The sequence below is a fragment of the Asterias amurensis genome, chromosome 10 (assembly GCF_032118995.1).
Source record: "Asterias amurensis chromosome 10, ASM3211899v1".
Taxonomy (NCBI): Eukaryota; Metazoa; Echinodermata; class Asteroidea; order Forcipulatida; family Asteriidae; genus Asterias; species Asterias amurensis.
Window position 1 is genome coordinate 10,775,569 of NC_092657.1, and position 72,089 is coordinate 10,847,657.

At 39.0% G+C, this 72,089-nt stretch overlaps 1 pseudogene; it reads left to right on the top strand.

Annotated features, from left to right (window-relative positions):
• The first annotated feature begins 44,724 nt into the window (after positions 1-44,724).
• Positions 44,725-45,656, top strand: LOC139942661 (uncharacterized; annotated as a pseudogene).
• Positions 45,657-72,089: the final 26,433 nt, after the last annotated feature.

A 72,089-nucleotide genomic window follows, 5' to 3' on the forward strand; every position in this document is an offset into this window, starting at 1 on the left:
CCCCAAGCTGTCACACATGCAGCTTCAAGAGCTCAAGCAAGCTAGTTTCCATAATCAGCTTTTACTTTTGTAAATTAACCTGTATTTTAATGGATGTTCACTGCTATCAGTATGCACAAACCTAACTGGTTGTTCCACACAAGCAAGTGAACAATCAAAGTTAACAAACCTACTCTTTGTTTTGACAATTCATGCCGGGTTTCCTGAGTATGTTCTCTTATAGGAACAAGTTGCCTTTGATCGGACGAGTTTCTATAAAAAAGGGTTTGAAACCGTTGTTTATAAAATGCATATGGTTGGAATAACATTTAAAAAGTAGAATGCAATGATCCAAACATAATTTGCCTCTAAAGTGCGTGACTTTCCTTTTAATGTAACAAACTCACACGGTCGGCCATTTATGGGAGTCAATGTAAAAGGACACCGTTCAATTTAAAGGCAAGTTTGTGTGGATCATTGTGTTCTACTTTAACAAGATCTTTCTACCCATCAGATTTTGCCTGATTTTGTTAATTCCATTTTTCTTAATTCTGTAAAAACTTTGTAAATTTGAATGCTGACAACCTTTTGGTTGTTTTTTATGCAGTTTAAATAAACCATTAATAATATGCATTTTATAACAAACGGGTACAAATACTTTTGAAAGACCAACTCGACCGATCGCAGGCAACGTGTTCCTTTAGGGACACACCGGTTCACCGCGTACGCAGTTTAGGGCTGTAGAATCATAAATAATGTTTTTAAAAAAAAAATCATCAAAATGTCATGTACTTAGCGAAAAATGATTTAATAAACCCAAACGCGGTAAAAGGCCAGCGTAAACGTGTTTCCAGCCGTTACAACTGTCAAGTCTTCGCTTTGTTTATAGCAACGTTTTACTATGATGCAGCATAAGGATCCAGTCTATCCATAAAGTATAAACAACCAGCATATATGGATCAGCAAATCCTTCGACGATGGAGGTAGTCGTGCTTCGACGTACATCCAAAGATCGTCAGGAAGAACACAAAAAACTAACCCAGAATATGATGGGACAGTGACAAGTAAATAAAGCATTCCTGGCACAAACTTCCTGGTGAACTTGTGGCCGACTAAATTTTTGAATAGTAAAGACATTTTGTGAGCAGTATTTTCTGCTAAACAGATGAAACTGAGTGGCCCTGTTCTTCACAGTGAAACATTGTATAATCTCAGGGGGTGGGGGTGGGGGTGGGGGTGGGGTAATCGTGAGGGATTCAAAAGCGTCCTTGTGAGAATCTATTTTGAAATGTAGGCATAGCTGCAAATCTTTAATCGCAAGCCCAGCTTGACTTGTGATTTGAAGCGTAATTTTTGATTTTAGCGTAACAAACCTAAATGATGTAGATGGATTGTATGGATATGGAGTAGCTGTGTAGCTTGGAACGTAACAATATCTTTTGGAACGTGAGCATGTATCTTAGAACGTAAACGTAGCTGCGTATAGATTGTAAGCATAGTTGAGAAGCTGTGTAGCTTAGAACGTAATCTTATCTTTTGGAACGTAAGCATATCTTGGAACGTAGGCATAGCTGGGTATCTTGGAACGTAAACGTAGCTGTGTATGGAACGTAAGTGTAACTTGACTCAGAATTGAAAGCGTACCTTTTGTATATATAGCGTATCTTGAGAAGGAACGTAAGCAAAACTTGGAATGTAAGTGTAGCTTGGAATGTCATATTTTGGAAGGTATAAGCGTAGCTGGATATCTTGGAACTGTAACGTAGCTGCATATAGAACGTAAACGTAGCTCGACTCGGGCTTGAAAAACGTACCGACTGACAAACCCACGATGACAAACATGGTCTCTGATGTCTGGCTCCTAACCCCTCCTAATTTACGGCGAGACCCGCAAGCTGGGAGTTCATAGCGCCCGAGATTACACCTCCAGCCCCCCATGAGACAAGGCATATGCGGTACGTGATATGCCCCGAGGCTTACGTTCCGATCGCTCCACGCTGTGGGGCCATATAACAAGCTTTGAATGCAAACCTTGCGTTAGATTTTCACCATTATTTACATTTTGTATTGATAATTTGAATACATGATCTTTTTCGTCAATTACTCGTTAATAATTTTGTACAAAAAAGATTTAAATTTGGTTTCTGTTTTAAAATGCTCAGAAACGGCAAATTTTTTTTAAGGACTGTTCTTCTTCATTCCTGGAAACCCGCTGAATACATTTCTTAGTCTATTTTGTAGCCCAAATAGCCCAATTCGGCCGGTGTGTCTCTTTAATGATGAGGCGACAAACAGTATCTGTTGGGAAGGAGGGACACACATATTCTGACATAAGTAGTTTGACAAGTCAAACTTCCTTTTTTATTATGAATTTTCTTTAATAATAAGCATATTAAACAAACAAGTTCTTTGGCAGCATTATTATGTCTTGTGTTGAGAACTGCACCATAAAATGACAGACCCTCCTTTGAAAGTTTATGTTAAAGTAAATTTTCAATATTTTGACAATCTATACATCATACTAAAAGGCTTTACATACTTTACAAAAATGGAAACATGAACGTTGGCGACCTTTTCTTGGCTTTTTGACCTGTCTAAACTGGAAGTATCTGTAAAATACTTTGAAAAGGCGTGATCTAATGGCTATTAGGTTGAATTTTGGAATTTTGATTATTTTTAAAACAATTTGAGAACAAAGCCAAGGTGCAATATTTGTTTTTTACACTAGGCTTTTTACTCCCGGAAACCAACAAAAATATCTACATTTCTAGCTACGATTGTTATTAATATTGTTATCATTTTGTTTAAACAGGATATTCCAGGACCTAACAGTTCTCAAGAAGACATAACTTTGAGTGAACACATTCATCACTTAAATCGTCTGCACTAAGTAAACTTTATCAATCTTTAAGGGGAATGTGTGTGATACATTGTGTAATTGCTGGGATGTGTTAATATGTAATATAAGAAAAACTAGACATGATTGCATTTGTGCACAAATGCAGAGCCGTTTCGTTAATAACAATTTAAATTTTGTCAACTGAATTTGAAATTTATTCTTTTTTTAAAGCAGTTATGACTAAAACAGGCTATTAAAAAAAAAAAATTGGATTATACCATGTTCTGATAGCAATTTATTCGTTAAAGGTGCAAAAATTGAAAAAATCATAAAATATCATGTGATGACGTCACTATGACGTCATTTCACAATTCACGAGAGCTTGCCAATATCTAACAACCTACCAAGTTTCAACATAATCGCATAATTACTTAGAGAGTTATATTAGTTCAAAAAGTGCACCTTTAAGGCCGCGTCACGTGACCCCCAATGACGTCATTGATCTGAAACTTCACACATATGATGGCTGCTTGACAGTTAACGTGTGTGTAAAATTTGAAGTGATTACAAAAAACTTCACCACACACATCTTCAAAAAGTCCATTTTGATGAGTTTTCAACCTGCCGCTAGAGGGCGCCGTTGCATTTTGTGACGTCATTGGTATTTTTTTTGAACTGCCCACCCTTGCCACGCACTAACATCGTTAAAAGCAACTTCATATCTTTTTCCAAATTTGAATTAGAGGGCCACTTCCGGTTTCGACCGGAAGTAGAGGTCATGTGAGGTCACGCACACGAAACAAAATGAAGACCTTATTTATCCCTCCCCAATCCCGCAAACAGAAACCTACGGTCTCTTGTGGCTGATTTGTTATAAATTTTCAAACACTTAAAATACAACACCTTTAAGATGACGTCACGTGACTTCTGATTATGTCATAATGACATCCTTGTTTCGCAATGATCATTGCACCAATACCTTTCATCCCTGAAAATTTCATTGCAATTGCTCTTCGGGAACATTGCAAATCAGCACTTATATGAAATTTTTCTGAAGATGACAAATAAAAACTAGACATGATTGCATTTGTGCACAAATGCAGAGCTGTTTCGTTAATAACAATTTAAATTTTGTCAACTGAATTTGAAATTTATTCTTTTTTTAAAGCAGTTATGACTAATCCAGGCTATTAAAAAAAAAATTGGATTAGACCATGTTCGGATAGCAATTTATTCGTTAAAGGTGCAAAAATTGAAAAAATCATAAAATATCGTGTGATGACGTCACTATGACGTCATTTCACAATTCACGAGAGCTTGCCAATATCTAACAACCTACCAAGTTTCAACATAATCGCATAATTACTTAGAGAGTTATATGAGTTCAAAAAGTGCACCTTTAAGGCCGCGTCACGTGACCCCCAATGACGTCATTGATCTGAAACTTCACACATATGATGGCTGCCTGACAGTTAACGTGTGTGTAAAAAGTGATTACAAAAAACTTCACCACACACATCTTCAAAAAGTCCATTTTGACGAGTTTTCAACCTGCCGCTAGAGGGCGCCGTTGCATTATGTGACGTCATTGGTATTTTTTTTTAACTGCCCACCCTTGCCACGCACTAACATCGTTAAAAGCAACTTCATATCTTTTTCCAATTTTGAATTAGAGGGCCACTTCCGGTTTCGACCGGATGTAGAGGTCATGTGAGGTCACGCACACGAAACAAAATGAAGACCTTATTTATTCCTCCCCAATCCCGCAAACAGAAACCTACGGTCTCTTGTGGCTGATTTGTTTTAAATTTTCAAACATTTAAAATACAACACCTTTAAGATGACGTCACATGACTTCTGATTATGTCATAATGACATCCTTGTTTTGCAATGATCATTGCACCAATACCTTTCATCCCTGAAAATTTCATTGCAATTGCTCTTTGGGAACATTGCAAATCAGCACTTATATGAAATTTTTCTGAAGATGACAAATAAAAAAAAAAATAATAATAATAATAATAAAAAAAACTTTAACAAAAACAAGAGCTGTTTCGCTGCGCTTCGCTACGAAACAGCTAATTATGACTTGTCATTATGGTTCATAAGGAATAATAATAATAATAACAACAATAAGACTTGTAATGCGTACGTATCCACCCTGCTGGGTGTTCAAGGCGCATAAAAACCAACAACAAACAAAAACAAAACAAAGAAAAACAGAAAAACAAAATATAATCCTTGAAAAACTGTGACATAAGATAAGTTTTGAAAAGAGATTTGAATGTTGTGGTACAAAGACAAGATCTATAATTAAGTGGTAGAGAACTCCAGATGCGTGGTGCAGCTGAAGAAAAAGACCTGTCTCCCGACGAGTGCTGAGACTTGGGTTTGATGAGAAGAAGCATGGTACTTGATCGAAGATTTCTTGATGAAGTGTAAACTTGAAGAATTTCAGAAATATAGAGGGGAGCCTTGCCATTAAGGAAGCGGCAGCATTAACCAGCTTTCTGTGGAATACAACATTCTGTGAACATAGGAAAGTAAGTAAGCCTTATAACCATTATTTACATTTAGATTTTTTATTTTAAGATGGAAACCTTGAAAAACTTAACACTATACATCACCACGTCTACCACATTTGAGTAGCTGAAAGTTTTGAGACTTTTAAAACATGGGTTCAGTTTTCAGCCAACAATTAAGTGTAGATAGTGTTATTGGTTTAATTATACATTATTTGATATGCTTGTGTGCTAATAAAACTATAGTAAAACATGAGGGGGGCTACCAAAATTTGTAGTTTGTTGTTTGCACGAATGATCTACATTGTTCTGTTGGCCACCTTAATTGTACAACTTTGTTTCTAGCTCTCTTCTCCCTTAGATTTCAATTCCAAACATTAACTTGTATGAAAAGTGTTGACTCAACCTACATAAATAGTTTGCGATAATTCACTGACACTGATACTCGTGCCTTGAACAGAAAATCATGAATATTACTTATTCCCTTTAGTCCTAGAACTTCACAAGCTCACTGAGGGAGCGCGTACACTCCCCAAATCAAAGTGGTGCACCTCAGTGGCCCAGATCAGTGGGACGTCAAGACTTGGTTGGCCCCTCACATCAAAGCCATTGGGAACCACTCGAAGCCCCATCACTTCCTATTTCAGAAGGTTGACCGTAAAACAGTAATGTTTTACTGTATGTGGGTCAGTGACCCATGGCGCCCAAATGAAACAGAGGGTCCCGACTCTGACCTTGAAATACCAGCGGCCGAACAATTGCATGTTTGACTTAACATGTTCAAGGTAGACATTTTGTCAGTTTAAGTTTGGGGCTCACAAAATGTCACCGTTAGTTGTATTCATCTCTGACACAACATTGTGCCCATTTTTGTTTTATTTGCAGTTTTCCAAATGTACAAGTTTCTCCAAAACCTGTTGTACCAAGTTTGGAAAAGCTTGATCCCATGTCGCACCAAGACATAAAACGGATAAGGTAATGACTCTGACTGTGGTGGTCCCAATTCTTTGTGCAACTGGACAAATACTCAAAGTTAAAACAGTATGTTTCCCTTCAATTAAACTCTTTAGTCTGGCATGTCATTTTCACAAATACGATTTCAGATTTTTAGGACATTTAATAAGTTGTGGGGACAGGACAGAGGGATGATTTTTTTAATTTATTTATTAGTATTGTTCAAAGGCCCACACTTCGTGTATCACAACTAATATACAAAATAACAAACCTGTGAATATATATTACGTTTGTGTGCTCGGGCGTGAGCGAGTGGGGACGACGAAGTGATGTCTGTGCAGTCTGATACATTACAGACATATTCCATCACATGATGTATCAATTGCTTGTAGACAACATAACGAAGAACAAGATGACGAGTTTGAGGATGTAGAGCTCCTACAAGACATTGATTATAGTATTGTGGTGTCAATGCTGAAGAAGCAACTACCGAGTTTTTCTTGTATGGCTTCTTCTGCACACAAATCTGCACACAAATAACGAACAGACCTGTCAAGACTCCCTGCCAACACAGCTTTTATTTACAGTATGTACAAACCATCAGTGCATGCTGCATCAACGTTTCCTATTCAGTTTACTCATATCCACCAACTTATACATCTGGGCGCACACCATATTACGTTTGTGTGCCCGGGGATGAGCGAGTGGGGACGAGGAAGTGATGTCTGTACAGTCTGATACCTTACAAACATTATGTGTTGAATTTGTTATAATGACGTATGGATTCAACACCACACATCCCTGTGTTACAATGATTTAAAGTAAGATCTTGTTTCCAAACGTCTCGCTCAGTAAGTTGGCCAGGGATGAGCTTCTGACTACTATTTTTATGGTGCGACGGACATGTTAAATTTTTAACAATGTATTTTTGTCAGTTGCTGTGTTTTGTGGGAATTCGAACTCTCACGTTTGGAAAAACAAATTTGTGGCCGATAAAACGTCGTTACATGCGAGTAGTCAAGTGGAAACTTCTAGATGGGGTGTCTCAGCCGAAAGTGCCTCCAGAGCGAAATGAAAGGTAAAAACTTGCACAGGCACAAAGGTATGAGAAAAAGAGCAGAAAGTGAAGTTTCCAAGAGAGTTGGGAACAACTTATGGCCCTGGGTTTATGCCTCGGAAAATGTCCATGGCGTCAGTATCATGCTTTGCCGGGGGTGTGTTAAAAAACCCAAGTGTAGCGATCCAGGAAGTGGCTTTGTTTTAGGATACTCACATTTCAAAAGTAACACAATCACATGCCACGAAAAGACAGAGAGCAGCACAAGCCGATGAAGCCAAGCACGCAATAGTTGAAAATTTCTGAGAATTCATATTGATGAAATATTGACATAGAAGAAGCTTATTGGCAATATAACAGTTAAAATATCTAGAAAAGTAGGTGTAATGAGTCGGCTAAAAATTGTCCTTCCCTGTAGCATATTACCGACCTTGTACAACTCTTGTTTTACCTTATCTTAATTACGCAATTTTGACATGGGGAAGTCCAACTCCTAAATGTAACAAACTTCTCACTCTCCAGAAACGTGCAGTTCGGGTCATTTCCATAGCTGACGATTGTGAGCACTCTGGGCCTCTCTTTGATAATTTAAAACAGTGAAAATCCGTTGACCTTTATCATATTAACTTACGAAAATGTAGGTTTAAATATATGAATAATCTTTTACCTGCTTGTTTCAACTCTAGTTTTACAATAACCTCAACAAACATCCATTCCAGTTATACCCGCAGCACTGCTAGGAAAAATCTGTATGCTAACTTTCGTAGATTCTCGTTGTTTAAAATTGGTGTTGTCAAAGCTAGGCACTTATTTTGAAATAGTCTGGATGACTCTTAAATCATTGCGTACTCTTTCAACTTTTACCAAAAAACGTAGAGACCGATGTAAAATTTGTATGTAGAAATAGTAACGGCTTTATTTTTTTCCTTACACCTATTAGTGTTGTTCCTGTGTCCTGATTTTTATATATTTTATTTAATTTTATTTTTTATATGTTTTTTTTTTATATACATATATTTTTTGTTTTATTTTTATTCATTTTTATTTTATTTTATCAGGGGGGGGGGGGGTTCTGTTTGTTCAAAAGCTGTGCTTATGACCTAGATGTTGGCCTTTTTTTTTACAGTTTCACCTTTAAATACTTTTGACCATACTACTCTGTATACTATTTTCAACATTGAATAAACGTATTTATCTACCTATGCACCGGCAGATCTTATGTTGCGAAAAATGAATAAAGCGCTCTGACGAAATGAAGAAACTCTTCCTGACAACTCATGCTTCCGGGAGAAAGCGGAAGGCCCTTCACAGACTAATGTTTGATGTGTAAATTAGACAAAGAACCGAAATCATCATGTGCTGGGTCCAAGTGGTCTCCAAGTGAACTGACTGAATCGAGTAGATCTTTAATTGTCTAACCCAGAAGACTATTTGCCTTACCAACACCGTTATTGGTCTTATTCCAAGTCGGTCAAAACCAAACTGAACACATAATATTTGCCTTATCAACACTGTTATTGGTCTTATTCCAAGTCAGTTTTGGAAACACAAATGTAGTCAAAAACAAACTGAAGACAAGTGATATGAACCAAAACTTAAAAGGCACACAGTTTCAAGCATGACAATTGCCTAAATAAGGACGGATTAGTGTGCTATGTCAAAAGAGTTCACGTGAGTGGTGCGGATTTGTAAGTCAATCAAGTGTTATTTTAAGTTGCTGAAGCCCCACGTTGTCCAGAACTGGGCCGGTGGCAATTATGACTTTGTGAAGGACATTAATGATGCGTCTGATTCTGACGAAAGGGAACCATTGGATTATTTTGTGTTGATCAGGAAACTTAACACACTAAATTCACTCATTGCGCGGCATCAATTGCTGAAGTGTGAGTAATTTTGCAGAAATGGACGATTCAATTTTCCAAGCTCGCACGACAAACCAAATTCTCTGGATGATTGGGAAATATGTGCGCATATGGGTGAAAATTCACTAAACTGCACTAATTAGCTAGAATGCCCTTTTAGCATTGTAGCACATAAACTAAACATCATGTCAAGATAACTAAAGCATCCATTTGAAGTACCCACCTAGAGATACCTACAGTAGCAACAACTTTGTCATAGTTGCTTTGCAAGATTTTCAGAATGTTGGTAAAAGGCCGATTTGTGGACGGAAACTCGTTCAATAAAAAAACTATACTTTGGTTTCAGTTGCCAATTAAAGACATTCGTTAGCAAAGCCATCACTGCATGTTACATGATGGTAGAATGGAGAAATGCCTTGCTAGTAACAACAATAGCTTCAATGATTTACCACCTGATAAATATACACAGACACAAGGATTTGTTGTTGTAGTGAACTCTGCCAAGAGTTAATTTATTCCGTACTCTGAATTCGGTGGTAAAACGCCAATTCATAATAATATAAGGGATTTCCCTTTATTTAATTCCATCCAGTGATATCCACACTCATAAAGAAGTATACCAGTTCCCATTATAATACACTTTGCGACCAATTCGCAAAGGGTCCCAATTCCTCACTTTGCGAACGGTAAATTTCCAATCCGCAAAGGTTTCCACTTCTCGGCGATTTGCCAAAGAAGGTACCAGACTAATTACAATTATTATAATTATAAATACACTCATTGACTGGAGAAAACTCCGGGTCAATGAGGTTCCCACTTCCAGCGAGTTGCCAAGAAGGTACCAAATTAATCTACTTCTTTATATACAATCACATCATTTTATTACCACCATATTTATCCATATCAATTCACATAAATTAATTTACAACTTCCTCACAGGCTACAATGCCTATTAGCTTCTTGTTTATAGGAACAACCTAAACTTACCGCCAAAGCAAATTTTGATATAAATTTGTTTTTTTTTTAACAAAACTTTCTCCGAGTGTGAAGTGGAGAACCTCAACCCGTCTGATAAATTTTGATGGAACCAAATGAATCATGTCTTGCCAGTACGCACCTTCCGGGAAGGGTTAATGAGATGGGGGTGTTTTATAACAGGTGCGTTTTGCATCTCCCGAAGTATCTTCTTTGCATACATATTTAAATCCCAAGTGCAGCGTTTTTCTGCCCTCCTTTAACTTTACCTTGATACTTCACCCTTAACAAAATGTCCGACAAAATTAACCGTGTGTTGGGTAGGATGTTCCTAATTACCTTTAGGCTCTCTTTACCCTATGTCTACTCTGTCCCGAATTTTCCTTCAAGATATCTTTGGTCCCTAGATGTAACACTATTGTCGTCGGGACCTCGCCTTTTGCCAGGTATCTCCTGAGCCTAGTACTAGCCGTCCAGGCGTGCCCCAGACACGCCTTTTCATGTCACTGTACCACCACTGTGCCGCTGCTGTGGCGAATGATACTGTCCCGGTACCCACGTTCTTGCTTCGGATTGATGAACATCTTTAGGCTCCCTGTTACCCTATGTCTTATCTGTCCCGAATTTTCCTTCACGATATCTTTGGTCCTTATATGTAACACTATTGTCGTCGGGACCTCGCCTATTGCCAGGAATGAATCTCTTGAGCCTAGTCCCAGCCGTCCAGGCGTGCCCCAGACACGCCTTTCCATGTCACTGTACCTCCACCGTGCCGCTGCTGTGGCGAATGATACTGTCCCCGATAAACATCTATATAAAACAAATTCAAAGAAAAACGGCCTGGGTAATCTGTTCTGACCAATATTTTATCTTGTCAAAGTCTTGTATGTAGTTGAAAATGTTGTACACAATTTGTTAACAACCAACTCAACATTCACCAATCTTGTAAATGATTATTTTTCTTAAACAGCAATATGCTAATTAAAGAAGCGGTTGTCTACACTGCTTATTTATGACCTTGCTACAAGCTACCCCCTTTTAGACAATTGAAAACATTCAAGTCTGGCCTAATGTAGGATTCAAGTGCTCCAGACTTCCATCTCCCCATTTTTTTGATTTGTTCCTCCCGAACCCCAAACATATCCTGCAACTATGATCTGAAAAGGGTGTGGGGTTTACCTGATGGCCTTAATCCCTACTTTAAGATGTGATTAACTTGTCTGGCTGACATGGGGTCCCCCCTCAATGTACAAACAGTGAAGTATTGGCATTCCTGTCAATAGAAATGATTGAACTTTACCCACTTGATCCGTTTTTGAATATCTTAGAACTACTTGCAAATTCCCTTCCTGATTAAAGGAAATATCACCAATACGCAACGCCCGGGAATTTGCCATCGTGAGTTGTAAACTCACTCACCCTCAGAATAACCGAAAAGGGCAACCAAGAATGCTGCTTTTAACAGCAGAGCTTCATATGCTGATTATACTTTAAACATTAACTATGCTATTTTAATAAAGGTCATATAAGTCAAATATGGTATGTCTGCAAGCTATGCTGCAACCGGATGAAGATGTCTGCATGCTATGCTGCAACCGGAGCAACTGATTCCTTTTTAATCATTCATCTTCTCTTTTTATCTTCACACTCTTCTACGTTTGCATCGAACATTTTTGTCTTCACTGTAAAAATTACACCCTGTAATTGAACCTATTTTTAATCATGTATCTTGTCATTTCATGTGTATGCTCTGTTACATTTTAATCCAACATTATAATGTTTGTTACTTTTGTAACCACTTTACGAATTGTTATCTTCACTGCCAATAATTACACCCTGTAACTTGAATAACCGGATCACTCGATCATTTTTAATCATGCGTCTTCTCATCTTATGTACATACTCTGTAGTCCCACATTATAATGTTTGTTACTTTTTGTAACGACCGAATTTTCGTCTTCACTGACAATAATTACACCCTGTAACTTGAATAACCGGATCAACTGATAATTTTTAATCATGCGCCTTTGTTGTTCATATACGTAAGCTTTACGGTTTAGCCCGCCTCCATTGTTCGTTACATTTTGTACCGACATTTTTACGACACAACGTGTCATTGCCATGGAACATCAGTGCTGTGTTGACCGCCAGATACGAAAAACCAACCGATATTGGAAACGTACACCTGATCTATGCAAATCAACGCTTTCAGGTTCAAGCTAGTACTGACCTCCCTGCTAAGCTATGGTAGCTGCTACTGTTACCGATGATACTTAAACTATATAACGACTAAGAAGACTAAATTAACAAAGCTTTAATGTGTATATTGATAGCATAGCCAGATAAGCCTTACCCTGGGTACCGCACCCAGTCCTATTCAATGTTACCGCCAAACCATTGAACCGTGTAACTCTTTATACATAACAAGTATAAAGCAGATTTATTCTAATTCGCCCCAGGACCCAACTGAATAGATCAATAGTTTGCAGACTGGCGGTAAAATACTAACCAGACTGCTCAGCACTGGAAATGTAATGGAACATCTTGAATCTTGCCGAGGGTCCAAGCGTCTACAATCCTCTTTCATCTTAGAAACAATGAAACTACCCGTGGGATCCTCCCATTTGTGCAATTTATGAACATATGAAATATAACTGCAAGCATAGAGAATCACACTGGATTCACCAACTCAAGACAGTCAAGCCCTTTGGACTAAACATAAACACTGGTGTTAAATAACTTCCCGTTACCCCCACTTCACTTCTGCTTGAGAACTATAATGTCGTTTATATTCTGTAACTAAGTATAAATTAATTTTTAAAGTTGTCCTATATATTTGTTACTATAACTATCTCATGTAAGTAACCCCCCTTCTTTTTTCCACAGGTCCCTCATACCTATTTTTAATACCATCGTACCTTTGATCTTGCTTTTCTCTATTAATTGACCATTGTTAATTGCATCATGATGCAACTTGTTCTCTAATTCTACCCTTTCATGTTTTCCTGCATTGTTAACGAACAATGCATTTACCACTTTTATAGTCCAGTAATCCATCCTTTCATATGAAACCTCCTTTGTCCTCGCCACTCTACTCGTATTGGTTCATAGCCACCAATTGTTTCTGAAATAGAAACTTTGATTGGCTGTTATTTTCCCGCTTCTTTCTTTCCCGATTCTTTCTTCATTTAATCCATTTCCCCTCTCTTTTTCTATGAATGGATATGTATTTGTTTGTGCTTGTTTTATGCCTCTGAACTAGGTCCGGTTTGGATCGAAAGGTCGAATCAGGTTACATTATTTTGGATCGAAAGATCGAATCAGGTTACATTATATATCGCCATGAATGTGTGACGTGTGGAACTTCACTCTCCCTCAAAATTCGTCAAAATTCATCCAAATACCGTAAAAATCTCATCATTTCACTAGTAAACTGCAATATCAACTGCTCCTGACCATGTCTGACAACCAACGAACCAAGAAAACAGTCGCAACTCGCAGCAAACAGAACACAAGAAAGGACTTACCATCACCACCGTCACCTGGCCCGAGTGACACTGATCAAGATGGCGGCGGTACCGGTCCCTGCAGTGGTGAGCTGTTAACAATCAACGGCAAGCTAGATAAGATCCTGGAGTCGATTCGTGATGTAAATTCGAGGCTCACTTCCCTTGAATTGAAGTTCGAGGACGTTAAACAGCAAGTTACCTCGAATACCACTGACATCATTGATCTGACAAAATCAGTGACATTCGTTCAGGACAGCTTCGAAAGTACCAAGACACTCATCAAACAAAAGACCGAATATAATCTCCACATAATTCGAAGCATGGAAGATAAGATTGACGACCTACAAAACCGAAGTCGACGCAATAACATTGTTATTCAGGGGGTCCCTGAGGGTGCAGAGGCTAACCACCGGACCTGTGAGGAGTTTGTCTCCGGCTTTCTGATTAACCACATGCAACTCGATGGTGCTGATGACATCGAAATTGACCGTGCACATCGCACCGGTCAACCACCAGTCACCGGCTCGGGATCGACCGCTGCCGACCCCCGGCGCCCACGGCCTATTCACTGTAGAATCCTACGCTCCACCGATCAATCACATATTCTCAAGAATGCAGCTAAACTCCTCAAAAAGAATCAATATCAGAACCGGAACATCTTCATCACTGACGATGTTACTCCCAAAGTGAGAGGGCAGAGGAAGGAATTGAGAGAAACACATCTGCGGCGCATTCAGCAGGATGAGCGGGTGGATTTCGCGTACATCCCGTATTCTGTTCCAGCACTTATACGGTACAAACTACGCGACGGCCCGTTCAAATCATTTCGTCTTGGGGGTGAGGCATGAAGTAGACCTACCTTCACACTATAAATTCACACTTCATAGTCGATTACATTGAATGTAATGTCATACAATTGTGTTCATTGTTCCATGTTGTGTTTGTGTATGTTTATGTGTTCGGGTAAAAGACAATGTATTATAATTACGTCTCCTTCATTTATTCAATGGTTTCCAATTATATTCAAATATTGCATTAAATTGTAAATGTTATGCTGCTTCAAATGTTAAATGAACCAAACAAATACTAGCATAGATCCAGATCTAAATTTTAAAGCCCCTGATATTGGCTGTGATTATGACCAAGATCAATTCCTTGATAACTTCAAGAGTAACACTGATAGTAAATTATTACATATTAACGCTCGGAGTTTACCCAAAAATATTTCAAATATTGTTAGTTATGTAAACCTATTGGAAAACCGTTTCTCAGTTATAGGTATATCTGAAACGTGGCTAAAAGATATTCATGATCCACTGATTCAAATTCAAAACTACATAGTTGAAGGTTTTTGTAGACAGAATAAAAGAGGTGGTGGAGTGGCACTTTATATAAAACAAGATCTTGCATATAGTATTCGTAACGATTTATCTGTCAATGATTCTGAAATTGAATCTTGTTTTATTGAGCTTGTTAATTTACACAAAGCAAATGTTATCATTGGGATTGTATACAAACCACCATGTGCTTCATGTGATAATTTCACTGATCACTTCAATGAAATCTTAGGTCATATTAATGCTGAGAATAAAAAGTGTTATATTATGGGTGATTTCAATATCAATCTACTTCAGTATGATACTGATAATACTGTACAAAACTATATTAATGTTCTTTCTTCTCAATCGTTTTATCCCACCATAAGCAAACCAACTAGAATCACAGGTTATAGTGCAACCTTAATTGATAATATACTAACAAATGATTTTCTAAAACCATTCTGCTGGTATTTTAGTTACTGACATAAGTGACCACTTACCTGTATTTCTTATTATTGATCAATTTAAAGAAAAAAATCAGGTTGAACGTAAATATGTCAGTCGTGATTTTAACACGAATAACGTAAACAGTTTTAATGATGATCTAAATGAGACTGGTTGGAGTTTTTTAAAGTCTCCAAATGATATTCATGAAATATACAATATTTTCCTGAAGCATGTACAAAAATTGTTTAACAAACATTTCCCCGTGCAAGAAATCAAATGCCGTTATGATAAATATGAGTCTCCGTGGCTATCAGATGGTATTTATAAATCCATAAGAAGGAAAAATTACTTGTATAAAAAATTTCTTAAAAACCCTACATTAGAAAATAAATCTTGTTATACTGTATACAAAAACAAGTTACATTCTTTAATCAGAATATCAAAGAAAACTTACTTAAATACAAAATTTAATAAAGAAAAAGGCAATGTGAAAGGTACATGGAAGCTAATTAATTCATTATTAAATAAGAATAAGCAAAAACCAAACCCCTCGTATTTTATTCAGGATGACATGAGAATAGATGATAACAAAGACATTGCTGATACATTTAATGATTACTTTGTTAATATTGGCACCAGGCTTGCTAGTAACCTCCCATTGTGTAATACAGCGTTTGAATCCTTTCTGAATGACAGATGTTCACATTCTCTTTTCTTAACGCCTATTACGCAAGAGGAAGTAGTGGATATTCTTAACAAAATTCCTCGTGGTAAGGCGTCGGGCTGTGACGGTTTAAGTTCTTTTGTTATTAAACAGGCTAGGTATTCATTAGCGAGGCCATTAGCCGAGCTGTTCAATATGTCTTTTGCGTTAGGAATTTTTCCTGACGGGTTAAAAATAGGCAAAGTTACTCCAATACATAAAAAGGGCAAGAAGCATGATATTGAAAACTATAGACCCATCACAGTAGTATCTATATTCTCGAAAACTTTTGAAAAGTTAATTTATTCTAGATTAAACTCTTTTATATACAAAAACAATATTTTGTCTGAATCCCAATTTGGATTTAGAGAAAATCGCTCAACTGACCTAGCAATTTCTTATGTAGTTAATAAATTATCACAAGCTATTGATGACAAGAACATATCTATTGGTATATTTTTGGATTTGTCCAAGGCTTTCGACACAGTTAATCATGAAATTTTGCTTCGTAAATTAGAACATTACGGTATCCGTGGAATAGCCTTGGACTTGTTCAAGAGTTACTTATCAAATAGAAAACAATTTGTTTCATATAATGCCGTCAATTCTATTGATCAACCTATTTTTTGTGGTGTTCCACAAGGTTCCGTGTTAGGTCCCTTGCTTTTTATTATTTACATCAATGACATTTGTAACTCCTCTGATATTATTTCATTTTGCTTATTTGCAGATGACACAAGTTTATTGTACAGTCATAATAATGTAGATGCCGCAATTCAGAACCTTAACTTGGAACTTTATAAAATAAGTACTTGGCTTTTAGCAAATAAGTTATGTATTAATGTACTAAAATCTAACTATGTTATATTTTGTGCAAATCAATATAAATACACTCAATCTATTCCCTTAGTTCTAAATGGTATCAACTTGAATCAACTGAAAGTCACGAAATTCTTAGGTATATATATTGATGAACATTTAACTTGGAAAAATCATATCAAAGATGTATCAATTAAAATATCTAAACATATAGGTATAATGAATCGCTTAAAGTTTTTCCTACCTAGTAATATCTTATTGACCATCTATAATTCTTTTGTTCTGCCGTATTCTCATTTGGGGGTGTTCTTCAACTCAGTGTAACAAACTATTTACTTTACAAAAGCGGGCTGTTCGAATCATTTCTAATGCTGGTTATCGTGATCATTCAGCTCCACTTTTTGAACAATTTAAACTTCTAAAATTAAATGATCTTTATCGCCTTAACTTAGGTAAGTTTATGTATAAATACAACCATAATGCATTACCTTCTTGTTTTAACTCTTTCTTTACCTTAACTTCAAATATTCATTCGTATGATACTCGAAGTACTCGTAAGAAAAATCTTTATGTCCATTTCAACAGAACATCTTTATTTAGAAATAGTCTTGTCCAACGTGGTACTACATATTGGAATAGTCTCAGTGATTCACTTAAATCTGCACTAACTTTGTCAAAATTTGCAAAAAAATTAAAAGCAGTCCTTAATTCTTAGTTAAAGTTATGATATATTTTTCGGATGATGTTTGTCTTTGTACCCATACATGTACATGTTTTGTATGTAAGTCAGTGTTGTGGTAGTCTGTTGGTGTATTTGTTTGTTTTGTTCGTCTTTTGTCTGTCCGTAGGTACGGGAACAAAAGCTTTGCTTCACCCTATGCCTAGATGTTGTCCTGTTTGTCATTATCTACTCAACTTCGGTGTAAATTGTTATTGTCTTTACTTCATCTGTGGTTTGCCATTATTTATTCATTACCATGTATATTAACTTTAATGATGTACACAAATGTAACTTTATGGCAACATTGAAATAAATGTATTGAAATGAAATGAAATTAAAAAAAGCTAAGGCCATTTATACCCTATTCATTAAACATATGAAATACCAGATACGTATGTACAAATGGAAGAAGATGCAAAGGTCTTTAATTTTAATATTATGCAATAGGCTACCCCTTGATTTATGGAAGCTGGCCATTTAGTGCCTAATAATGATCAATCATTCCGAAAGGTCATAATGAAACTTGGTATTGCCCTTCTATTCTTTATGTACACTTTGTTCTAGAGCTTGATTAACACATGGTGCTGTGACGTGCAATGCCCATAATTCATCGTCAATTATGCCCATGATCTATCTAACTGGTGTTAATTGCTGCCTCATTCTAAAAGTGCGCCATCCCCCCTTATTGGACGAGCTGCTGCTCTCTGTGCGTACGATCTGACACTATTTCAATAATTTTATGTGTTCTATGGAGATGAGCTCGCAAATACACTAAGTCAAAAAAAGCAGAGGTCCATGTAATGTATAGAAGTAATTGGACGCCTGTGTTTATTATCTTTCCATATTATAAAACCCCCCTCGTTTTTACAGCCAGCAAGAATTATTGTGTCTTGACCGCTATTTGTACTAATATAGGGTCACTCTGCTTTATAAGATCACAGCGAAATCCACAAACTCGCTATGAATAATCTTAAAAATTTAAAGGTTAGCGGTAGGCTATTTGTACTACTATAGGGTCACTCTTCTTTATAAGATCACAGCAAAATCCACAAACTCGCTATGAATAATCTTAAAAATTTTAAGGTTAGCGGTAGGCCCTCGCCCAATTCGCTACAAACCGATATCAATGGATTAAAGGGAGTTGATTGTTATCCGCCATCGGTATGCTTCAAGAGCCCGCTGTGCAATCAATGGACCCCCACATGCAACTGCTCCCTACTGTACTTATTTTGCACCCTGCATTTGAAAGTTGGGCACCACCCAGTTCTATTGAAGATGATGTCCCTCCTAACCTACTACATGCCACATCCCTGTTATGTATGGAATACCCTGAATATTGACTAGAGTTTGCCAAGTTGTACACTAAACTACTAGGCTTACTTATTCCTGATTGGCCTGACTGACACAAGCTCTGACTAACTTTTATATTAAACGGCAAGCTGCCAGAAAAATTATGATTGTCCGCACTTTCTTGTCCTTGTGTACCTGTACTCATGGTTTGAGAATGTTGGCCCGTTATACCCCGAGTTACGTGTAAAGGCCATGAAATATCCTGACTATTAATCTGTGGGATGTTCGCAATTATTGGCCCTTTATACATACTAGATGTTTGAAACCTTTCCGTATTCACGGTACTCGTGTTACCTACTAGTGTTACTGTTGGGGCTGTACTTGCCCCAGCATTAGGTCTGAAAATGTAGCGACTCACCCGATTGGCCCGGCTAGTAAGCCATCGGCTTCACCACTCTCTGTAGCCGCCCATCTTTGCCCTCCTCATCAGGTATCACTTGGATTTCTTCAATGCGGTTCCCACTTCCAGCGAGTTGCCAAGAAGGTACCGAATTTTGCGAAACTATACAATCTATCTTAACTCCTCGGTGGCAGAATATTCAATGGCGGTTCCAAGAAAGACAAGCACCCTTTCCCCAAAAGCATCGCTTTGGTTGGTTGAAAAGAACAATGGAACCACGTCTGAATGCGCCCTGACAATCCCAATCGCTTATAGCCCCTACTGTGCAACCTGACTATAATTATGCATATTTCCTGGTGTTAAATCGGTTTACTGCGTTACGCATTAAACCCTATTATGTCTGGTAAAAGCACACCAGGGTCATTAGTGAGCCATTTCGGACATAACTATTTTCCGTCCAATTTTAAGGTATTTTCTTGATACTTGTTTCTATCAACTAGTAAAATAGGAAACCAGAAAGTTTAACATTTTTCCCAAGGTTGTTTAGCCCAGCACTAAGTGCAATTGTTTTCATAATCTCAGATGCGCCGGTTTAAGTGTGACAATGTGCTAAAAACAGTGATGCATATTTCCGTCCACAACTTTGTTATGTCCGAAATAATACATTTCTCTTTATAACATGTACCCCTAGTAAAGAAATCATTCAAGTTAATAGATGTAACAAGTGGTATTGACTTGTCAATTAATAAAAATCTTCACCTGAAACAGTTACCCCTAAACTCAACGAGGGAGGTGGATTAAGAACTTTCCGTCCACATGAGTTATGTCCGAAATAGAAGTTATGTCCGAAACAGGTTCAATGGAAGAATAAACATTTTGGGGCAAGTTATAACATTGAAACTATGACACTTCTTATTTTGTGTATTGAAGAATGATAATAAAAAACATATACCATTAGTAAGTTTATAAACGTTTTACTCCAAAATATACTGAAAAACCCATTTCGGACATAACTGTTATGTCCAGAATTCACTTAATGTTTTTTTTCTTATGACTTAAACTTATTTTGTATGTGGGTGGGGCGAATATTTAATGTACTTCATCAATTCAACTAACTAAAAACATAAATTGGCATTTGTGAAATAAATAATACTTCAATTGAGCAAAAACTACAAAATGATCATCACATTAGAAGTCTCTCTCCCAAAAGGCCCAAGCTTTTATTGTGGGAAGTTAAGAATGATGTAAAGAATCTTTATTTTTGAGTCTCAAATAATGTGTAGCTAATTTATTTGCACCAATTATCCCAAAGTAATGCTGAAATTTGAAGTGTTTTGTTAAAAATTAACTTTTCCTTGTGTGGACATATTGCTGTTTCGGACATAACTAAAGACAGTGGACATACAAATGGTGGGCCATGGCTCTAGTCTACATGTAGGTAATGAAAAAGATAAATTGTTTATCGGTCTGGATGGGTTTGACTTACATTTCCGTAAGAGTACGTATAAAACCTGTATTTGATGGATGTACACAGTATACATAGACTACATGACAGTATACTACAACAAGCACTACTTCTGCACGCACATAGCACACGGTATACCACACTTCTGCTGCAGTGAATAGGTAAGTGATAATTGTGTTGTCTTAAAACAATCATAAAACCTGAATTTAAACTATTTTTCAGAGATTCCTTGCATGTTTTTGTAGGCTTAGGAAACAATGAGCAGATGTAAATTTTGTTGAAAAAGGAACCAGGTAAGATCTGTATAGACTGTTTCTGAGAGTGTGACTTAAATTGCTTATTAATTGTGATTAAAATTAAGGTAATATTGTTATTGTTTTCCTTTTAAACCAAAGTTTCTTTCATTTTTTCAAACTCAGGTTGTCAAAAAAGGGTTACTTTGTTTGGCCAACTGGAGAGAACAAGGAGTGGAAGTCATGGGCATCCCTAAACATGGTGATCTCAATTCCAAACCCTATAATGACTCAAAGGGGCGCACGCAAGTGGAGTGATGATGATGTGTCACAAAGTTAACAAAAGCTTGCGTTATTGTAAAGCATGGGTATTTACCTGTGTGTTTTGTTTGCGCATGTGCTAATGTAGGTGTAAGATGTGCCGATTGTAATTATGATGCTGATGACATGCAACAAATCAGAAAGTGGATCGCTCACACATTTTTACGGGAAGGAAAGAAGCGAAGACAGATTCAACTTTTCGTTAACTCCGAAAACAATATCAGATCATGAATAAATACTCAGGGGTAGTTTCAACCCTATAGCCCCAGTGTACAATTTAAGTATGGCCAATGCGTTAGGGGATTCAAAGTCAAAACATGGCGCCGCCCATTAATTTAACGAACTCTGCTACGGATTAAAGTCACGTAATTGTTAACTTCACCAGCTTTGTGTGTACTGTTTAATATTGAAATTATTCAACAAAAAATTAACTTGAAGAAATTTTTAACTAATACATGTTTCTGTCATGGTACTTTCGTAGTTTTTGTGCGACTTTTTTCTCCACATGGAGTGGTACTACAACCCAAGGGGCACCTTTTTTTTTCGAGATCATGGGTTTGTGAATTTAGATCACGAAATAAGTATTCTTGGCCAATGGTAAATTTAATGCCTGCTTTTGTCTAATGTTAATGGCGGCATTTCTTGTTCCAGCGAAGCTCACAAACTGAACCGCCAGACTTCAGTGTTTGTAATACAATTAAACGAGAACAGGCGTTCCCTTTAGTTTGAAATACAATTACACGAGAACAGGCGTTCACTTTATTTTACTCGTTTATAGTGTAAAATGAGCTTCCATTTTCACTTAGTCACTAAGTTTGTCCTGGATAAAAAACTTCAACGAGAATTCCGGTATACTGCAATTCAATAAGGAAGTAGATATTGAACGCTTTTGCTTGATACAACAGAACGTTGATTATTATAGAGACACAATTGTGGCAGCAGTTAAGCTACAGCTATCTTTGGTATATAACGAAGACGTCGGAATTGTGAGTGCATAAAACAGTGTTGGTTTTTGATTATGCTACATCAAAAGGCGAGCTGCCGAGGGTAAATTATATTAAACTATTTTGTCATACTACGGCGAAAAGCGGAAATTAATAAAATATAGCTGTCCTAACAGAATAGTTTGCTTTATTAATTGTGAAAACATTGCAGGGTGATAGTGTGGCACACACTGAATGTGTTGTGGGATATGGTTTAAACAAACGTATCATGCCGCATTGTAATCAAGATTAAGAACATTGGCTGTCGGCATGGCCTAGTTGCCTCTACTGTATTGTTCTTTGGTTGTGATGTTTAAACACAATTGATATTCGCAAGACCTCATCCAAAATCAGACCAAAACTGAAGTGTGCCAGTGGAATCACTTAGGCCAAGTACTTTGAAATAAAATGGCGCTCATCGGAAAGAAACAGGGTTTGAGGGAGAGAGCGTAACTGGCTCAAACCAGGTATTATGAGCTGACGGCACAGGTTCTTGAAAAGCAACTGCCATAATACCTAACTTAATCCTGAGGCCTATTTAGCTATGTGAATAGTTAAACTGCAAGTTGACAAACTAGTTCCCTTAGCAAACTTTCTTTTGTGTATACAGAACTAAGGGGGTTTAAAGCCAGTAATGGTCTTATAAACAAAGAACCCAATTATACTGGATGCAGGTGGTGTCCGATTTTTGTGTTCATTGCAAAAAAACACTCGTGGTTGAACCCACAAATTTACTATACATGTTTCTATAGTTACTCTCAAACAGTAGTTTGGTTTTAAACCTTAATTTGCCCTTCTGTTATAAAATAGCACAACACAAACAAATCTGATGTTCGAGTCCAAATGTAATCGCATCTGGATTTACCTGTCTTTCCAGCTGTTATGTAACTGTCACAAAGAAATCATTATCAGCAAAAGGTTTTGGTTGTGAACTAATTCTATTTGGACCAAAATTATTGTTTAAATTAAATCAAATGACAATAATAAATGGATGTAAATTTGAAAACGTTAAAAAAGATCATGCATTCACATAACCAATCGTATGATTACTATTTCCAAAGAGGGCCACACTTCCCGGCTCGGTGGACAAAAGACCCTTAATAATTTTCATATCGGTGATCTGCAACTGTCACGAATATGGCCAAAATTCATGCAAACTTGCAATGCAATTGACAAGAAGTATGTATGCCAAGCCGTGGAGGAGGAGACAGGCAAGAGATAAACAGAAAAAGACCACTGGCAATCCTTATTATAAGCCTGTTCTACAGTATCAGTAGGTATTTTCAGTAGGTGATATTAATATTAAATGTTAATCAAATTTCTGTTTACATTACGGAACCCTTCGTTTCATATGAGCAGAGTTTTACAAAAACGTTCTTTACTGCTAAAAGAAAAACCCAAAACATGAAAGATTCTGAAAGTGTGCTAGTTGTTTCATACAAGGTATTGCTGGTGCCAAATGCCCTATACAATGTCAGACATTTCACCAAAATGCGCGATTTGCAATAAATTGATATATTGTGTTCATTAACAATTGCACGTTGTGATTTCCATGGAAAAATCACTTGCTTTAGAGGCCCTGAGGAGGTTTTTCCCTCAAAGAGTAAGTGAGAGAAAGGGGATTGATACTTCTGTACTTCTTTTTGTTTTACACAGGCATGAAACTGCCCGACGAGGGCACAATACAAGCGTGGAGCAAGGCAGCCAAAACCCCAAGGGACATGACACCTCAACGGTACACTAGAAAATATTGTACGCAACTGCCCGATTGAACAACTATTACCGTCAATTAAAAAAGCCATTTTCAGATTGAAAAAAATGAGGTCACCACATTCCCCATTGATATTGAAGACGTGATGAGAGTGAAGAAACGAAACGTCCATGCAGTGTCAGCTTTTGCGCCGGCTGTGGTAGGTGCCATCGACTGCACACATGTAAAATTGTATGGAGCCCCCCCCCCCCCCCCGGAGAGGATGATTACCTTTATGTTAACCGTAAAGGTTAACACAGCATCAACGCGCAGATTGTTTGTGATGCTGGGTTTAGAATAATAAACGTGGTAGCAAGATGGCCCAAAAGCTCTCGTGACAGTGCGGTTCTGCATGTAAGTCTGCTTGGACAGATAATTACTGATTGAAGTTTGGAATAAAGTAAAAATATATTACTACTTTTTGAGTATTCCACGATCATACCTGTTCTTCATGTGCAATTACTTTGTCCAAGTGTGTACAACAAAAACATTAGAACGGACAAATTAAAAATACAATGTTAATTCAGAGGGAGTCGTTGTCCACGATATTTTATACTATCAGCAGCTCTCTTATAGTCGTTACCACTTCTTAAAAGCTAATATTTGCTTCGAGTAATCACCAACCGTGTACCTTCTCTTTAATAAAATTGTCCATGTCAACATCGTTCATTCATTCATTCAACCTCTGTTTTATGTTCTACATAATTATGTACTTCCTCTGTTCTTAATACTCAGTGCGTATTGTTTAATGTCTTTTTGTCACACTCTGGCGCAGTGCACAAATTACATTATAAACTTTGTGCGCGTGAAATAAAGGCTCTGAAATTTTAAATTTCGCGTGCTGCAAGTGAGGCTGGAAGATAAATTCGTAATCACACAAAATACGGGACGAAGAAACGGTACATTTTTTCGTATTCCACTCGCGCGTGTGATAACTTATTTTATCTTCAAGTACGCGCTAATCCTCCAATCAGATTGGCAGAATGGAGTGGTGATAAAAACCTATATTGCACGGCTAATATCACTACCATGCGTCTTGTGTGTTTATGTCACGCGCCTAGTTTGCTTGAAGATAAACACGTTATCACACGCGCGCTCGTGGAAATACGGAAAAATATAGCGCGTCTGCGTTCCATATCCAACTCGGCCTTCGGCCTCGTTGGATATGGGACGCAGAAGCGCTATATTTTTCCGTATTCCACTCGCGCTTGTGTGATAACTTATAATATTGCACGGCTAATATCACTACCTGCGTCTTGTGTGTTAAATGACCACGCGCCAAGCTTGCTTGAACTGATAAATACCTTATCAAACTTACGCTTTTGGAAATGGGACGCAGAAGCACTATTTTTTCTGTATTCCCCTCGCGCTTGTGTGATAACTTATAATATTGCACCATGCAGATTAATGAAAAACAAATCAATAACAATTGTTACTTGACTAATTTCAAAAGGGATAATTTCAATCATGAAATTTCTAAGCCAAGTTACATGTTGTTGTGATAATCTGTGAATATTTATGCTTTGATTTTACCGAAGTCTTAAATGGCTCAAAGTAACACGTTGCCTTGAATCAGTTGGCCTTCGAAAAGCGTTTGTAACCGGTTGTTATAAAATGCATCCTTAGAAAGATAAGATGTTGTAAATGGAATACAATGATCCACACAAATTGCACGGTTTTCCTTTCACTAACACGGTCGGCCATTTATGGAAGTCAAAGTTTTGACTCCCAAGTTGTGCTGCTGTAAAGGTTACACAAAAGAGGTTTTTAACAATTGTCTTTAAGTTTTGGCAATTACGAGTTAAAAACAAAAAAATGTTTGCTTATGAGATTCATGGCAAAGTAAAACCATTTATTTTTTCAACAATTCTTGGCGCATTCTATTTTCATGATGCTTCAGAATGTTTCAGTATCTTTTGGAACTGATAATGAAAAATTTACCGTACACCGATGTCTAATGCCATGGGCACGGTGTACTCTGTACTTCTGGTGTGGAAACAAAATTACAGGCAAATCTCTCCAGGGAGTGTATTTGCGCCCAAGACCTTTGCATTGCTAGATCAGATGTATTGTACCACTCGACTTCAATTCGTTGCAGTAACCCCCGAATGATTAAATGCCCCTTGCCGACGCACTAGCTCAGTGGTACTTTCTTATGAACTTTAAAGGGAAGGTATACTACTGGTAATTGTCAAATACCATCTCTCTCACTTGGTGTATCTCAACATATGCATAAAATAACAAACCGTGAAAATTTCAGCTCAATTGGTCGTCGGAGTTGGGAGAAAATGTTTATACTATCAACAGCTTTCCAATGCTATTTACCAAGTAAGTTTTTAAGTTAATATTTCTTTTGAATTATTACCAAACGTGTACCTTTCCTTTAAATTCTTTAAACCCGATGCAAAAATTAAGATCTATTAAATAACTTATTTTTTCTACCCCCCCCCCCCCCAGGCACAAGAAATTTACAGGAGACGTGCAACTCTTAGCATTTTCACCGTAAGACAAGTGTATGTCCATATAGGCCATCTCTTGAGACAGGACTGTGACGAGTAAAATGACCTATTAATTAAAGGCAATGGACACTATTGCAATTGCTAAAAATAATTGTTAACTTGAAAACATATGGGTGAGCGAGCAATGGTCCTGGAGAGCTGTTGGTAAAACAAGGCAAACACTATAAAAACAATTAGATGTTCCAAACAGAAAGAGCCTGTGGTATAATTTTTAAAAGGGCTAAATGACACAAAATAAATGTAACAAGAACAGTCAAGTGAAGATAGCCAGAAAGCATTCTGAAAAATCAGGGTATAAACGGGGATTATGAAGACAAAGTTAGGGGTGGGGGTGGAGGTAATGGAAATGGCTTAACACAAGATGTGGGAAACACAAAGGATAGAACAGAAAGTTGAAAGAGTAAATACTAATAAAAGTAGGGCAGCTCAAAAAATCAGTTCTGTTAGGGAAACGGGGAAGTCACAGGTCTGTGACTGTTACATACTGTCATTCGACCTCAGTGAGCTTGCTTTCTAATGCAAAAAGGATGATTGTTTCTAGTTCTACAATGGATTGAATGATTGGGGTCGCACTAAATACCGAAAACTCACACGACAAAATCTTTTCAATGCACTTTAACAGAACATTAAATATATGCACAAGAGTGATAGGCACCTAAATCACTTTTAAACTGTTGAAAAAAATTGTATTTTTAAATGTAAATAAAAGGTGTTTTTTCCCCCAAATGTATGTCACAAACGGAAATATCCGCCGTGTTGTTTTTCGACGTACATGGAAGATTCCATTACACCGCAGGGGTGATACAATATGCACGAAGATTATTTATTGTTTTATGTACGTCTCTACTGAGGTGGATGGAGGCAATATCACACGACCCAGATTGGAACATTCAATGCATTTATGGCTACTGAGCCAACATTTAAGGTACAAATTGTATTATTCAGAAATGACTGTTTGGACCGATAACCGATATAAGGGTGGAGAAGTTTGAGACAAAGCTGCAACACTAAAACTAATTGATATTGTTGGCATAGACAAGTACAATTGTTTGTTTCGAGACAACAGAACTCGCAAATCAACAATTCACTTCAAGTTCCGAAGAAATGAAAAGTGCAGGAATTAATTTTGAGCTTGATAACAAAAAAGCTGCACATACGTGTTACCAAAAATATCGCAATTTAGAACGGACATACCAGGATTTATTCCAACATTTTCACACCACATAGGTGAAAAAGAAGAAAAACCTGAATATTATAAGGAAATGAGTTTCCTGTGGTGCGACAAGCACTGGCTGTCGGGCCGGTTGGCAAGGTAGATACTACTCAAAGGGTACAAGTTGAACAAGTTGAAGATACCATGAAGGTAAGAAAAGAAACCTGCCCAAAATTGTTCCACTGAAGGCAAAAACCACCGTTAAAATAAGTCAACTGAAACTCTATAAATTAGGTAAAACATCGAAAGAGATGAAAATTCAGAGGAAACCTTTTTGCAGCACGTAATAACAATTAAGTCAGAGTAAGAATATTGCTGGCTCAAGTAAACTTGATAATTACAGATTACATCTAATTTATTTTAATTTTGCTCGTTTAAGAACAACGAAACCCGTTACACATCAGAAATCCAAGACATTAACACCTACAAACATCGCAACCGTAAGACACTTCTCACTCTCTCCATCCACTTCTACATCGCTAACAGTCTCATTAACAAACGTCAACAAATCCACAACATTATCATTAAAAAACTGTCACACTTCTGTTTTTTCAGAAACCAACCAACAAACAGAACACCTTTTCTACAACGTGCTATCAGACAAATCACACAACCTTAACTTTACATCCATGAACATTCCTAAACGCATCCAGAACATATTCAATAAAACAAATCGCAGCCAAAGACATAAACCCACTCCTTCATAAAAAAAACATGCCTCCAACTTCCCTAATTTCAAACTTAAAAAGAAGTCTCTTCACAAACACTCGCCCCCAACTCTGCAAAAACACACTTTACTATCCATAACACCCTCGAAGAACTCAACAATTCTTCTGACAATAATTTTCACAACTTCGAACAACTACACTCTGTAACCCTACAAATTAGCACAAAAGAACTCGCCAACGACAAAAACATCATCATCAGATTTGCAGACAAAATTATTGGACGATGCATAAATAACACATCTTGGTATATCAATGAATACAACAGACAAACTAACAGTTACACCTACCACCATTTTAAGGCAAATCTAACACATACTATCGCACATTTAATTGAAGCAGCTAAACAAGATTGGCATATCTGTAATATTAAACTGTTTTTATTAAGTTCATTTTACTGTAATTTTCATTTTTATATATATTATACATAGTTGCTAATAACACCTGTTAGTTGCGGCTATCCGCTGTTGGATATCCATTATAAATATTAACAACATTTATACACTCTTTAGCAACATTCCACCTATCGCAAAATCTTATTACAAAGAGATTAACACATTCATACAAACACACAAAGTCCACATTCCATCCACGGACACACTGCCCAAATCACAAATGATCAAATCTTGCCAACACAAACAATGAATCACAATTCAATGGCCGCCCTGTAACCACCGTACAGAGTGGATCACCTCTCCCGTCTCCAGCAAGAACTCATCAACAAAACCAATACTCTCAACATCAGTTACTCGGACGACGTCGCCCTCATTTCTTTCTATTTTGATAGTCTTTAAACCAACATCTTACCATAGTCTTTCCAACATCTTACAAGCCGACATTTACGACACCCTATACAAAGGCACTACCATCTTTAAGTTTGTGCTGTCGCTCTTTAATTTTACAAACACACTATAGGTCAATATCTTTAAACAAACTATTGGGGTATAATTGGGCACAAATTGCTCATCTCATCCCTCGCACATCAATGACACGAGCCTTACAAGATGTACCAGTATCTTTAACCCTATGGTAAAAAGAGAAGGTGCCTAATATTGGTATAATTTCAATGACTTTGACTGCTCATGTTATGTAAGTATGCAATTGAAGTGGTTGTATATACAGTTCAAGGAATTAATTTTAGTGAAGGAGCGAATAATGTTTATATCCAGCTCCCAAGTTGAATTACCATACTTTACATTTAACGAATGACAGCAACTGATTGGAACGCTGGGTGCGGAGTGTGTATAGAGTGCATCAGGATTATATTCGTGAAGTTGATCAGGAATTACTGACGATAAGTCATCTACGATAACTTTCTTCTGTGGGATGCGTTTCGTTGTCACTTGGCCGATCAGACCAGTGCGTGTCTAAAAGTGTTGGAAAGGGATGTTTTTGGCGAAGTTAAGGTGGGAAGAGCGAGTTTGACTGGACCAATCAGTCATCGATGTTGCGAGAAGATGATGAAAGAAAAAAACACCTCTGTTGGACGAATTTGTGTGCTTTCAGATAGGAATAAAGAGACTCCTAGCTAGAACTTTTTTTTATTATTTTAGAGAGAAAATACTTCTCTCTCAAAAAAGACGTTACTGCAGATGGAGTCGTTTCCCACAATGTTTTATACTATCAACAGCTCTCCATAGCTCGTTACCACGTTATCTTTTAAGTTAATATTTGTTTTAAGTAACTAACAAACGTGTACCTTCTCAAAGAATCAATGACATCCTTGGAATGACCGCGTAAGGATGTTTTACGCATTTAATGAAAAGCAGAGTTTCAACCCTCGGCATTCTTCAGTTCAGAACAATGGTTGACAAAAGAGAAGCCCCTAGGCACATCAGACCAGTGCAATCATAATCCCAAGATATTATATGACTTAACTCGAAGATCATAAACATACACAAACAACCCCTCTCATACGGAAATTAAGTGCATACAATTAAACTCACGACATGTGCCATCATTTTCTAAAAGGAAACAAATTGTAACACATTTCACGCGCCCAACCTAAATAAAAATTAAAATAATCTGCAAGGTGTTACAGTGTAATACATTGATTGAACATGAAGGTAAAATGTAATACTTTGCATCAATTTGTTTCCAACTGTGCGCATGCGCGATTCTTGTACAGCCGGCGTTTTGTTTTTCTCCTATAGACTATAGCTAGCTAGATAAGACGAACCTTTATCATAAAATTTGGGGTGGGGGCGGAAGTGGTTTTGCCCAGTCATTTGCTAGCGCGGTTTGGGTACAGTTCAGCTTAAAACTAGGTGATGACGATCAAAAAAGAAAACATGAATACCGCTGAAATGCTCTCTTTAACAGCACTGAAAATATGTTATAGTAAGAGTATTTTCAATTGTTACGCTGGTTAGTTTTACAAAAAATGCTTAACAATTTAACGAAATGTTCGTGTAAGCATGGGTCCAGGTGTAAGTTTCATTACACAACGTCGCCCCTGAACTTGCTACAAACATCGACATACTGTGAAAAAAACTATCGTCCTCCTCTGATTTTTTTTTACTGAATGTTATGATAAGGAATCGGATCTTTCATTCCTGAAAGATTAAGCCATTATACACTTTCAGAAAGGAAAAAAAAAGTTCACAGGTTTTAAAATAAACTTACTGGATTTACAGAAGGTGAAAGACTTCTCTTGAAACATTATTCCATGAAATGCTTTACCTTTTTGAGAAAACATTAAAACAATTGTCAGTTCTCAACATCGAGAATTACGGATTTATAGTAAACACATGTCATGACGCAGCGAAACGTGCGGAAGCAAGGGTGGGTTTTCCCATTACTTTCTCCCGACTCCGATGACCGATTGAGCCTAAACTTTCACAGGTTTGTTATTTTGTATAGAAGTTGTGATACACGAAGTGTTGGCCTTGGACCATGCTGTTTATCGAAAGTGTCCACTGGTTTTGAAGGGACACACCGGCTGAATTGGGCTAGTTGGGCTACAAAATAGACTAAGATATGACTCCAGTGGTCTTCCAGGAATAAAGAACAGTCATTATAAAAAAGTCATCAAATTTAGCCGGTTTTGAGCATTTTAAGCACAAAACGAAGGTGATTATTCTCACCAAAAAGTGGTACAAACAATCACGTGAACTTCCATCCAGGCTTGTTTTACCTCCAGCCGTCTAAAAGTAATTTACAAACCAAGTTTAAATCTTTTTTATATACAAAATTATTAACAAGTAATTGACGAAAAAGATCTTGTGTTGAAAGTGTCGCTACAAAAACTAAATGTAAACAATGGTGAAAAATCTAACGTAAGATTTGCATTCAAAGAGTCTGTGTAACGGAAGCTTGTTATAATTATGGACTCACGGCGTTGAGCAATCGGATCGTAAGCCTTGGGGCATATCACGTACCGCACATGCCGTGTCTCGTGGGGGCTTGATTGGGAGCCAGACATCAAAGTACATGTTTGTAATCGTGGGTTTGTCAGTTGGTACACCTCGTGTCGATTCCGTTATTTGTTATGATCGCAACGTTCCAAAAAAATGGTCAGTTTTATTTGATGGCTCCTAATTTCTTGTTTTTATGAGTTTTCAGGTGATTAAAACAGATTTATGATGTCAAAACGTGGGAATACCGCATTTTGTTATATTGACAGTGTTATTGTGTGAGTAGCTTAAAAAATGCTTTAAAAAGAAGAAAAAAAGGATAACATAAAACGGAGCCCCCGATTGTAAAAAGAACAGGTGAATAAGAATTTTGTGTAAAAGGTTGAAACAAAAATAATAAAACAAAATTCCCTCAAAGCATTATTTTGTGAAAAAATTTTTTTTTTTGTTTTTCTTTCTGTGAATGAAGTGTTATTTTTTGAGATTGTTGAGGTATTATTTGGTTACATTCCAAGCTTACGTAGATACTCAGTTACACTTATACTCAGCTACGCTTATGTCTCTTCAAGTTACGCTATAGGTACTTTTTCAAGCCAGAGTCAAGCTATGCTTACGTTCCATACGCAGCTACGTTTACGTTCCAACATACCCAGCTACGCCTACCTTCCGAGATATGCTTGGGTTTCAAGCTACGCTTACATCCCAAGTTTTATACACAGCTATGTTTTCGTTCCAAGATACCCAGCTACGCTTACGTTCCAAAAGTTATAGTTATGTCAAGATCTTTTATCGTGAATAACAGGGCCCTGGCCCATTGATCAGTTTCATCTGTAAACCAGAAAATACTGCTTCCAAAATTTCTTTACTATTTAAAAGTTTAGCTGGGCACCAGCCCACAAGTTTTCAAATATAATTAAAATTTGACTGGTAATCAGTTTCTGCTATACAATACTATTTTGTGCTAAGCAAATTGTTGTGCCACTATGAAGGTATTATGAAATTTGGCCCTGGCACGTCAGGAGCATGTAACGCCACGATCGCATTCCAAACTGCATCATGGCCTTGCGGTAGTAGGCCTAGTTTGTTTGTGCCAGGAATGCTTTATTTACTTTTCATTGTCCCATTATATTCTGTGTTAGTTTCTTTGTGTTCTTCGTGACGAAGATCTACCTCCATCGTCGAAGGATTTGCCTGATCCGTATATGCTGGTTGTTTATAATACATGGATAGACGGTGGTAAAACGTTGCTATAAACAAAGCACCAGTCTACTTACAACATTGTGCGACAGTTGCAACGGCTGAAAACAGGTATATGGTGGCCTTTTACTGCATTGTTTTTTTTTTTTTAAGATTTTTCGCTAATCACGTGACATTTTGATAAATTCTTTTTACAGCAACCATCTAATAAAACATAATTTATGATTCTACACCCATAAATTGCGTAAATGGTGAGCCGGTGTGTCCCTTTAAAGGACCTTTGTTGTTTTTAGAACTGCACCATGATCGATCAACGTCCCCCGGCAATGATTACAACAATACCAGTGCGAACGACTTTTGGTTTGTGCCGGCCATTATTCTGGAATCTCACGACAACGTCACTTAATTTCTTAATTATGAAGTAGGCCCCCTCATTTTTCTTGGTTGTAGTCATAGTTGAACCTCAACATTACTGCCAGCCAATATCTGTATTTGTTTGCTTATTGGTGCTTGCATTCTACGAAAGACACAGCTATGACTCATTCACCATCGAAGATATCTTAAATGCCCTGTTTCTTACTGTGACAACTCCCCACCCAGCAAACACGTAACGTCATCGTAACGTTACTTGTTCACCATCGAAGATATCTGAAATGCCCTGTTTCTTACTATGACAACTCCCCACAGCCACTTCATTTGGAATTTGTGATCTTTGGTGACATTGCTGTAAATTCCGGCCCTGAAGCTGAAAATAACTCAAACTCGGCAGAAGCTAGTCCACACTCTGCAAATTCCTACTCGAAAAACATGCTTCTCACTCTCCGTTATACCCCATCCACTAGTGCTACAACTCTGCTGCCTTCCTGTATGTTGTAACGCGTCGCAGTCTAAGGACTTTTTCGTCACACTACCCCTCCCTTAAAGAGATGTGACCCACATCTAAAAAGATTTCAAAATTTTAACAAAACTTACTTTTAAACAAAAGGCTTCCTCTAACACGATTGCCATTTATCCACAGAAACGTTTCCTCTCATTTCTTATTGGACACAACTCAATTTCCTGGGTGCAAACAAAACCCTTTGAATTTCACATCACTCTAAAATTTACACTAATTCTAATTCCATAGAAGAATAGTGAAAAAAAACATTGTCTTCTCCAATAAACTTACCTAATAAAAAAAAAAAAACTTCAATTTTTGGAATTCCTTTCGATCGCTGTGCTGATGGAAAGTGAACAATTTACAGTTTCAAGAATTTAATTTGCAATCATTTTTTTAACAGTACCTCACAGGTAAACTATTAGTCACATTCGGAAATCTCACTTCACAGGAATTGACTGGTTCTTTAACAAAAGGTTTCAACCTATCATAGTGTGCTTTACGCCCTTTGACCTCTAATTTCCAAAACAACACATCGTACAACGCCGTGCTACTTCGTGAACACAAAAATGCCACGTTTGTGCCAAAATTGTGTTACTAAAAGTGTAGAAAGTGAAGCTGTCTGAGATTAAAACTGTTCGTAGTTGTAGATCTTCATGCAATATCAAAAGCAACGTAAAAAAAAATTGTTTAAAAAAAATCCTTAAGCGCGTAGAGTGCTCCTTCGTGAAAACGCTGACAATATGGTTGACGGTTTTGTGGAGCCCGTCCGACTTTGGGTTGTAAGGTGTAGTTCGCATGCCCAGCATGCTTAAAACACGACACATCTCCCGAAATACTTGTGATTCGAAGTTGCATTGGTACCCAGATCCGTATGAAGCACTCTTGGCCCCAAACCTCCACAATACACAAACAGATAAGTGAGTGGAAGTTTTCCAATGGTTAAATCCAACAGTTCTGCCACTTTCTCTGCAGGTTTAGATCCTGACTATTTGTAAAAAAGAAGAAAACAAAAACAGAACTTTTCAGATAACGGTAAAAGAAAAAAGGAAGTTTTAGAACACATTGTACAAATTAATTACCAAATAAATATAGTTACAAATGCAAAGAATTTAACAACATACCCAAGAAAAATGTAATTGCAGCTGTGCGACGTTTTTCTTCTGCTGTATTTTCTGTTTGAACATTTACACGTTTGCTTGCTCCTTTGGATAAAATCCACATACTTGATAAACATTTAATATTCAGTACCCGAGGCGTTTCGTTTAAGGTATGAACTGCACCACTTTCCTCCAGCTTCATGTGGCATGCATTATGTAACATAATTTTACCTTTTGTCCGATTTCCAGTTGAGCAGGTCTCGGTAACGTTTAAGATGTAACCATATAATTTTACCTTTTGTCCGATTTCCAGTTGAGCAGGTCTCGGTAACGTTTAAGATGTGGAGGCATACTTCATTTTTGTTTGAATTTAAAGCAGCTCTTACTTAAGGATACTTGTCAAACATCGTTGTTAAAATCAACAGTTACTTATTTATCATAACGGTGTTGTCTAACTTGGCATTTAGACCTTTAATTGCATCTGGGAATTGTATACAGGCCTTGGTTTAACTTTCTGAGGAGAAACATTTCGTTCTTTTGTCAGCGTTTTTTCTCATGACTTATTTTGTGGGATTTGACTTTCGTTCTAGAGGTGATTTACCTTTGTTGCTCTTTGCTGTTCTTTAGATGTACGCTCAGGTTTTCCTTTTTGGGTTTTGGGGGTTTGTTTTGTTTGTGATTTATTTGCCGACATTGGTATGGAGATTTGAGGGTCGTCCTTAAAATATTATGCGTTTTGTTGCACCTTGCTGGCTATCAGGCCTAGATCTACGTCTCCATTGGACTTTCTCAGTTCTGGGGGTTCCTTGTGTGTGCAACAGTGTGTTGTGACATGCATGCACCAGAAAACCACACACACAACATAAGATATGCACGTCGTGGACGTGTCAGTTCTCTACAGCCGTTTTCTCTACAGAGCTAGGACTTATGATTATTTCGACGGGTATGCATTAAGTACTTCGTGATACAAGTTTTCAAACTGTAATATTCGTTCCCTGTTTGAATTTGCGAGGGTTCCTGAAATCAGCAAAAGAACATTAAGAATTGTTCTTCACCCGACACTGTTGCTACGTACGGATTCTGAAGCTTTAAACCCAACTTTATCATAAATAGGAACAGGATTCGTCATTTTTATCATCATGCAGGCAGGTAAATGTTTTTTGACAACTGTGGGAAAGGGTTTCGTTTTCAGTTTATGTAATTATTCTAATTACCTGCAACTTTGAAGAATCCCTGCTTCAGGGATTTGATGCTTTCTTCATCTTGTGGATTGGGGAACTGTATGGTGGCTCTCCAAGCGGTTGGTGGGCTCACACCCGAGGAGCAGTGTTGCAAGAATGAATGTACAGTTGCTTTTACACGAATAATGGAAGGATGTGTGTTTGTAATACTATAAGCATCAAGTTGTACACGTGGTATTGTATTCTTACTACTTTAAAGAAATTGTAAAACATATTACCGGCGACGCTTAGTGCATCGCCAGAGTGGGGGAGGGGGGTCGTGCATTCCTGCAATATATCAGACACTATTATATTCTGTTCATGATTAGTGTCTTTTAAGGTTTATTTCAACGGACAAATTATATTGAATGGTCACAGCAAAACAGTTAGAAACTAATACATGTAGTTAGAACCCGGGAGGCTAAACATGTTTTTGTTGAACCCGGCCTAACTATGCCCTACTACTAAATACACAATAACAAAGATAATACTTGTCGGCAAAATGTTATGAAACGTCTTAAAATAAAAGGTAGACTTCAGTAGGCTATCTCTCTTTTTCAAAAAACGTGACTCTGCAAAGAGCCGTTGGTTTTATGATCACGTGTGACTCTCCCCGTTATCTGAGCATGATGTGTGACCGATGTGTGCATCACCACATAACTGGTGTTTGTTCTAGTAGCCAGACGCACGTCCTTCTCTCTCCACGACTGCTGGGAATACCTTTCGAAGGTGCCTGATGTATTTTTGGCATTTCTGCTTCGTCAAACTCTGGGACCAGTAGTCCTGGATGCCTTGAACAAACTCATCCTTCGTAGACGGCTTCACATGTTTCCTCAAGTAGTCTTTCAATTCCGCCCAAAGGTTTTTGATGGAATTCATGTCTGGAGACTCGGGGGGCGTGGTCCACCAGTTTTTGTTGAGCTTGGTCAAGTAGGCTTTTGTGTTGTGGATTGTTTTCTTGCTGAAAGCGATGCGCTGCGCCAAAACGTCTGGACAAAAACGGTTTAACCCAAGTGCGCAAAATTGTGTTTGCATAATAATCTGCGCGCATTATTCCATCGAAAGTGCCTATGCCAGTTGCTACCCTCGAAGGGAAATCCCAGCCCATACATGGACTTTTAATGGATGCTTAGGTTTTCCCTTGAGGACAGGTGGCGTACCCACTTTACGGAATGCCTTTTTAGCGTGCCGCTCAATTTGGATTGAACTTTTCATCTGTCCAGACGACATCATCGAATGTGTCAGCATTTGCCAGACACCACTGTGCGAACTCTAATCGCTTGGGCCTGTTAGCAATGTTGAGCAGTTTGCAGTACCAATCTCCTTCCTGAACCCATCGAAGTTTCTTCCTAGCGCGGCTTATTGTTGACAGCGGAATAACATTACCCGTAGCACGAGTGATGCTATTCTTCAAGTCAGTTGCATTAAGCTCGGCATTTTGCGCTAACGCGCCATCGATGATGTTTTTTACTTGCAGTGCATTTTTGTTGCTGTGTCAGGCTGTAGGCTTGTCATCGCGAACCTTCTCCAATTTTTTAAAGGCCACTCAAAGAAACTGTTACACCGTCTTCCGTCAGAACAGTTGAACATATGAGACCCTGACGCATGACACGAGAATTCATGGTGATGATGCAGTGACGGACGTACGTGCTGTAGCATAACGCATTGATCGGATGGATGTTGTTAAGATGAAAATCCCCCGCCGCGCGCCCTTGCTCTTTTATACACGTTTCACTCTTCATGTGGAATAATTAATTTATGGCGTGGAATCCATTAATTTATCGCGCATGGTTGTCATTAAGCTCAATAGTGTCTTATCGCATGGGAATTACTAGGTTATGCAATGTAAATAAAAACATATACATCACAATATTATCACTGGAACGTAGCCCTGTCTAGACATGACAGAAATCCCATTTTCTATACTTCAGTGACACATGGAAACGTGGAAAAATATTTATTTCTCGAAAACAATGGCACTTCAGAGGGAGCCGTTTCTCAAAATGTTTTAAACCATCAACCTCTCCCCATGATCGTCACCAAGAGAGGTTTAACGCTAATAATTATTTTGAGTAATTACCAATAGTCAATGCGTTTGCAACAAGTCAATGCGTTTGCAGCATACTTTCCACTCGTCATTCTTGAGCAGATGCTATCTTAAAAAAGTCCAACCGGATCCGCTCGAGTCTGACGAAGTCAAGCTGGCCTCGAACTTGACCCGTTGCCCACGCCGTCTATTATTTTCTCCCACCCCAAACAATGTTCCCTGATCCCTGATTTCAGCCTCCGTTAAAACCCTCCGGATCAGCTGTACCGCAAAGTTTTTGTTAGATTCTTGGTAGATTCTAGCCATTTCCACCATGTTGTTGTTGTCAAAGACAGCTGCCTGGAGAGGGGGACGATGTTGGTATTGGACGTCCAGTCGTGCATTTTGGAGCTGTCCAAGGACCCTCAGCAGGCCCTGAAACCTCCCTAGTTGTTGGCCGACAAGAAGTTGATGAAGCACATCAACTTCTTGCGGCCCTTCCCCCCAACTCTCACCTCCTCCCTCACTTCTTCCCTCTCCACCCCATTTTCCTCGTTTTTTAGGGTACTAGGCTTTATTGCAAACTTAAACCGAGACGAGACAGCTTCAGCTTCTTTTTCACTTAGACATCTCCTCCTTGTCCGTCTTCCTATCCTATCAACTTAGATTTAACTTATACATTTAATAATTAATCAGCATGTACAATGTTATTCCAGAGCTGATAATTTTTAAGTACGTGCTAAAATTATTTTCATATCAGTGACACTAAAAATATTTTCAGGAAATTGTTTAAGTAGTATCATCATCCAAACCCATGCAATTTAAAAGGTTCTCGACACCATTGGTAATTACATTTTTGGGGCAAAATTTTACTTGGCAATGAGCAATGGAGAGCTGTTTGGAGTATAAAACATTGTCAGAAACGGTTACTTTTAAAGTAACGTGTTTTTTAAAAGAATTTATGTTTCACTTAAACAATTTTACGCACGAAATAAGCATACACATTTGAATTTATTTGCATTTGTTGTTTGCAAACAAGTTTGCATTACCAAGAATGTTGACGTCGACATGGTGGGGAATGGCTAGTGTCCTTGTACCTAAACAAAAAAATTACATTGTTAAGTTGTTTACGAACAAATCAATGCGTTGCAGAATACTCTCCAATCGGCATCCTTGAGCACATCTGGTGTTTGGCCACGAACTGCCCCCGTTGCCCACCTCGTCTATTATTTTCCCCCACCCCAAACCATGTTCTGTGATCCCTGATTTCAGCCTCCGTAAAGACCATCCTGGCCAGGTGACCGCAAAGTTCCTGTTGAAGCTACTTGCCGGTGCCCTCTAGCCAACTCCACCATGTTGTTGTCAAAGACAGCTGCCTGGAGAGGGGGACGAGGTTTTTCTTGAACGTCCAGTCGTGCATTCTGGAGCTGTCCAAGGACCCTCTCCAGGCCCTGTAATATTCTGTCTGTTCCTCCCCTCCTTGTCTTTTTTTCTTGAGGGAGAAAAAACTGGGGATTAAAAAATTAGGATGAAAGCCGATTCGCTACTTCTGATCATACCATCAAGTTAATTGTTATGGGGGGACTACTTTTCGTATAATGGCGTAGTAATATTATGAATACTAATTAAGTACGGGATAGTACTTATACCAGGGCGCAGCCTATGATCGCCAGTAGCCGTTAGCCTGGTCTAGGAGGTTGGAGTCTCCGTCTTTAATTAACCTAAGTTTCGTAAGTTAAGTTATTAAATAAAGCTATTGTGTTCTCTAATGAGAAGTCTCACAAGCCTGTTTTATTTGAAGTTTGTGTACTAGTATCCCGGTAGGCTGACAAAGCCATAATACACTTGTCTTTTATTTTTCTGTTATTGAACCTTGTGTCACTATTGGCTATCCAGGGTTCTTGATTCCTCTTCTCGATCCTCCTCTAGTAGTTCCCCCTCACCTTGGTCCTCTGTCGGTCACTCTTCTCCATCTTCCTCTCCCAGTTCCTCCTTGCCTTTTTCTTCTCTTGATTCCTCTTTCATTTCCTCCTCTACCCAATCTCGTCTGTTGTGACGGGAGGGATAAACGGGGGATGACTTGACCATGGAGGAAGGGATACTATGGTGTTGTATGTCGTAAGGATAAATAAAGAAAAAAACTACTTTTGTGAGACCTGATAAAATTTGTGTACACTTTCGCCCACCAAATCAAAAACAACTAAATACCAACAACCCTTGTGTGCTAACACTCAAATTTTAAACCAACGCATGACACAAAAATAGCAAATATGTAAAAAATAATCTATATTTCGTTGAAACACCACAAACGGTAAATGTTAACGTGTATAGCCACAATTCTTGTCTCCAATTATTCAAATTTACACGAATGCGACGGTGCAGAGTGGCGGTACCACATCTTCTGTACAAAAGAATCTAATTGGGCTAACTAATTGGCTGGCACTTTTTATTTTATTTCGAGAGAGAGTTAGGAATTGGTTTAAAATACTCACCTTTTTAAGAAACTAGGCTTCCTCGCAAACTTATTTCGAGAGAGAGTTAGGAAATGGTTTTAAAATACTCACCTTTTTAAGGGGACTAGGCTTCCTCGTAAACTTAAACCGAGACGAGACAGCTTCAACATCTTTTTCACCTTGTCATTTCCTCTTTGTCCATCTTTCTTATCCTACTTGCGTGGTCTCCGTGATGTCCACATCATTTAAACTGAAAAGCACGAATGAGATTCAAATAACTTGAAAAGTAAAAGCAGGTGCTCTCGAACATCAGGGCATTTCATTTTTTTTTATCATAAATTATGATACTGCCAGCGAGCTTAGTTTTGCAAACGGTATCGGGGATAACTTAACACAAAAATTACTGGCTGCTTTTGACAAATTTGAGAAAGGGTAAGAAAAATGTTCAAAGAAATCACCTCTTAGGCACACTCGCATCCACACGTTTTGCCTTTGCTCGGTTACCAAATATTGGGATTTTACCCGAGTTAACATGAAATAATTACTAAAAATTAGCTTCACAGAGTCACAGAGTTGGTCTTAATATTACTGGTATTGTCAGTGTTACCTTTTTTCAACCCTTCAAGATGGTGAATATTTTATCTTCAAAAGAAATGAGGAACGTAAACGAGTAACGTACTGTAACAGGGCTGCAAACCGCTTGTTCAAGTAGAAGACTTAGCAAGAATGTACTCTCAGAGATCAAGTTACTCGTCCAATGATAACACTTTTATTTAGTCTCAGATATCTTCACTATTTCTGTATAATATATGTGTGAAATGTACGTAAAGTAAAGCCTCTGTGGTCGACGATGAGTCGCAGCGTCAATGTGCATCTGCAATCGAACATTTGCTGGTTGTAAGACGCGCTCCTAGAGCAGTCTACCCGCTGCCCACTGGGTTAAAACAAGTCACAATCTGAACACCAAGCTGAAATCTGGCTCGTCTTTTATAGCTTTTAGGGTGCGCAAACAACGCAAGAAGCTAGCGTCTCACAACAAAATGCCTCTTGCACTACTCTGATTGGTCATTAAACACAAGCGCAATGATTATTCTGAGTCATTTACATTGAAATATAACATTGAACTTGTACTTTACTCTTTCCTAAAATCTCGTAAATAAAGTTTATGAAGTAATTAAGTGTGCTGACTGGAATTTATTTGTAACCGTGTATTTTCGTTACACTCTGCCGGACTTAAAACAGAAATGCGGCCTTGCATTTACATGTAACTGAATTTGAGTCTAATCGATTTCAGTCAAACTTATAAATTAAGCTTGTCCAATCTTCCTATTCTGAATAAGTATTTAAATCAAATGTATATCATTAATTTGTGGCCGACTTCAGTGAAAAATAGCAAACGTTTTCTGTCTCAAAAAATCTGCTTTTAACAATTCCTCATTCCATAAGTTCAAACTTATTTTATCACCGACTGTACCAGGCAGTTTCACATTCACTCAAAGAAAATTCCGATTCCATTAAACCACTAGATCGGTAGATCATACCTGGTGACTGAACAAATTTAGAATATTCAACCATTTCAATTTAGTCATCTAATTCTAATCTAGTTTAGTCATAACATGTAAAATTAAATAATTGTATTGTTGTAATTTTGTATAAACATCAATCAATTCACAATCTTTTGCTCTACTAAAAATAACAGCAAGATACAAATGTCACAAAATAAAGTTGTGTCCATAGTAGACACATGTCATTCCCTTTGACGTTGCTTCAACATCAATAACAAATTTTACAATCAAACAGCGATGTTTCTTACCGCAACTCTTGTGTGCACGACGGACCTAATGCACGGCCATTTAACAGTTTTCGCGCCCCTACGCTAGAGGGCGCTACAATCCTTTATCGCTCCTGGTGCCGCATCGCGTCCGGAAGCGGCACAGTCCCTACTTCACAGTGTGTCCACTTATACAGATGTGCTGTGTAGCTGATCTACGGCACCGCTCGACTGCACGGTGATAGCCAAGTTGGCAATTCCGAATTAGCGAGTTCGTCGTTTCTATAATGCATTTTAACAGTGATGGATAAATTGTGATAGCACATAACCTATTAGCCCTATGGCAGCTAGAAATAATAATTATACAACTGCGTTTTTTTCTAAAATAATGTACTGCTTTCAGAAACTATGAAACACTGCAACAATTTTAGATTTCAAAGTTAGATTAAAATGAGTTTGTTAATCTGTTTCAAACAAGCTCAATCATTTTAAAACAAGCTTAACCATATGCCATGCGTCAATCGTATTGTTCCTGGGTCCACATGACAATAAGAGTAAGATTTGATTACCTGGAATGATAGAACATCCCAACGTTGTCGCATTTTGTCTGTTTTGTGTATGTCCCATCGAGTACCACTCCATGACAGCATCAGTTTATTCACAAAGCAACGTGTGAGAAGCTAGGCTATTGCTATACGGTGGTAGAAATTGCCCCGGTCGATAAACCATTGCATCAAGGACGAGAACAGATTATTTTACAAGTTGTTGTGGTTGAAAACTTCTGTGAGAAATCAAGGTTGAAAATTCATGCTTGAACTTAAAACAAAAATGCTGGATGTTGTTTCTGTTTACACTGTTCCTAAGCCGCCACTTGTTCAGCATTTATTACTAGCACTTTCTGCACTGCATGAACATAAGGTCTTTAGTATTATTTATCAGCTTTTGTCCAAAATTAAAACTTCAATGATTCCAGACACAAACACTGGGCATAGTATAATAAGTATTTCATGCTGGTTTACAAATAAATACTATCAATTAAGTAACACACTGTGTTTCTGGTAGAGTGCTCCTATTTGTGTGTGTGCAAGATTTGATCACTTTAATACCAGCTTTTACTATTTACACACGTTTCAATCTTAAAGACTTGGCCAAAGAAAACATCTCAAGTTTACCAGTAGAGTAATAATACAAAGTCACAGTCACATGTGTGTTAAATGTTAGATATCCAAGCAAAAGTATCAAAAAAGATTTGGCCAAAAAGCAAACAATAGAGGTGCAATATATCTGTCCCAATCGCTTGGTCTATCGGCAAAAAGGCGTTTCAACATCTGTTTGAGAGGCGTTAAATCGTTCGCCTAAACTGTTCAAGCTTGGATGGTACAGAGTAGTGGTTAATTGTCGAATAGATAGAAGTCTACCGAGTTCTTTCAAGCATTTAAAAGCCTTACAATCATTGAATGTTTTCAATCCTTCACATCTACATACACAACTTCACAAACTACAGACAATTCAAAAGAACTGTAAAACACCCACAACACAAACAAAATATATTAATTTGAGGAAAACCAAGACTGGAAGATTCAGATCAGTAATATAGGACCCGGTGTCTTCTTTATACTGTTTCTTGCTGAAGTAAGAAATGGTTTCTTACTGCTTCTACTGAAGTAAGAAATGAGCATGATTTTTTCTCTGAAACTTCTGTTAAGAATTATTTGCAAAATTCTAAGTTGATAAAACAATTTTGTATTTCAGGTCTATAATACGATTTTTATATAATTCTGACTCCATTAACAAAATCTTATAAGATCTTATAAGTTGAAATCTTACGGCCTACTAAGGATCCCATGTAGGATCCCATGGAGGATCACATGGGGGACCCATGGGGTCCCATGTAGGATCCCATTAACCCCAATGGGAACGCTTCATACCCCATGGTGTTCCCATGGGACCCAATAGTAACCCTGATGACTCAATAAGACACAAACATGAACCCATGGTTTTCACATGGGAACCCCATGGGAACAACCGAGACCAAAGAGAACAAATCAGAATCCCATGGGGTTCCTATGGCCTTCACATGGGATCCCATGGGACCCCATGGTCTTATCGATGAGACAACATGGGAACAAATCAGAATCCCATGGGCCTTCACATGGGACCCCTCGGGATCCCATGGTCTTATCGATGGGATACCATGGAGTTCACATGGGATCCCATGAGCTCCAATGGGAATCCCATGAGAATCCCATGGGACTTTTTTGTAAGGGTATGGTTCTCATTTCGTGCAGGAAGAATATATTATGTATCCAGGCTCAAGTCAGCATGTCATTCTGACTCTAAATTCTCAACTAAAGCCACTGAATATTGTCTAAAATATGAAAGCGAAGTACGGTAATAAAAGTATAAAAATAACATGGAACAAAGTCACACCGATTTCGTCATCGGAAGATCACGATTTGTCATTTATCTTTAAGTACCTTACATTGGTGCATCCCCTGTCCGCCCAGTCAGCTGTTTGTGTTCTTGATATGGATGTGTTAAAGTAAAGTATCCATTCAGCCAGACAAAAAAAGGATGTCATTATCTCAACAATGGTTTCTGTCCCGAACTTTCAGACAATGGTCATCCAAAATTAAAGACAACCCATGACTATTACTATTAGCTTCAGTCACAAATTAACAGCACAAATACAGAGTATTGTGATTTTGTTGTGTGGACTGACAAAGACTTTTGCTGTGATACATTTTAGCAGGTCAAGATTTCTTTAAAGTTTGCATGCAGAAAGCATATTTTTCTTACTAGCATTACTTGCCAGAACTCTTCGCAAGGCCAACTCTTCACCAGCAACTGTGGTGCATGCATTGAATTGAGATACTATATGCTACCGAAACAGAGGTAATGACATGTAGAAGTGCCCATTATGTTATCTTCCATGAGAAATGCTTGCGATTCACGAACTTAAATCTCACTTAACAACAGAAGAAACTCAAAATCTGGTACTGTCATCACAGTGTCTGGCTTCATGCTTCTAAGCGTGTTATTGAGGAATGATACATTTGTTTCTTCTAATTGCTTACTAATCTGCCTGGCTTTAAATCTCTAAGAAATGTCATAGAACTGGTGAGCAGAGAACTTTCTTGGACAAACAACTTTTGCTCTATTAGGTTAAGTTACCTCTTTTGACGTACAAATTTGCTTTTAGTGCTACATGGGTAAACCTTTGAACATTTGCTTTTTCGTAGACGATGTCAAGCGAAAGAGGCTGCATGAGGATCGCAGAGGAAGTAGTTGTTTTATCCTTGGGAAAAATTAACAGTAATTTTAACATTGTGCCATGATATCCTGGTACCAAAATGAGTTCAAAGAATGATTGAAAAAATGCACAGTTTGAAGCTTGACCATTGTGCTTAGTTTCTGTTACAACCAAGATTAAAATTGGGGTCTTCATATGATTGTGTGGTTTTGTTCTACTACGACAGCATCTCAGACAGACAAAACTTAAAAGTTGGTTAGTTTTCAGACCGACACTTATCAATGTTTGTTAATTTGTAAACATTCCTGTATCAATTAATCTTTCAAGCAGAAAATGTTGCTGTAAAATGTTCTGCCTATAGCAGCAATAAGCAGGATACAGTCACAAGTAGTACATGTTCAGGCAATGAACCTGTAGACTGATGAACCTTCGGACTATCGCATCAAATGTTTGGGTTAAGAAACCCTATTTCATTTCCGCACTAATAAACCCCCTGTCATGGGAATGTGTGCGTTCGGACTATCGCACCTTCACCCTATTGAACCTTCGGACTAATGGGCCTTCAGACTGTCGGGCGGATACCTAAAGATCCAGGAAGTTCAGAAGAAGACAGTTCAGCTAAAAAGCTCAGGAAACAAATGAAGCACTAGGGAAGTGTTGCATGGCAGCTGCTAGCTAAACATGAGGTGGAAGAAACACCGGGTAATGACAATTCACCAACAGTCTTCTTGTACTTATCGGTATTAGACAACCATGTTTCTGTTAGGGCAACAATAGTCAAATCATGTTCCAATATGTAGTCAGACAAAGCAGCAGTTTTGTTACATACTGACTGCGCATTTAGAAGACAAATGAGTTTGAGTGTTAAGGATAGCATGAGGGGTCGTCGCTATTCTTTTCTCTTTAGAGATAGTAGCAAGTGGGTGGACATGGGTATTTAAAGAGGAAGATCAAAACTAGAACAAAACTAGCACAGACAAAATGAGAAGGCGACCTGCTTAGGTTCACTTCCACTCGTAGCGAACTGGTAAATCCCAGTTACTTTCTCTGGATGCTCGGATGAAGAGAAGGAGAACTTGTACCATGTCTATGTAGCTGCTCCAAAATGCAAACATAGGTTTGGTTCCAGCCTTTGAAACAAATTCTTGATATGACTAAAGCAGACTTTGATACTTTTCATTAGAAAGACTGTCAGGAAAGTTAGTAGGGAAAGAATCACTTAGGCTCGCAAGTTTGTTATCGACTTCAAGTGCCTCGTCTGTTGGTAATGTTGCGATGTATCTCTGGAAACAGAGTCGGTGTAGAGCCTCAAACATTAGCTTGTGGAATCTCACTGTTCAAACGCTAGCATTTGTTTATAGTGGCTGTTACCCAGAACGTGGCTTTTTTGTAACAGCCTTTTACCTGCAGTTTTCTCGGAGGGCAACCGAACAACACATTGTCCAAATATTAAAGCCATTGGACCCTTTCGGTTCAGAAAAAAAATTAAAAGTTCACAGATTTACAAAGAACTTACCTTGAAATATTATTCAATGAAATGCTTTACTTTTAGAGAAAACAGCAAAACAATATAAATTCTCGTTAACGAGAATTACGGATTTAATTTCAACACGTCATGACACGGCGAAACGGGCGGAAACAAGGGTGTGTTTTTCCGTTGTTTTCTCCCGACTCCGATGACCGATTGAGCCTAAATTTTCACCGAATTGTTATTTGATATAGAAGTTGTGGTACACAAAGCGTGGGCCTTGAAGAACACTGTTTACCGAAAGGGTCTAATGGCTTTAATGAAGGTATTTTTTTTATATAAGTGTTAAAAAACACTTATTAAAAAAAGTGCTAATGTGAACTTACTTCTTCGCTTGTTGGGCGATCGGTCAATGCTGTAACAATCCTGGAAGTTAATCGTGAGCACGCTCAATGTAGATGAAACTAAATTTCAAAAAAGTGCTAATGTGAACTTACTTCTTCGCTTGTTGGGCGATCGGTCAATGCTGTCACAATCCTGGAAGTTCATCGTGAGCACGTTCAATGTAGATGAAACTACCACACTGGCAACTCAAATAAATACTTGTTTAACAGACTTGCTCGTAAAAACTGTGGCCGTGTTCAGCAGTATGGGACAGGTGTACTGGAGTAGATAGCAGAGGGAGAAACACAGGTATATAGGTTTTGTGTTTGATACGCCCTAGCAATCTGACGTTGAGACTGGACATCACTATAAATAGTTGCTATAGCGACCGGCAGCATCTTTTGTATGCACTCATTGGCACGTAGGCCTAGCCATAAACAATAAACAACAACGCTTCCAACAAAGTGTCAGCCAGAAGTCTTTCGTCTTCCAGGTCATAAGAGTTTAAGTTTAGTCCATTGCAATGCGAAGCTTTGTCTTTACTTAGCCCCATTCGCGACCAAGTCATATCCCCGCTTAAACCAAATCCGATTCCGTTTTCACCGATCAAGCAACCCATGCAGGCATCAGCACACCCACTGTCAAGGAAACGGCTCTTCAATGAGAACACCTCTCAAGCACGCGGTACTTTGCCTCAAAAACGGGGTAGGAAGCCATTGCATGAAAAACATCCAAACCTCGTCCAGACTGTTAACGAGAGTCTACTTGATCATGGTTTTGCAGCACATCAGAGGAGATCAGAAACTTGGTCATCTGGTGGTGTGACAGCACGGAGATTGACGAGTGAAGTTTTGAATAGGCCTGAAGTTTCCGACCTGCCAAAGTCAATCAGTGAGAGCTCCATCAAACGCTTATTTGTAGCACCCCATAGTAGCCGCAATGCAAGCGTCCGATATCATGGAGTTATTGACGCAAAAATTGGCGTGAAGGCAAATGATGTATCAAAGGAAAACAAAAACTCTTATTTTTGCCGAAGCTCCGTGAATTACGCTCTTGAGATGGCCACTTGTTTTGAAGACGAGGTGTCGGCATGGTCAGTGGACGACAAAAACAAGCTACTTGTAGGAAGGGGTCCATGTGTCGTTAGAAGGATGTCCTTTAAATCTTACTTCATGATAAATGACATGGTACATTATCCAGACCACAGCTTTTCAACTGTGTACAAAATTTTACCAAGCGGGTATATGCAGCTTCTTCACCGGCCATCACCAAAACAGCACGACAATACACTATTTCAAGAATCTCCGTCACCTGGCAACCAGTGTCGGCTACCCACCTCAAAATATCGACATGACAAGCTTGGCCGTCTCCACTTTAAATATCCCAGAACTGGACCACTCTCCATCTATCTCCGGGGCAACAAGTATCACAACGCATCCGTCTATAATCACCACGAAGACCTCAAACAACTAATTCAAAGAGTCAACGAAAAAGACGGGAAGTACGCTGCCGTAATCATATCAGACAATGGGCTAGACTGGAAAAAGCACAGTTTGAAGGTAGTCCAAATGATTGGACGACTTTGGCGAGACTTGAACCTCGACTACTTGTGCATTGTGGCATATTCACCTGGGGAAAGTAGGTTCAACATGGAAGAACATTCATTGACCCCTGACTATGTGGTTAACAGGGCTTCAACTAAAGGTTAGTCTACCCGGGGAGGAAAAGACTCCACAAGAACAAACAAAAGTGACAACAAGAGAGGGAAACCAAAGAGGCCATTGTTCTTGACATGGCGACTGATGACGTCCACCGCTGCCTGGAAAGGAAGAGTTTACGACTCGTTCCCACTGAACTTGGTCCCCGTTCCTTGCCGTTCAACACAGAACACAGACGAGGCCAAAATTTAGGAACTCACCACTGCAAGCCTTCTAAAAATCCAGCGAGATGATACTCTGAGTAGTCTTGCAGAGGAATTTCAATTTTTCTCGTGTCACTCTGCCCAGCGGTCGTTTCAGCTGGAATTTGTGAAGTGTGAGTCCTCTTCCTGTGGCCATTGTTCCAAGAGGCTGATTCGCGCAAAGAAGTTGATAACTTTTTTTACGTGAGTTTGCAGATGGCTACAACTCACGTCGAAACCATCGGAGCAACATCCATATCACTTCATGACATGGCATGAAATGGCTCAAAGGGCGACTGCGGGAACGCTTCAGTTTGCAGACTTCCACGAGGGTCTTGAGTCGACACTTTCAAGCGAACAGCGAAGGTGCAAGCAAGGATGCAAGAAGGTTTTTCAGAGTGCAGCCGACATGGACCGACAAGATCGTCTCGTCCACAAGTTCAAGAAACCCCGAGGAAGGAAAGAAACCTTCTCTCAAACAAACCAAATGGCTCTTCTCAGAGCCACACACATTCAAAAAAGAGATTTAACATGATGCGTCTTTGTAATAAAAAGTGAGTCAACCATTCATTTATAATTTCACAGATTTTTAATATTTATGTTTCACATTTTCCCCAAAATCGGACTCCAAATTTATTTACACTTTTCCAGGAAACAAATTTATATTAAAGCACGAGATTGTCTGATCAACCTTAAACATAGAGAGTTTTATCGTAAACTTAAAAACGGGAAGGGTATAAACAAAATGTTCTGATAATAAGATCCGTAAATTTATTCCAATTGAGCATAAAACAAACAATTGCACACACAAACATTAGGTAGTTTTTAATGCAGTCTTTTTATTAATGCAATGGTATTTCTTCTTCAATGCCAACAGTATGTTTAAAATTAAGAGTATTCAAAATTAAACCTTCTGACGAGGACGTACTGATTACAATCCTATTTGTAGATCACACCCAAATTCAACAACCTGGTCAATACGTTTATTAAAAACATACACATTAGATAGGAAACATTCTTAGTTGGTTACAACCAATCAAAAATTGATTTTGTCTCGAACGCTCAAATGCATGTAAACATGTACATGATGTACCCATGTATGGTACATTGACGTTGCCAGCGCTAGGCGAAGCCAACCAGCAAATGAGGTAAAGTAGAATATCAGGTTATACTTCATCGTTTTTCACGGTTAAAAAAAGTATCTGTGGTATCTTTAGATGAGTATTTCAGAAATGGAAAAAACACAGCGCAAAAATAAAGCGTTAGAACATTTTAGTTTTTAAATTCATATTCATAGTCCACTACCAAACAGTCAAAGCTATAATCCCAACACAATGGACAGCAATCCGATTATAGCCCCTTTGTTTGGGGACGACCAGACAAGCTCAGCGCACTGAAGCGTTTGAAGAACCTATCCCCAATCGTCTCACAACCGCTGCTGAATCGTTTGCTACTGTAATCGCTTGACAATCGTGTGATGGTTGCCGAACCGGCCCTAAATGGAACGTGCGCCTAAGTCTTCCATCTCTGCCCTCACTCCTGCCATAGGGTATGTTCAGACAGCGTGCTAACTTAGACCCGAACCGGTCTAACTTTTACGAGCAGCGGGGGGTGGTCGTAAAAATAAAAACCCACTGCGTTCAGACAGCACAGAGTTAAACCCGATCCGGTTTATCTTCGGTTTTAAGAGGTCAAAGTAGACGCGACCCGTTGCTCTAACATCCGGTTTTGTTCATCAGATTCACGCACCGAGTATGCCGAGATACTGAGTGTCCCATGCCCTGGATGATCAGACAGGGCATAATTATTGGATACAAATGGCTCAATCGAACGCGGTAACAGTTTTACCGTTAGGAGGATATGGGCACTTAAAACAAACATGAACACGACTCGAAATTATTTTTTTAAACAAACAAAATATTGATACAAACCGCCGAGAAAACTCACCAAAATATTGTCCATATTCCATGAAACAGAACACGTTTCATTTTTGTGTTTTGTTTTATACCACTGTTTCCGATTTAATAAATACTTTTAGTTTGTACTTCAATCGATTGGAAGTTGCGATCTCTCAAAAGCTGGTGCCGCGATTTTTATTCTGATTCGTTCATAAACACAACTACACACGTGCAAGTTACGTAAATACATGTACTTTGCAGTATTTTCCCAACTTCCCAACAACGTGGTGATATTGCTGGCGTAGGGAATTTCCCCTACACACAGCCTCGCGCCCACTGCAGTTCATTCTCCAAGATTGAAAGTAATAGAAAGGCACATCCACGGGATCGGTGATGGATAACTATGGGATATCAGAGAGTGATCACTATGGGATGGCAGCGCTGTACATGTGAGAAGCATTACAAAAATGCTTCTTCGCTGCGCTCGTAGTATACGCATGAAAAGCAGTTTCAATTTATTGTAGGACACTCAACAAAAAAAGCTTGGAAAATATAATTTTGTTTCAGAATTTAATAAATCATGGGCGTGGGCCTGTGTTAAACTGCTTACACCGATCGAGAGGGTTTCGCCAATCCGGTAAGCGGCAAGAAAGTAATATAAATACTCGGTGCTTTTCAGCATCAGAGGCAACAGAAACCGTATACAAATACTCCGGGTCCCGGGCGTGTGCATTGAACCACACAATGGGTCGTCCGTTGTGAGTTAAAACCGGATGTCATTCTGTCCACACGCAGTGTTAAAGGAACACGTTGCCTTGGATCGGACGAGTTGGTCAAAACAAAAGCGTTTGTGACCGTTTTTTATAAAATGCATATGGTTGGAAAGATGTTTTAAAAGTAGAATACAATGATCCACACAAGTTTGCCTCGAAATTGCGTGGTTTTCCTTCTACTGTGCGAACTAACATGGTCGGCCATTTATGGGAGTCAAAATTTTGACCCCCATAAATGGCCGACGTGTTAGTCGACGAGGTAAAAGGAAAACCACGCAATTTTGAGGCATGTTTGTGTGGATCATTGTATTCTACTTTTACAACATCTTTCTACCCATATGCATTTTATAAAAAACGGTTACAAACGCTTTTCAAAGACCAACTCGACCGATCCAAGGCAACGTGTTCCTTTAAAAGATAAACCCGAACCGGTTTAGACTTAGACCGCCTCGCTGGACGGTTTAAGTTTTGGGGTTTAAACCCGATCCGGTCTAACTTTATTTGCGTTCACACGCACAAAAGTTGAACCCGAACCGGTCTAAGTGGACTTAGACCAACTTTAGTACGGCGTGTGAACGACCTCATATACATGCATCTGCATGGCCGCCATAATTTTCTGCCAGAACTCCCATAATGCAATGCATAAAATGTCTGTGTTTTCATTTCATCGTGTAAATAACATCTGTAATCTCTTCGCAATGTACAGTCAAAATGAATAGTCTACAACCCCATAATGTTGGACAGTTTAATCCCGTTAAATGTCTGTATTTTCCTTGTATAGTGTACAGACAGACAAGTATTGGCTACAACCTCATAATGTTGAACACTCAGTTGAATCCCGTTCAATGTTCGTATAATATTTGTAATACTTGCACAGTGTACAGACAATTAATATCTTACCCCACTAAATGTCTGAAAACTCTTCACAACGTACAGACTAAGTATGGGCTACAACCCCATAATGTTGAACACTCAGTTAAATCCCGTTCAATGTTCGTATGTTTGTAATACTTGCACAGTGGACAGACAGTTAATATCTACAACCCCATTAAATGTCTGTAAACTCTCTTCACAATGTACAGACAAGTATGGGCCACAACCCCATAATGTTGGACAGTTCCATTAAATGTCTGTGTTTCCATGCACAGTGTACAGACAGTCATTTCCTTCAGCCTGCACTTTTGGACAAATCAACCCATGGTGTACAGACTGGTGTTGTCATGGATCAACCTAGTCTTGGTGCAAGACGTTTCTCGTTTTCAACCGTGTCTCATTCTCAACCAGCCAGTTTTCTGTTGCTAATGCGACTGACCGCTCACCAATAAACTCTACCACTGCGTAGATACTGTGTGAAATACTAAAACAGTCATCTCAAGATACAAGGTTACCATTTTTCAATTTTCTTTGCTTCAATTCAAAGTGCTTTTTCAAGTGACAATTTTTTAAAACCCTGCTTCTCTAAATATATTTAACGGTTGCAATCAAACAGTATATAACAATGTCAGCTTAAATTCAGAATTTACACATTTATAAACTATATTGCAGAATACTACCCATGCACATATTTCAAGACTATCTGGACTGGAGCATATTGATTGCGTTGTTAAAATATCTGATGATTTAGGGCTATAGCTAAGTGAGCCCTTCTGCGAGGGAATATTTCACACTTGCATTTAATCTCTGTCAATGAACATGAATGTAGTACACCATCTAGCCTTTTAACCCTGTGTATGCCAAGACATTCTGAGCGCAATGGAGTAGTGCAATAGTTATCTTCTACTTTGAACAATTCGTAGATTACTGTTATGACCATCCATCAAAATATTGCGTACTATTCCAACACCACCACCAACTTTAATTCAGCTATCTTTCCAAGTTGATGATAAGGTACATTCACTTAAATGGAGCTCTTTGTACTGCTTACTGTCATGGGTTTGGAGTTCATGAGGTAAAGGACCATTGTTATATGCTCATTTTTTTAAACAATGTTGGTTGTTTTTGCTAGATGATGTATGCACCACTGTCTTCTGAAAGCCGACGTACGACCTGCACTAGCGGTGATGATGGTTTCCTTTCCTTTATTTTCCGAAATATTATCAAGAGTCCCAAACTTCTACGCATCACTTGTTTACTTGCAAAAGTAATGGCATTCCACTTTTATTGACAAACTCAATATGTGACTGAAGTCTGTTCATACATGGAGGACGAAATGGTTCATAGTACTTTCCTGAACTCCAAAATAATGAAACTGCCCTCCAGCAATATCTTACAGAGTGACGGAAGTTTTTGTATTCACCAAAGTCCGTGGATCCTTTGGCATGGAAGAAAACTGAACCTGAAGGATTTGCTGTAGTACACCAAGAGCTGACATTAAAATGTTTTGTTTTGCACAGTTACTTTTATCAGTTTTAAAACGACATGTATTGATGAGTTTATTTCTAAAGTGGTCAGATCACCATTTGTCGACAATGTTGCATGATCGAGAAATTCAATACCACCATTATTGTTGGGCATAACAGTAACAACAATATTCTGCCAACTCTGATGCTAAATCAGATTGGTAACCATTTATATTGCCTACAATGTTACTGAAAGTTTGAGCCTTGGTTAGGATGTTACCGTCAGTGTTAATCGAAATGTAAAGACTGTGGCAGAATCGACTTGTTTACTACTTAATCCCGGGCCTACTTTCACCCTCAGAGTTTGGATTAACAAGCTACTGAGCGTTAAAGAGCTATGTCCGTTTTGGAGGAAATATACCGCCGATCGTAGTCAATTGTCTAGCTCTTTTAATAACAGGGGTCAATTTCACAAAGAGGAAGGACTAGTCCTAACTTAGGACTAGTCCTAGGAGATATACAAATTGCATGGATAGTCCTAAGTTAAGGACGAGTAACTGGTTCTAACTCGAGATAAGACTAGTCCTAACTCTTTGTGAAATCCACCCCAGGTAATCAATGCACAGAATAAATCACAATGGACAGTTTAATTCAGAACAACAAACATCGATCAGTTTAATTATATTGGCCTTCTCAAGTATCGTTCACAGAATATCAGTGGTTGAATTAGATAACAATGAATAAACCATGTACTGTGTCCCTGTTCAACCAGGTGTGCCCGTAAAACCACCGCCCCTAGTCAACCAGTACACCCGAGCCTTGGCGGGTACACACGTCCGACAACCTCAGCCTGCACTGTTCTTCTAGATTTACTTATACCCCACGTACGCAGCTATATCACGCACGCAGCGGTAGTCAACCAACGCACGCAGCGTAAGTTGACTCTCAGGGTAACTGGAACACACGTCAATTAACCCTGCCAACCTTCACGTCTAACTGGTACACACGTCAGTCAACCACTTGAGTCTCTCTCGCTCAAGATCCTCTATGGCATCAACTACACGCAAAAGTAGCGTACAGCAATTGTACAGAGCACCTCGTAAACAAAACAAAGAACACGAACCTGTGGCTTCTATGGGATCTTTCAGCAGACTGATTAGCCTCGTGTGTGCCACGGCGTGCACACACGACGGCCAACCCGTCGCCCCGCCAACAACACATGCGTAGATCGGTGCAAGTCATCGACCAGCTCGCGCACGCGCCGTTGCATCAGTTCTTAAACACATAGCAAATGCACTGACTGTCACACAATCAATTATATCATTAATGTGTACTCAAACTCTACGTCTTAATTTCCGTCTCTTTGTACGAGGAGACGATGCCTTGTACATTCAGACAGTAAGCACCTTTATAAAGGTTGGCCAAAACTTCCGATGACCAATCTAAGTACTTTCTATCATGAAATCTAAAGTTGCATCTGACATGAAATATATTATATTATAAACGTATACCATACAATCAGGGGTCGTACCTACACTACATTGTCACTAGCGTGAGTGAATTTGAGTACTGTAGTCTCAACTTACAACAAACAAACTGCATGGTTTGAAGAGATTGGCTTGAAAGAAACCAACAGTTTTTGTCAGAATACCTCATCGATAATTAGGCAACCTTTTCGGTGGTACTGCTGAGTGCTAGTCGCTTGGATATGATAGCTTTGAATACGGCAAAGTTGTGCAATTGAGCTGGTGAAGTCGCTGCTGCATGCTGCTCATACATCGTCACGTACACCGGTGCCCACATGTATTTAATCAACCTCATACACAGGTACGTGTATGTGGTTGTACCCACGAATTAAACACTTGAAATGGTGAAAACAAAACATTACATAAGCAAACAAGGTTGATTGGTAACTTGCCAGAAGCTGGGGAGACGCGCATTTGCGCGGTACATTGGTCTCAGTAAAAAGGTTGTGCGGGACGACGATACACAAAACCGATAAAATTTGCCGTAACAAACCCAAAAACTTTTTTTCAAGTTTTTACTCTTGACGAAACACGGGTTATTGTTTATGTAACTTGTGTATGTATAGACCATGCCCCTTCTTCCGTTATCTTTTAACAATTATTAAATGGTAGGTTGGCCAACATAGGGCTGTTATCGTCAGCGGCGTTTGTATCACAACCGGTGAGCCAACGATGGGCCAACAGTCATTTCTTTTTCAAAACTTGTCATCATTGGGCAAACGTTAGGCCAACGTATCCTAGCCAACATCGATAACCCGCCAAATAATCAACTGATAGCCAACGTTGGCCCGACGTAAGCTTGCTATCAGGTTAGATCTATCTGTTGAGTGTCAAAAGATATGAAACTCAAATAGTCTTTCAGTTGTGTGTTCAAATCAAAATTAAGAAAAAGATATCGAAAATGATAACACATTATTTAAGTGTTACACAATACTGGCATCAAGTACCCAAATTAAGTGTAGAGGAAAATATATATCTTCAAACACAGACAAGGATTTAAAAAAAAGGGATAAGTAAGGCCTCGTCAGGCAAGTGACAGTGAGCAGTAGGGCATGTTGTCTACAGCAGCAGTTAACAAATACATGTGTATTTATGTCACGGGTGCGATGCGACCCCCCCCCCCCCCACGTTTATTTTTATGTTACGTAATCATTTGCTTTACTTGCATGGCTAGCGCCCTCTGCGGGCTGCTTTCCGGTTCAAGAGCATTCTGTTTTGGGCCGAAGACCTTAACTGACGTCTTTGCGTGTCTTCACCCAACAGGTAAAGATCTTGTTATATTTTGCATTTAAATGTTTTCCTAATTACTACTTAGATTAAATAGTGTGTAATAAGCACTATCCTCAAGTCTCAATTTGTTTATAGAATGTTGTTGACTTTAGTGGATATCTGGTTGCTTTTGCTACATCACGCTAGCTATTTATTGTTTTGCGGTGTTTAGATATATTTATTACCTCTAGAGCCTTTCCTAATAATCTTAGCAGTGTTACTGAATGTAACATTTTGGAGATCCTTTAGTTTATTTTATCATTGCTTCTGGGATTGGAAATAACCTGTTTATATTGCATTTCACCGTTAATTTGCCTTAAATCCAAGATGGCGGTCGCTTCCTTAATTTTGGCGCGAACCGCGAGTATTGTTTTATCGTTTCATTGTTTATTCTTTTAAAGTTTAGTTTATGTAATTATTATTGTATATTTTGTATGATCATTCTGTTTTGGGCCGAAGACCTTAACTGATGTCTTTGCGTGTCTTCACCCAACAGATTCACCGTTTACAGATCTCAATAAAACTAAAGAGCTACTATATGATCAGACTTGCCGTTTGATGCCCGTACTTATTCCAAGGGTCACATTTGGTGGAGAATCCGGGTACGGGCATATCGACGACGGCATCAAGCATCACTTGATCGTCAGAGTACATTATACCCGTCAATCTTGTGACCGGTACAGATTACCCCATCAAGACGTTGAAGGCATCCCCAGCCAGGACAGCCGGGTTCCAGCGGGCAGAGCGGCCTTCCCCCCTGAACCCTGCCCCGCGGATCGGAGAGACCCTCAACACTCCAGACGTGAAGAATTTTGGACCGCCGTATCCTTACCATCGGACTTGGATCACCCGTGATTGAGCAACCTTATCCAGCCTCTTCAACGCCCCTGAGTGCCGGATGTTTTTTCTTCACGATCGGAACTGTTGAACATTTTCGCCAACATCAAGAACAAGTTTATCGCGGTGTTCTTGAACATTTTGCCAATAATAAAAATTTGCAGATTTCACGAACTCTCGCAAAGAATTCGATCGCCTCCATTTTGGACAAACTCATAGTTGTTTAAACTCATACGATCGGGAAAGCACCATCATCAGGACAATAAACACAATAGCATTGTCACATGGACTAAAGACCTCCTTTGTACTCTTCCACTGTGCCGATTAAGAGTGCGTTCAGTTGTTACCACCAGACAAGCAGCTGATGAACAATTCCCATTATGAACATTGACATTATTGGAATTTGATTGAATCAAGTCTCAATTGTATTTTGGATTCGGATTTGGTATTGTTGGTATTGTTAGGAGTCATTAATCTTGTCTGGCATTTAGACAGGTGTCCACTTAATGGGAGTAGGTACTTAAAGTTCTCATTCAGCTGAAAAGAACTTTAATCCATACATTGTTGTTTGCCTTTGGCGATGCTAAATTCCTGGGGTGTAAAAGAACACCTGTAAATTCTTTTGTATTGTATTTGAGACATTTTGATTGTCCAGCTGTGTGAAAGTTTCTCTTTATTACCTCAATTGGGTAGAGATAATTGAAGTCATTTCCTTCAGAATTGTCGCACGAAAATTCCATTGTTTCTGGTACTTCAATTGTGTACAGAATTTTTTCTTCTTCTGAATATTGATGTGTTCCAATTTGCATTCAAAGATTATATTTTGCTATTGCTGATTGTTTTTGCATTGGTTACATTGATTGCATTTCATGATTGCTTCAGTTGGATTGATATTATCATTTTTTCTGACAGCCATTTTACATTTTGTGAAGGTATTGCATTGATGACCATTTTTGATACTTTTGAATTGTGTTCTTTTGCATACTTTGTCACTCTGTATTTTATCTTTGGACTGTGTTCTTGGAAGCATGTCTGACGAGGAAGAATTCCCATCGTCCACAGCAGCATTTGGTCACAGATCATCTCGTCGAACTCTTCCGAACAGACCTCAACATACCTCTCCCTTCCAAGAAGAACTAGGCGACATCCAGCAAACAACCGATCGCATGCTTTCGCAACTGGGAAACATCGAGCGAAGACTATCCCGAGGCTCACTGCATCAATCAGTTCCAGGTACTCATGCACAACGGTCAACTCCAATGATGTCTACCACATTGCCAAGGCAAGGGTCTTCTTCAAATGACTATCCTTTGAGGTCTAGCCAAGCGCCGAGGCAAGGTTCTTCTTCAACCGACTATCCAGTTCTCACACCTCAGAATCACCACCTACCTGACCGCAACTCCACTACGCTTTCATCTCATCACCGTTTACTTCCATCACATCAAGTGAAAAGTGTACCTATGTTTACAGGGCGTGACCAAGGTGCAACAATCGCCATTGAAGATTGGGTCCGAGACGTGAATTATCTCATCGAAACTACTTCGATGCCTGAAGAAATCCAGTTTTCTACCATCGTGAGATATCTTGGTGGCGCTGCAAGAAAACTTGTACTCAATCTCCATCCAACACATCAGACCCCAAGCCACGCCTTTGCAGAACTCAAAGCACAGTTCGGAGATGTATTTCTGACTGGTGATCCATTAGCCAGCTTCTATGAGCGTGTGAAACATCCCACCGAAATACCGAGCATCTACGCCGTCGAACTAGAGGCAACGCTGAGAACCATAGAGGAAAAGTCAACCCTAAGTCGCCCTTTTCCTAATAGAAATAGTATGCTGACGCTACAATTTATGAGAGGCGTCAAAGACGAGAAAGTTACACAGAGACTCGCACCGATGAAGCCCAGAGATATGACGTTTCGGGAACTTCAAATTGAACTTCGTCAACTGGAACGAGAGTCTAGGATTGCAGCAGCTGCAAAGACAGGAACCAAGCTTCAAGCTCAACAATTGCAGCAGATTCGTCCTCCATACCAGCAATCCTCACCAAAAGTGCCAGATGTCAAGAGCCCCAAACCAACTACCGATCATGATGTGTTACAAGAACTTCTCGCCACTGTCCATCAACTAGCTCTGAGGGTAGATCATATCTCTCATCAAACTCCACGTGGACCTCAGCAACCAAGAACAGACCAACATGCCTCTGGTCAACGAGTGTTCTACTGCCACAGATGCGGCAATGAAGGTCATATTGCCAAAGGATGCAGAAGTGCCCCTTTAAACTCCAACGGCCCACGGCCAATGGGCAAGCCGTCAGAGGCCGGGAATCAGCGAGCCCAGTAGTAAGTTCTCCTTCAAACACTGCACCACGTCTGTCTTCAATATGCCACGGTGGTAACATACCTCTCCATCACCAGCAATTGATTGGTCCAACAAACGAAGACGTCGTCAACGTTAATGGTGTGAACTACACTGCCCTAATAGACTCTGGCTCCCAGATCACGTCGATAACGGAAGACATCTTGAGGCAAAACCCTGAGCTCCAGAACATGGAAATTTCTCCTTCAGAAGTCTCCATCGAAAGTGCTAGTGGGCACAGCGTTCCTCACCGAGGTGTCATCCCTTTAACCATCACTATAATGGACGTCGTCTACAAGGATGTTCCTACATTTGTTGTACAAGCAGACAGTTACCGTAGAAATGTTCCAGTCCTCATTGGTACTAATGTCATCAGAGCAGTGAAGAGAGACCATCAAGTGACAAAGAGTAATAAGTTCCTGCCTCCGAAGAGCTCTGCATGGTATGCAGCCTTCAACAGTATTTCTGCTTCAGAACCTGGTAGCCACAGCGACGGTACCATCGGCTACGCTAGGTACATCGGCCGATACCCCCGAGTGATACCAGCAGGCCAAGAAGTAGACATCATTTGTCAGGCACCCCCTGGCAAAGGTCCGTACACTGCAGTAGTTGAAAACTTTCCTCGAAGCTCTTCATCTTTAAAAGTTAGCAACCTGGTCACAGATGTTGAATCTAACTGCCAAGTACCCGTGAGACTTTGCAACATCTCCGCCAAGCCCATAACCATCAAACGCAACTGCAAACTCGCACAGCTAGCATACATCCAGCGCATTGATGATCTACCACTCAATGAAGACTACGAAACGTTACAAGCTAGACAGGAAGACGAAGATGTTTCTCCTTATCAGCTGAGCCAAGTCCATGAAAGTCCAGGAGATGTTAAACATACACCACTTGTTGACCTATCCAAAGCGAAGTTAGACAGCGAGTCACAAAAGCAGCAGCTAGAGAGTCTCCTTCAGAATTACTCTGACGTATTCTCATCCAGTCCCCTGGACTTTGGATGTACGTCGACGATGAAGCACTCCATCCCACTCATAGACAATCAACCCTTTCGTCTTCCTCACCGCCGAATTCCTCCTTCACAATACCAAGCTGTCAAAGATCATCTCAAGGCCATGGAAGAAGCAGGTGTCATCCGCAGAAGTAACAGTCCATTCGCCTCACCGATAGTGATAGCCCATAAGAAGGATGGTTCACTGCGGATATGTATTGACTATCGTCGCCTGAACAGCAAAACTGTACGTGATGCATATCCTCTCCCTCGCATCGATGAAGCACTGGACGCTCTTGGAAATGCTCAACTCTTCACCACTCTAGATCTCACATCAGGCTACTGGCAGGTTCAAATGGAAGACGAAGACATACCTAAGACAGCGTTCACTACCCCCATGGGACTATTTGAATGTAATCGGATGCCCTTCGGCTTAGCAAATGCCCCAGCTACATTCCAACGTCTGATGATGACTTGTCTCGGAGAGCAAAACTACGTCACGTGTCTCCTCTACCTCGATGACATCATCATATTCTCTGCCAACTTCGAAGACCATCTCGACTGCCTCTCTAAAGTGTTCTCCTGTTTGAGGCAACACGGTCTGAAACTGAAGCCGTCCAAGTGTAACCTCCTCCAAGAAGAAGTTAGATACCTCGGACACATCGTTTCGAACAAAGGCATTAGTACTGATCCAGAGAAGACGCAACAAGTAGAGCACTGGCCAACCCCCACTAATCGCAAGGAACTACAACGCTTCCTCGGCTTCACTGGCTACTATAGAAGATTTATTAAAGGATACTCACACGTTGTCTCACCTCTCTACAAGCTCACTGCTGGTGACCCAAGACGAAAGAAGAAGAATACCAAAAACACCTCTCCATCTGTAACCCCACCTTTCATCTGGACAGAAGAGTGTCAGAACGCGATGGACATGTTAAAGCAGTACTTGACATCTCCACCGATCCTCGCCTACGCCGACTATTCACTCCCGTTTATACTCCAGACCGATGCATCAGGAGTAGGGCTCGGAGCTGTCCTCAGCCAAGTCCAAAATGGAACAGAGAGAGTCATCGCTTACGCAAGCAGAGGACTCAACCCCGCCGAATCTCGCTACGCAGCACATAAGTTAGAATTCCTAGCCATGAAGTGGGCGATTACTGACAAGCTACGAGACTATCTTCTGGGCAACCAATGTACCGTGCTGACAGACAACAATCCTCTCCTTTATGTCACTACATCTGCCAAACTAGATGCGACAGGCCAAAGATGGATTGCGGCACTATCTCAGTTCAATTTCACTGTTAAATACAAGCCCGGAAAGAACAACGGAGCGGCTGATGCACTCTCTCGCAAATCGCAAGCTGATACTTCAAGAAGTCTCTTGTCATTCCAAAAGGATGCAATCACAATTCCTCCCCACATCGTGCAAGCTATCTGCAACAGTCACCCACCCGAAACAACTCCCTTCATCGAACCTCCAATTGCAAGATGCGATGTCATGACACAGAGTCACACGTCACTCCCATCAAATGAGTTGCCGAAACTACAAGAGAAAGACATCATATCCGCTCAGAGAAGTGACACGGACATATCCAGAGTCATACACTATCTAGAGAAAGGAAGAAAACCAAACAGAGCAGAGAGGAGTTGTGAAAAGCTCGGATGCCTCATGTACCTAAGACAATGGGAAAAGCTTCACATGAAAAACGGCGTACTCTATCGTCTCAGAAAGACCCATGACGGATCAACAGCCGAACAGCTTGTTCTCCCTGAACAATTTCGACACACAGTAATGATATCACTCCACAATGATTTCGGTCACTTGGGCTATGAAAGAACGCTCGACATCGCAAGAACCCGCTTCTTTTGGTCCAAGATGGCAAGTGACATCAAAACTTGGTGTGAACAATGCAAGCGATGCTGCCTAAGAAAAACTCCGTCTACAAAAACGCGTGTACCTTTGGTCAGCATCACCACAACTGAGCCTATGGAATTACTCTGCATCGATTACCTCAAGCTGGAAAGAAGCAAAGGTGGCTATGAAAACATTTTGGTAATCACAGATCATTTCACCAAGTATGCCCAGGCGTTTCCATCTCGCGATCAGAAGGCAGGCACAGTTGCTAAGATACTCTGGGAAAAGATAATACAGCACTACGGATTTCCTGTACGACTACACGCTGATCAGGGTCGCAACTTTGAAAGCCACCTCATCCGAGAATTATGCAAGATCTGTGGCATCAAAAAGAGCCGAACTACCCCGTATCACCCTCAAGGAAATGGCGTCACAGAGCGTTTTAACCATAACGCTCCTTAACATGCTTGGGACATTAGAAGAAAATCAGAAGAAAGACTGGAAGCAATACGTCGAAATAATGACACACGCATACAACTCCACACGTCACGACTCCACAGGTTATGCTCCGTTCTACCTGATGTTTGGTAGACACCCAAATCTACCAGTCGACTTGATGTTTGGACTCAATTCCACTCAGAGAGAGTCTACTTCAAACTATGCGGACTATGTAGAGCAGCTGAGAGAAAGACTACAGAAATCATACACAAGGGCCAGCGACTACGTCAAACAAGCGCAGTCGAAGCAGAAACGCCTGTATGACAGAGGTTCCTCCATCGCTCCTCTACGTCTAGGTGACAGAGTCCTCATCCAAAACAAGAACCTCATTGGCACATGCAAATTAGCCGATAGATGGGAATCACAGCCCTATATTGTGATTTCAAAGCACAAAGATCTACCTGTGTACAGCCTCCGCTCCCTCGGTGACGGTAGAGAAAGAACTGTGCACAGAAACATGCTGACTCCATGCATGTTTCTCCCACTAGAAGAGAACAACACAACAGCCGATGAACCACATCAGGAAACCCAGTTAGAGTCAGACGAACATCAGGAGAGTGAGAAAGTTCCAACTATCATGGATCATAGTGAAACTAGCGACGAAGAGATAGACATAGACTTCATCCCAGTAGAAACTGAATCTTCGTCAATGTCTCCTTCACTATCTCCGTCACTATCACCTCCTGTCCTCACACCAATCATAGATCTTGAGCCAAGCAATGTCGTTGAAGTTTCCCCTCCTGTCGCACCACCGCAACTTACCCCTGAGTTACTGGAAACCCAAACTATTGATGTTACAGATGAGTCGAACGACACTGAAAGTACGGTATATCTTTCGCCACCGAGCCCTAGACCTATCAGAAAGAGACAGCCGCCCACAAGGTTTACCTATGACTTCATAGGTCAAACCAAACAACTGCAAGCACGAGATACATCACGCCAAGAAAAGATATGCAATGGACGACGACTGTTCGACAAGTGGAAAGAGCCTACTATGGCTAAGACAAGAAGAAAAGCTTGTCTGCGTCTCCTTCTGCAAGAACACAGTTCCATCTAATAACCCCCCCCCCCCAATTGTATATACACTGTATTATTGTTGATTGTAACTCAATGAAGATAACGAAGTATTATTTAAATAATACTGTTATAGAGAGAAAGAAACAAAAAATCTCTCTGAGTTATGTTCATTTCGTTATAATTGTTACTTTCAATGTGTCAAGATATTGAAGTTGTAATGTAATTAACTTCTGCATTAAGTTTTGTCTACCAAAATGACAGAGTCTTTTTTGAAGGAACCATTTAGAGATGTATTTAAATTACTGGTGTTCTGCTCCTTAGTTATAGAATACTTACCTTTTTGTTGTTCTAACTAAATGCTTGGAACACCAGAGTTTTGTTTAAAGGTTGGATGGTATGGAAGACATTTGCCACCATTTTGTTTTCATAAGTTGTAAAATTTCCATTGTGTAAATATGTAACATAGGTTATGTTAGTTGCATGCCGAGGACGACATTTTTCTCCAGGGGGAATAATGTCACGGGTGCGATGCGACCCCCCCCCCACGTTTATTTTTATGTTACGTAATCATTTGCTTTACTTGCATGGCTAGCGCCCTCTGCGGGCTGCTTTCCGGTTCAAGAGCATTCTGTTTTGGGCCGAAGACCTTAACTGACGTCTTTGCGTGTCTTCACCCAACAGGTAAAGATCTTGTTATATTTTGCATTTAAATGTTGTCCTAATTACTACTTAGATTAAATAGTGTGTAATAAGCACTATCCTCAAGTCTCAATTTGTTTATAGAATGTTGTTGACTTTAGTGGATATCTGGTTGCTTTTGCAACATCACGCTAGCTATTTATTGATTTGCGGTGTTTAGATATATTTATTACCTCTAGAGCCTTTCCTAATAATCTTAGCAGTGTTACTGAATGTAACATTTTGGAGATCCTTTAGTTTATTTTATCATTGCTTCTGGGATTGGAAATAACCTGTTTATATTGCATTTCACCGTTAATTTGCCTTAAATCCAAGATGGCGGTCGCGTCCTTAATTTTGGCGCGAACCGCGAGTATTGTTTTATCGTTTCATTGTTTATTCTTTTAAAGTTTAGTTTATGTAATTATTATTGTATATTTTGTATGATCATTCTGTTTTGGGCCGAAGACCTTAACTGACGTCTTTGCGTGTCTTCACCCAACAGATTCACCGTTTACAGATCTCAATAAAACTAAAGAGCTACTATATGATCAGACTTGCCGTTTCATGCCCGTACTTATTCCAAGGGTCACATTTACACTAAATAAGTATAGACAAACCGCAAGTATAGGCATATTATCTGGAAAGTGCCAATGGATAGTGTGCAGAAACAAATGATAGTACAAACGTTATTCACACTCCGAGCGTCGAGCATCAATGAACACACCGTTTGTTCCTTTGCTTTGAAAAAGAGAGAAAGTTTTTGAGTTATGATTGCCCCCATAAAATCAGACTCCGTTATCCAAGTGTAGTTAATTAACATGGCCTACTAAATGATTGGAGAGTCTGCAGGGTAGGCGTTTACATCTACTTTTGGAGGGTGGTTAAAAAATCGTTGCACTTCTTCCATTTTGTTTTATTGTACAGAGCGTATAGCAAGTGTCAATTCGTCAAGCTCCGTATACGGACAGTGCACAATATCATTATAACACGTCCCATCCGCGCCATAACCACCTGTTCGATATAGGACGCAGAACAATATTTTTGTCCGTAATCATCTCGCGTTTTTGTGATAACTTAAATATAATTGGCTGTTGTCAATCTTCATGCATAAAACCTACTAAATATATCTTCCATCCCATTGGCGTTCGAGCATCTCCCTGTCGGGCTGTGGTTGACCATTTGTTCCTTTGTAAAGCATTTTGTCATCAACTCCTACATTACTTTGGGTGGTGCTGTTACAGTCACCATAAAAGGCTTTATGCTAACAATTCCTTTGAGCAATTACCAATGGTGTCCACTGCCTTTACCGTGGGGATTGATTAACTACCTTACTTGTTTCATTGATATGTGCTTTGGGAACTTAGCGTAATATTTTCGTTAGTAGCACTGTGTTACGATAATAAAACATAGGATTTGTACGTTATGGTAAGAGAGTTTTGTTGTGTTAATAACTCTTTCTACCTTCTTTAAATTATGAATTATTATTGCCCATTTTTTAACTTTTTATTGGAACGGACTATTATTAGGACTTTGATGTTATTATAATTGGAAGGATAGGAATTATTTGTAATGCTAAAAGGGGTTTTGAATGTAAGAAATACATTATATCTCTGCGATCAAATTTGTTATTAAATGCGCTTATTTTTGTTCCTTACGTATTGCATCTGAATGACAGTCAATGCCTTTGTAAACACGGCATTCAACTCCACTGTTTTATTTGCCTCTTCTAGACGTTTGCTTTAAGAAATTTTATGGATTTGAGCATTATTTTATTCTGGACTTTGGGGACTTCAGGGAACTCTTTTATTATTTGGGAAGATTATTTTATTTTATTCTGGACTAGTTTGGGACTTATGGGACTTTATTCAGACCGTACGACATGATAGAAATCTCTTTTTTGATGATGTGGTGGCTCTGAAAAAAAGAGCCGGTTGGGTTTATTTGGTTTATTGTTCTTGGTTTCTTGGTTTTCTTGTTTCTTCAGGGGAACCCGTCCAAGTCATCGTCCTCAGCTCGTCGTCGAGGTCTGCCGACTGACGCTCCAGCGCTTCCTCCAGAGATGTCTGGGCCTTTTTATGATATTGGCCTTCCTGAAACCATTGAAAATGGTGGAGGGTCTTACGGCAGCCCATGCCGGCAAAACCCAACCACAAACATCGGTGAAGGTCGCTCGTCTCATCCGGCCGGTCTCTGTGTAGGTGTGCAGCACCTCCGACATCCAGTCCTCCCATCCACTCTTCTCTGATGTGGCCCTTGAAAACTCTTGACGCTGACTTCTTTGTCGTCCCACCTGGGATGACTGCTAGGATTGTGTCATGCTCATTCTTGAGTAGCTCCTGAACACCTTCGTCCTTATGGGCCGTCTGGAGTGAAGGATGAGCATGGACTTCTACTCGAAGAAGGATCATGGTCACCCCTTGAAACAAATCTCGACCCATTCTTTCATGACGTCGGTGTTCATCCAGCCTTAATACAGCAAACATAGAAATAACATAAAATACAGGGTATGGACATAAATACAACAGGCAATAAACTTGTAACTATTAAAAAGCCGATTGTTGGGTGTTCTTTTTTTTGGGGGGGGATGGGTTGGGGGAATTGAAGAATTAATAGTTGTGCTTATTTTCCAAGCGGAAACTACAATTCAGCAACAAAAAAAACAAGTATGGTTCCACGCCTGAGGGATATCAACCATGCGTCACCTCTGAGATTTGTCTGATCAGAAAAGGCCATGAGCTACCACGGTGTGACCTTTATAATACCTTCAGGTACACAGCCAAAATAAATTGTTCTTAAAGTCTACCTTTCAAAATCAACCATGTGACAATTTCTACGAGCCAATAGCAATTTGTAAACTTTTAGTTCCTCACCATCATCAGCAATGGTAATCGGCATGCTGTAAACTGAAAACAATCAACAACAGCAAAATATAAGAACTTCAACTTGTATTCAAAGAATGTGTAGTATACCATACATGTTCAATTTACATGTTTTTCCTGAAGATGTTTACAACATACTGAATAAAAACTGTTTTGCATCACTTCTTTAAAAAAAGAAGAGGGGTGTGACATCTGGTCTTGGAATTACGCAATATGTTGAGTGCGATATGGCTGTGCAATACAGGATAATATTATTCCGTTTATGCCATGGATTGACCACTCAGAATCGAGGATACACATTTGCATGAAGATGATAACCTGTATCTGCTGTTTTAAACAGCATATAGGCCTACCGGGGTCTAGATTAACAACCTCGCATGCTTATGCCTTTGGTTGGTCCGCTTGGACTAGAAGTTCTGAAAGTGTAAAGAAGGCCTTCAAACATGTCTTTTAAGTATCCTAAAGAACACTTGAGGTTTCTCACATTTTGCTTTGCAGATAAGTTAATAGTTGTAGATAATATGTTCACTGTTATGTACATAAAGACTACAGGTACAGGTGAACTTGAACACAGTATTTATTATTTTTGTTATTACCTGGGTTGTCAGCAGTTGCTGGAGTTGCCAAAGGAATCTGATGACAAATTAGACAAAAAATATTTTTATTACTTGGTGTTATTATAAGTTCATAAATGGAGGGAGGGGAGCACCCTGCATGAACCCCCCCCCCCACACACACACAATGATGCACATGAATGAGCGCAAGAATATTTTTGGGAGCTGGCATTAGACCAACAACGCCCTCGACTGTCTTGAAAGCCATAAATTTTCAATAAAAACATTAAAAAGGAGGAGGTGACATCTTTCATCGCTTACCATTGAAGGTGTCAACTGGCGAGTCGATCCCTTCCAGCTTCACTTGTGACAGAGTACTCTCAATGAGTAGCTGGGGCTGGCTCAAAGTGAGGGTTTGGTCCACCTCCTGTGGCCCAAATTTGGCTTTTCCGTTTAGTGACTGAAAAAAAGGAGGGGGATAATTTTTGACTAATGTGACAATAAGCAGTTGGTTACAAGGCTTTATTCTGTATATTCTAAAGTTATAGGTAACATGTATCATTTTTGTATGTGTTTGTTTTTTCTATGAAAAGAATATGCGTTCACTTCGAGAGTAAAAATGAAGGCTACTTATATTTATAAATAATTTTTGCTTTAATTATTTTGCCAGGCATATTTCTTGCTGATAAAACTGTTGTGCTTCTTTGAAGTTGCCTGTTGATAATCAACCTCTCCAGTTTTCCTTACTAATATTACACAATGTGTGCTGTAAATGTATGTGTTATAAATTATCACATGCTCGGTCAAGGAGTTTGAAAAAATATTGCACTTGCATCCAATTTGGGACGCAGCTGTGCTATATTTGTTTGTATTCCACGAGCACACGTGTTATAACGAAATAGTCTTCCAGCCTCACATGAATCGCGCAGACTTTTAGCAGAACAATGTTTTGCGACAAACAGCATGCACGCTCACAAAGTTTAGAATGCAATTTTGGCACTGTCCATAGACTCAGCGCGAGGCATCGACACTCACAATACGCACTGTGCAATAAAAACACTGAAGGTAGTGTATAGATTTCAACACCACCCTCCAGTTTGAGCATCTAATTGGTGGATTAGCGCGTACTGGAAGAAGATAGAGACTCCATAAGTTATCACACAACCGCTAGTGGAATACGGAAAAATGTAGCGCAGTCTGCGTCCCATATCCATCGAAAGATATGCGACACAGATGCGCTATATTTACGTATTCCCACGATTGCGCGTGTGATAGCATATTTATCTTGTAGCAAACTTGGCGCTTGACATAGAACACACAAGACGCAGGTTAGCCAAGCTATATTAGCCGTGCAATATAGGTTTTTATCACCACACCATTCTGCGAATCTGATTGAAGAATTAGCACGTACATTAAGATAAATATTTTTATTAGACCTTGCTCTGTACATTTTTGCAATAGGGAAATAAATGTTTTGTATTCATGGGTGGATTCTGTCTCCAATGATATTGGTATAATTGGCAGCGAGGATGTACTTGCTTGCCTGGACAAAATTTCTGTACCGATCCACACACTGAGCAGCTGTTTTGTTGTTCCCTCCCTTATACAAATTCATTGTAGTTTTACTATAAAAAATACTAAAATTTAATTGCAGTATAACTGTACTTTTACTTCAAAATTACTCCATTAATCATACATATACTATAGTTATCCTGGAGTTATACTATAGTACTTACTGTAGTAAATCTATACTGTTTTCGAACATTTTGGACAGTAAACCTGCAGTATAACTACAGTAAAACTGCAATTCGATTGCTAACTTAGTTAAACTATGGTATTACTACAACACAACTGTAGTTTTACCACATAATTACTTTGTTATTTTAAAGAAAGTACTACAGTCAAACCGTATTTTGATTATAATTGTATTATGACTAGGACTACAGCAGTTTTACTCAAATTTTTCAGTGAAAGTACAGTAATACATGGTCACAAATAAATTAGAGACTGATAAAACTGAAAGTATGCAAAACAATCATCATGTTTTATTCTCAATAAACTGTGAATGGAGTTGCTTCAAAGAAAGTTAGAACATACATATACAATAAAAACCTGCAAATATCTTGATTTAACTTGGCAAATGCAGCAGGTCTGTGAGGAAGAAATCTGGCACATCTTAAATTAACTTCTGTCCAACACCAGCTGCAAAAATGAAAGTGCATGTGAAAACAAATAAGAAATAAATATTATTGCAAACCTTTGTTATTCTCTTTGGCAAATATTACAAATAAGATTATTAACAAGTAACCTACCAGATTTTGTTGCGTTTTTTCTTTACCCGTAAAACATCAAAATGTAAGTTTAATAATATAATATTTGTTAAATGTGTATCATTTCTCCTGAATTTATTGGTTGGTAAAGATGTTACTCTTCTGATCAGAACATGAACATAAATGATTTTCAATCAAGTATCAGCTGTAATAATTGAAGTAAAAGTTTATGCAAAAAATATTGCAAAATGTTTTTGCATAAGTAAAAGATATACTCTCTTCTCAAAGTAAGATTTTTAAAAAGTTACCCGTTTTTGTTTTTACCGGTGAAAGCAAGATTGAAGTCCTTAACGCGGGCATTTCCTAAAACAAAACAACTAAAAAATACATCAAACATTTGATATACAGGTAAAATGTACTCCTATTAAATAGTGATAAATCACGTTGAAAAAAAAACACCTTTTTATGTGAATAGCTTAAGTATAAACATCAAAAATCACGCAAGTACACGTACAAGTGAAATACAAAAAAAATGTAAATGACAAATTTATGAGAGACTGAGATAAAAGTCTTCAGATATTAGGGAAGGAAATGATAAATTCCTATTTATGGACAGTCAAAACAGTTTTAAAAAATGAGAAAAGAGGCTCAACATATAAAACAATGCACATATATATAGGAACACTCCTAGGCAAGTCACAGGACCTAATTTTTTTTGAATGGAAATTGAAC